The sequence below is a fragment of the Saccostrea echinata genome, unplaced genomic scaffold (assembly GCF_033153115.1).
Source record: "Saccostrea echinata isolate AGI-Se365-2 ecotype Australia unplaced genomic scaffold, CSIRO_AGI_Sech_v1 ptg000024l, whole genome shotgun sequence".
Classification (NCBI taxonomy): Eukaryota; Metazoa; Mollusca; class Bivalvia; order Ostreida; family Ostreidae; genus Saccostrea; species Saccostrea echinata.
The window spans coordinates 2,531,213-2,603,301 of record NW_026889773.1 but is presented as its reverse complement, the minus strand read 5'-3'; the positions used below and the strand labels follow the sequence as shown (position 1 = coordinate 2,603,301).

The 72,089-nt window shown below is 32.3% G+C and overlaps 1 protein-coding gene across 1 annotated transcript; it reads left to right on the top strand.

The window, feature by feature from the left end:
- The first annotated feature begins 41,937 nt into the window (after positions 1-41,937).
- On the top strand, positions 41,938-43,485 carry LOC133191745 (uncharacterized). Its single transcript, XM_061327481.1, has 3 exons — positions 41,938-41,956; positions 42,433-42,579; positions 43,106-43,485. Exons 1-3 carry the CDS (start codon positions 41,938-41,940, stop codon positions 43,483-43,485), a joined length of 546 nt encoding a protein of 181 aa, XP_061183465.1.
- Positions 43,486-72,089: the final 28,604 nt, after the last annotated feature.

Sequence of the window (72,089 nt, the reverse complement as noted above, 5' to 3'; positions counted from 1 at the left end):
AAATCTTGGGAATGAAATTAACTTCTTTACCTCATGGTTCAGAGGAACATCTCCAACGTAAGTATAACTTACTAAATGAGCAAAAATTATCGAAATACGGAAAGATAATTATAATTCCAAAACTTTATCGCTGAAATATAATTAATTAAAAAATTTTAGCCTATACAAGTCATATGCATATGCCATTGATTGTAACAATATTACCTTTTGTCAGTTTACAATCAAGACAACATATTTAATTTGAAGACATAAAAAGAATGAATATGATAACTCATTGATATGTATTTAGGTCAAAGTGTGAACAGTGAAAATAATGGAGAGGAGTTAGAGCAGATATCTAAGCACCTACAGTTGATGAGCATTTCCTTATTTTTGATTGTGAGCTGTGTCATCATTCTAATTCCTTTCCTGGTGTATGTAGCAAATTTAATTGTGTTTATCTGTTTGTTTCATACTTTTTTTCCTTTTTAGAATTAGCCATAGAAAGAATTTTTAAGACAATTTTAAAAAGTTCTACTTTTATATGATGTCTTTTGTTTAGATTTTATTTTTGAAATTTATTTCATATTTATTAAAAATTGTTTTTTATAAACTGTTTATATAAACAATTTATATTTTATAACTCTAGAAGAACAAAAATGCTTGTATGCATGTATTAGAACAAGTATTGAAGGAAAAATATTATAAAGTATTATTGAAATAGTCCTCTCATTTTCTAGGTATTACATCTGGACGCGTACCAGAAAAACGAAATTACCTATAGGTATGTTCCATGTAACTCAAAACGTCAAAGTATAAAAAAAATATATATACCCATATTGATAATAAGACATGTAAGATATATATGTACCATATTAACCTATTCCATAAATTATTTCTTTGTAATGTAACCGAATTTAAATAAACAATGAAAAAATACCTTAAATCTGGTGCACTAGTTTTTATATGTTAAATGAATACTTTGAAATAAAAAGTATATAGAATTTCTGTTACATTTTCTCTACAGGATTAAAACAGTTGTATGCACACAGCATGAATACTTTTCATCCTGTCGGAACAATGGAGCGCGGGTATACTCCTTTGTCACACAGAGAACGTCAGGTTAGAAGTGGAAGACAGTCTTATTACAGTACGCCCCAAAGAAATGGAAGGCAGTCTGATTATAGTACGCCACAAAATATTGATTTGGAACCGTATATAAGCACTCTCTGATATGATGCAAGAAAGCTCTGACATGTAAAAACTCGCAAATAGCATTGGACAAAATATGACTAAATAATGTTACAGGCTTTGGAAATCTGTGGCAACTAAACTTTTGCTCCTTAACATTGTCTTGCACTTGTGTTTTTTATATGCTATCCTTTTTTGTCCCAAAAATAATTTGTAAACAATGGTTTTATTTACACGGTTGTATAGCACAAAGGTCCAGGAACAGTGTATAAAATTCATATTTATTGTGGATGAACCAATTTGAAATTCTTAAGATTTCCTTTGCTGTAAATATGTATTGTATCTTAATATTTGTATTCCCATGTTGGCTGGAACATACAGTGCTAGAATAGTTCTAAAAGTAAATTACAGAGTATGGTTAACTCAGACTTGTAATGCAAACTATGTTGATATTACATTACATAGATAATGTATTGTTAATCAGGAACTCAAGCATACAGGTGATAAGGCTTTATTGCTGCATTAGTAAGAGACGTTGACGATTGAAAAAATAAAGCCATCACGTTTATCATAAAGATTTGATGTTAGATTACCATTAACGTCTTTCTTTAGTAAAATATCCAAATATGAAACAGAAGTGTCAGACTCTGTGGTATCTTTTATTTCAAGTTGACTGGGATACATCGCGTCGACATATGAAATTCAATGTAAATAGCTATTGTTAAAATAGAGAAATTTCAATACTACAGTCCTCACAGGGGTAAACACTTTGACCAGTAACGTTTTTAATAGTCATCAAAATTTTACGAATTAAAAGGGAATGCAATAATTTTTTGATAAAAATAACATGTGAACAGATCTGTAAACGGAGAGAATCTAAAATAATAAAATAATAAAAAAAAAATGTTTGACAAACGAGATGACTTAAGCTTTTCCATCGTCAACTTTTTTATGTTGTAGTATTTCACTATCACCTGCTTATGGTGCTTATGTCTCGCAACAAAATTATTCCTGTACTCACTGATAAGTTGATGTAACAGCCGACATTTGGTAAATTATCTGGTCTTTATAATGACTTTGTAAGCAAATTATGACATATCATTGGATCGTATTTTAGCCGGCTTGCTTTATACCAAATGTTAGGCCTTTGATTTTATACTGAATTTGACAAGGGAATGTTCCATCTGGGTATCTGTATGACATGCAGTTAAATTTACATAAATTCCTAAAATTCAAGTGTTTATTAATATTTCCTTTCTGTCTAGTCCTATTGAAATGTTTAGACAACAGCCATGCCGGAAATGATATCGGTTTACAACAAGTCACTTGTCAACTTTATGCAATTGAAGAATTGATTTCCTTTTATTAAACCTGTTAAAAATAATATATTTATACATAAATATATCATTTATAGATTTGTTTCCTCATGGATAAAAAGTACGATGGAGGATACAAGCGTTATAAAATGATACTTATTCGTTTTGATTTTAGGCAAAAGGTGATATATTTGATATATTACAGGCGTAAGATCGATTTACATTTCCCTTTCATTTTTTGCCTTAATTCTATATTCCAAACCATTAAACAAGCGTGGTATAAAAGACAAAAACTCCATAATTTTCTTTCTAGGAATCATCATAAGTGTGATTATAATTACTATTTTGATAAACACAATTCCCGCTGCTTAGCAAAGCATTCAAAATTAATAGCATCTTATTTCGATATTTTCTATCCAACTTTGTCCTTTGAATAACATAAATATTGATTGAATGCCTTGGAAAATCAAACTAAATGATAAAAATAAACAATGTTTACAAAAATACTTATTTGAAAAACTGAATTTAGAAAGTCATGTTATACAATTACTATTGAACAGTTTTATAATGAGTTATTTTACTTTATATAGAGTGTCCATTCGGAAGTTTTGGGGAGAATTGTACGGAACAATGCATAGCAGGTTTCAACGGTCGACTGTGCACGAATGCATGCACATGTGAAGCTGAAAGATGTAATCGCGTAAATGAATGCATTAAAGGTTTCTCGTGCATTGTTTAAAAAATCCTTATTTTTCCGTTTTTTATTCAAAATGATTTTTATATAATGTTTTTTTTTTTATTTTTTAAAAATATATATTCAGAATTGACAACTAGCGTGGCAGGAGATGCTGAAATAACTTTAACATCGCCACAAACCTTAATACGTACATCTGAGACAAATCAACAGATAGTAGAAGAAGCATTACTATCCAACACGTCGACACAGCGAGTGGAAAACTTCACATGTGAAAATTGGTACAAAAATGAGTTAAATTACATGGTCCTTTCAAACTTCTTAAGAAATACATTCTAATTGTACACATATATTAAAAAGATGCTTGAGTTTCTGATTTATAATATCTATGTGGTTTTTGGAGACCAGGTCTTACAACAATCTGTTGTAAATCCCATAGGTACCTATTGCGCCCCCTTATTAGCAGACCTCTTTTTATATTCATATGTAGCAGAATTTATTCAAAATTTTATACATGAGAAAAAGACTTCTTTTGCGGTGGCCTTCAACTCGACATTTTAGATATTGTTCTGTAATTGAATGAAACAATTAATCATCTCCGTAATAGACCTATTGCAAATTGAGTATTCGCATATTCTCTCTTTGATTATTTTGCTACTTTATAGATGATAACGTTTATAGGTTTCTTAAAAATGTCGCATTCTTTTATATGCATGTGCCGATATTCTTGTTTCATCAACTTGTTTGTTAATGATTTATCTCGTTTCAGAAATTGTACATACGTAGAGCAGGCTCTTGCGTATCGAATCAACTGAGAGATATATACCCCGTATGCAGGTGATGAAGGTATATTGCTGCATAAGTAAGGAAAGTTGACGATTGAAAAGTTAAAGTCATCACGTTTATCATAAAGCTTTGTTGTTAGATTACTATTAACGTCTTCTTCAAGTAAAATATCCAAATATGAAACAGATGTGTCAGACTCTGTGGTGTCTTTTATCTCAAGCTTGCATAGAAATGCCTATACCTAACCGTAACTCATTTGCATGTAGATTTTTTTAAAAATAAATTCTGCTTTATATGAATACAAAAATAATAGAATGTTTTGCGTATTTGCACTCATTTTGAACAAAATCGTTGACATGCTGATAGAAATATAATCAACACTTGCTGTGACCTTCAACTCGACATTCAGATACATCAACAACGTGTAATCAAATTTGAAAAAAAAAAAATGGATTCATATGTGTAGATATACCCCAGTAAAATTAAAGTAAAGACACCACAGGATATGCCATACATGTTTTATATTTTGATGTTTTACTGACTATAGACAAAAAGGCCAGCTAACAACTTAATTGTATGATAAACGAGATGACAACAGATTCCATCGTCAAATTTCATTATCTTTGTAGTAATATTCAGCTTTCAACTACATATATCCAAATTTATTCAAGAGCACATTCTGAGTACAATCAAGTTATTAATTGAGGCAGGATACTGACAGATAAGCTGACGTTACAGGAATTTCAACAACCTTGTTCAACGTCAGTTTCGTAAATTATTTGATCGTTATAATGAAATCGTTAGATAATATAACCTATTATGGATTGTACTTACCTGATTCGGTGTTTCATGCAAATTGTAGAGACTTTTGTTTTTATACTAAATTTGACTATGGGATATTTGACCTACCAGAACAATAAATAAGGCTCGTGTCCTGTATAGGCAACTGTTCCCATTCTCTGATATTAAATGTGAAATGGAAAAATGTGTTTTATTCTCAAGTTTTTTTAATTGTTTATAGATGATATCGATAGGTCTTTGTTATCTTTATCTTTTTTTTTTCGTTGAAAAAGGTTATAAATAAATAGCAATTTTTTCTAATAAAAAAAAAAATGAATATAACGACCAATGATCGATCTCAAAAAACATATAAAAATACTAATATGTCAAGAGGGCATAACAGCTGAAATCCTAAAGATTTTACTAAGTAAAAATACATTTTTTCAGTTTATCTTAGTTTACCATAATGAAATATGAAGATAACGAACAGTATTCAATCTTGAAAGTCCAATGAAACGATACAAATTTGAAGCAGAGCAAACACGAAACTCAAATTTTAGAGGTGGGATCAGGTGCCATGCAGGAGTGAGCATCCCCTGCCGACCGGTCACACCCGCCGTGTGCTCCTTATCATTATCGGGTAATAATGGAGAAATCCGTAGACAGTTCAGTGTATAAATGATGGTCTAACAATCAGTATGAAAAACGTTAGTCAGCATTTGATTCAAAGATAGGTTGTATGTGCTGACAAGGTCATTGTATCGACCGTAAATCTTGCGAAAAGATGACTTCAAACGAGACTGTTGATATCCTTGTTTCATCAACTTGTTTGTCAATAGCTTGCCTCGTTTTAGAAATTGTTCATAGGGCATGCTCTTGTGTATCGAATCAACTGAATCAACTGAGAGACATAAACCCCATATGCAGGTGATAAGGATATATTGCTACATAAGTAAGGGAAGATGATTTTTGAAAAGTTGAAGTCATCACGTTTATCATAAAGCTCCGTTGTTAGGTTTCCATTAACGTCTTTTTCTAGTAAAATATCTAAATATGAAACAGAATTGTCAGAATCTGTGGTATCTTTTATTTCAAGCTCACTGGGATATATCAGGTCGACATATGAATGAAAGTAACTATTGTTAATTGATAATACGTCGTCGATATATCGAAATGTCGGGTTGAAGGCCACAGCAAGTGTTTTTTTCTTATCATGTAAAGGTTTTTGAATACATTCTGCTTCATATGAAAACATGAATAGGGCTGCTAATAAGGGGGCGCAATTGGTTCCATGGGAATTCCAACGGATTGTTGGAAGACCTGATCTCCAAATACTACATAGATATTATCAATCAGAAGCTCAAGCATCTTTTAACTATCTACTTCTGAGTACTTGTGTGTACAATCAGAATGTGCTTTAACAAAATAATTTTGCAAATGACTAATGACTAGGTATGTAAATTTACGACTTCCATTTTTGCTGAAAAAACAGCTACTTATCATGTCAAAAAGCCTTGAATGCTTGTAAAAAGTGTTGAAAAGTCGAACGTTTTGATGTTATTGAATTTGGTAAAATTTTGTGATTTCAAATTTTCTGAAAGTTCCGTGGGGTTTTCAGGCATCCACACCTGATTTACATCACTTCTCGAACAAACTGTTGTACAATACCCCTGAAGTTTCTCCTTCACTGCTGAAATATCTTAGTGAGAAGTAAAGAAAGAGGCTTGGTAGAACATTTATTGGAACCAACTGTCTATCTTTGTTAAAAAGGATTTTTATAAAGTTTAGGAATCCATTTGAAATCATGGCCCTAGAAGGGTGGACCATAATGGCGGATGAAACAAATCTTTAAAAGTCTTCTCAAAGACGACAAAGCCATGATTAGGCGTATTGAAATTGAAGCATCCTCAGATAATGTAGATTCAGACTTGTTCAAGTCACCTGGGGGTATGTTGAGGTTACAACAGGGTTCAAAGTTTTCATAGGAACATATAACAGAAAAAATCTGCTTATGAAGAACAGTAGGGCCATATACGCTGAGGTCAACGTTGTTGCCCATGGTCCTCTTTTTTTTCTTTTCGTTACCTTTTCCCTTTTAAAATAAGAGTTACATGCCTGTACTCTGTATGTACATCTACTGTCCATCTACTGTCGTTAATTTTCATGGAATCAGAGGGGAAGATATTTTATACGAGGGTCGTTCAATAAGAAATGCAACATATGGTTTATCATAATAATTGTAGAAGCACTTGATTTTTTTTCGTAGTAGAGAAGTTCTTTTCAAGAACTCATAATAACCGAAAACCGCATGCTTTTCCCTACCGTATTCACAAAAAATTCTTATTCAAAGTAAGCATGATAACTACACTGATTTGAAAACTTTTTCAAAATGGTGGTCTCTGCCAAGAAGATGAAAATAAGGGCGTACGTAAAAACAGCGCTTCATTACAAAAAATGGTTGAAGAATCAGTATGAAAGATTATTTTGATATCTGGGAAGACAAGCCTTTCACGCTGTACAATGTTTAGATTGATTAAGAAATCCAACAATAGAGAAAGGAGTGTTACAAGATCGCAGTTGAATTTTACATAGAATATATTTGCATTATATAGAAATGGCTCAATTCCTCTATAAATAGACAGGTACTTCAAATGTCCGCATTAAATTATAAAATTTTATCATTTCATTCCTTCTTTTACTAGTAAGTCGCCATCTTGTAATACACATATCATTAGCTTTATTACAAGAGGATCCCGGATTTTTCACAGGATGAACCTGCAACATTCAGTTAACTGAATGGTCATCGAAAGGTCTGGAAAGGTCATTGAATGGCAGAGCTCTACCATTCAGTCACCTTCCAGTTAACTGAATGGCAGAGTTTCATCCTGTGTTTATCCCTTTTTTGGTATTGAATTGTTATATCATTTTCAAATTCCATTCTTCCTGATAGGGAAAAGAATTTTCCTCGTGTATATTATTTCAATGTCCTTGTTTGCGTCGTACAACGCTTTAATAGCTTCATATTAACAAAACAGTCAGACTTAAATACACCTGCTTTGTCTGTTATTCTATTGGGATTATAGGGGTTTATACAGTTGTATTGATTCGTGTAAATTTAAAAGGATATATCCCTATGATCATGTAGCACCCTTTCTAATGAAAATGTCATTATATCTAACGATCACCGCGCATAATTGTATTTTTATCTATATAAAAAATGAAGATTAATCATGATTTTATTTCTGTGTTTTTAAACATCATAACATATATACTAGCCTCCAAAAGTGGATGTCGAAGGTAAGGAATCATTCTTATTTATTACATACTTAGTAATAAATACAGGGTTTTGGTATATATCATATGCCTGCCGTCACAATAGCCGAATCATACGGTTCATACGGATTTATATCAAACTCCTTATAGAGTTACTGTTCGTTATCTTCATATTTTACTTTAAAAGCAATACTTGTGATAATAGACTCATTTTTTCGTTCATGTTTTCTTCATTTTTTAAATTACTGTTCTTTGATATTATAAGCTAGTCAGTAATTAATTTGCTTATGAAAACATGTGCTCTATTTCATCACTTACTAATAATAAAACATACCCTTTTTCCACATCACACACTGTATTAGCCCTTAATCAATATCAGCACTCAGACATTCGGCCTTCTGGCCAATATTGATGTCTCGGGCTGATACCTAATGCAATAAGGTAAAGGGTATGTATTATGCTCTATGTTCATATCTATCTCTATGTCATTTCTTATTTTGTAAATAAATTCATTTTAATTATCAAAGCACAGCTCAACTATAAAATGAGTGTAAAGAAGCTAGATCTATTTAAGTTCAAATAATTCCAATCTTAATTTTATTCATTAATTTCCTGTGTTTTGATTGGACGAGAACAAATTCAAGAAAAAGTTTACACATCGATAAATTCTCAATCAGAACTACTTTCTTGACCTAGGTTCTATTGTATAAAAGATGAAACAAATCGTTACTTCTATTCTGCGTTTTAGCTAAACAATTACAGAAACTTGAAATTCAATAAAAACAAAACTGACGACATACAGGACTGACAGACGAGAATATTATATTTATGTCACTGTCAGATCACGAGTCTGAATTTTAAATCTCTGAAGTAAAAAACAAATCACCTCAATTCTCGGTAGCGCTATTATAGGAAAGAGAGACGTACCTTAGACTCTTGCCTTATTAGCATCAAATTCATTTTTCTACATCCTATATTCTGTCCCGTCTTTGAACAAACCAGAGCAAATCAAGGTTGTTGTCGGTCTGCTACTTTCGTTTTAGAGCGTCTGTCGTTATATTGTCAACATGGTCAAGGACGAATTCTTTTGAAGTCTACTTGTATTTACGATATTTGTTGACTTAAACAATATTCGAAGAGTTTTTATAAGCTTATTATATTAACTTCGCACTTTTATTCAGATTGTGAGTACAAAGGTATGAGTTTACACATCGATAAATTCCGAAAAAAGAACGTTTAATCCTTTAATGATTATTAATCCTGATCGGATTGAATTCCTAAAAAAAAGTTCAGATTTATTAAGAATTTTCTCTAGTAGATTTCATTCATTTTGCCCCAACTCATCCGAATTTATGATACTTTTAGACCAGATGATGTCCCTTGCTGTTACAATGAATACTTTGATCCCGAGAACAAGACGTGTAGAGGTTCAATATATCAATACATTACATATCAAAAAAGACAATCTCATTAAATGAATCTTAATTGTCTTGTCCTAGGCATTTGTTTTCCGTTGAGTAATGTTTTTCATTTTAGAATGCAATCCTGGGAGAATAGGCTGGAAATGTCAGAAACCTTGTAAGCATGGATAATACGGAAAATTTGTGCAGATTGGCCTGCACGTGTGACTCTCTTTATTGTGACCCAGTAGTTGGATGCCTTTCAACAACCACAAATCGAAGCGCAACAACACTTTCAAGTTTAATACATCTTATAGCATTGTTAACATGAAATGCATTTTGTTGTTTAATCAATTGAATATTGACTGTGGTAATGTCATTCCATTTTCAACAGCAATGGTGACTGTAAGTTAGTGTTCTACCTCTTATTTTTATCTTCCGTAGGGTTCTGGTGGGAGAAAACAAAACACTTTGATTTATCAAATTCAACAACAACGTATGGAACACTCATCTTGTCAACAATTTCACATGAAGAAAGCAATTCGGTCCTAACATCCTCAACTAAGGACATGTATAATTTATAACTGTTGAAAAGATCTAAAAGGATAAATTTGTTGAAGGATCATATAAAATACAAAATTCGTATTAGAACGTATATATTTTGGATTCACAGGGCTTCAGAGAAAGAGACAGCAGATATGGTAAATATAACAAGGAATACTAAAACTATCCTTCTAACAAAGTTTTAATATATATATATATATACATCCACTGAATATTTTCTCCTTTATTTCTAAAGAAAACCATTGCCGTTTATCACTTCATGAACAACACTTGGAATATCACCTGTACAGATTTCTTGATCAGTAGCTGTTCCATCAATGAAACATACTATAACATACATATCAATAAATACAATAATTAATCTTTTTATCCCATTTCAAATGATTATTTATACAGATATAAATATAAACAATAAAATGTCTTTCTTTGGTTGTTAGTACGGGAATTAACGTCGCAGCTATTGCAGAAAAAAATTACATAACCCGCTTACGCGGATAGATAGATAGATAGATAGATAGATAGATATATATATATATATATATATATATATATATATATATATATATATATATATATATATATATATATATATATATATATATATATATATATATATATATATATATATATATATATATATATATATATATATATATATATATATATATATATATATATATATAGTAGGGATGTTAATCGATTACAGAAATGCTAATCGGTTAACCGCAAGACGTTCCGACCGATTAACCGGTTAATCGTATCAAAATATGCACTTTTGGTGGGGCCTTTTTTCAATTCATATACACAGGAAAACTAAAAAGATGCTAGAAGTTAGAAATATTCTGTTTATTATCTTGATCACGACACTATATGTATGTTTATACCCGCACTTTCTAAAGAAAGTTCGGGTATATTGTTGTTAGTCATGTCTGTCCGTCCGTCTGTCCGTCCGTCCGTCCGTCTGTCACACTCTTATTTCTCAAACTCCTCTTACATTTTACACAGTAGCCTAATCATCTTTTGGGAGATGTTTGGTGGTGTCATGTAGATGTGCAGTAAAGTTTCGGAATTTTCCTTTTCACCCTGGGGGTCAAATGGGGGTCGAAAAATGACGTTTTTTATGCAAAAAGCCCCTGGTTCCCTGAACTCCTCTTACATTTTACACAGTAGCCTAATCATCTTTTGGGAGATGGTTGGTGGTGTCCTGCAGATGTGCAGTAAGGTTTCAGAATTTTCATTTTCACCCTGGGGGTCAAATGGGGGTCGAAAAATGATGTTTTTTATGCAAAAAGCCCCTGGTTCCCTGAACTCCTCTCACATTTTACACAGTAGCCTAATCATCTTTTGGGAGATGTTTGGTGGTGTCATGTAGATGTGCAGTAAGGTTTCGGAATTTTCATTTTCACGATGGGGTCAAATAGGGGTCGAAAAATAACGTTTTTTATGCAAAAAGCCCCTGGTTATCAGAACTCCTCTTACATTTTACACAGTAGCCTAATCATCTTTTGGGAGATGGTTGGTGGTGTTCTATAGATGTGCAGTAAGGTTTCGGAATTCTTATTTTCCCCCCGGGGGTCAAATGGGGGTCAAATTTTTTTTAAAAAATATTTAACATGTTTAGACATCCTGGTTCCCAGAACCTCCTTTATATTTTATGCACTAGCCTTAAATCATGTTCATTTGGAAGATGATTTATTTTGTCCTGTGGATGTGTAAAATGGTTTTAAAATTTGCATTTCCATGTGGATAGCAAATAGGGGCAGGAAAAAAATGGCCCCTCCCTAACCCATGGGGTCATGATTTGTACAAACTTGAATCTACACTTCTTGGGCATGTTTCCATATTAATCATGCTTTTGTTGTTCTTAAAAAGAAGAATTTTGAATATTTTTTTTCCTTTTAAATCTCTATAAAACTTTGATCCCTTATTGTGGCCTGACCCTATCCTCGGAGGTCATGATTTGAAAACTAGAAATATGTCCATAGGACATAAATGCCCCGCCGAATGTATATTACTAATGCAACATGAAAATTTGTATGAGTGTATGAAGTTTGATGAGAATATCTTGAACAGTTTCTTTAAAATTGAAACTAAAATCTAAAAAAAAATGGATACAGATGATAAATTCTCACAAAATTATGTATAAGTGCATACTTACATAAAAATATCTTAGATTGTTTCTTTAAAACTAAGCAAAATACAAATTAAAGAGAAGGGAGATCAAGGTCACAGGAAAGTGCAAGGTGAAAAGTTTTTGATGCAGTTGAATAGCTCTCACTAATACATATCAGCATATTAGGTTTGATAAAAATATCTTGAATGATTTATTTAAAACTGAGCTTAACACTTATTTGAGAAAAGAGAGGTCAAGGTCAAAGGAAAGGTTGAGGTCAAAATGCTGATGCAGTTGAAAAGCTTATATCAGTATGTATTATCTATTAGCATAGAAGTTCAATAAAAATATCAGAAATGGTTTATTTAAAACGTAAATAAACACTAATTTAAAAAAGTGAGGTCAAGGTCAAAGGAAAAGTCAAGATCAAAAAAGTTGATGCAATTGATATCTCTCAGCAGTATATATCAGCATATGAAGTTTGATAAATATATCTTGAATTGTTTATTCAAAACTGATCTAGACACTAATTTCAGAAAAGTAAGGTCAAGGTCAAAGGAAAAGTCAAGGTCAAAAATTTTGATGCAGTTGAAAAGCTTACATCAGTATGTATCAGCATATGACGTTTTATTGAAGTCGGACATGATAAACACTATATGCCTTGGCCATATTCATGGCAGGGCATAAAAAACTTGAATCTACACTATATGAGGATGTTTCCATATCAAAATGACTAACAAGCAAATTCAAAGAATTGTAGTCCCCTGCTTTCCGTGTCCTAGTGGATGGGATGCCATTATTTATGTCATATTGTTTCAAATATGCAGGCCTTATCATATGTCATTCAAAAGTAATCACCAAAGTTAAAATTTATGAAAATTAGGTAAAAAACATCAAGGTCAAGGGGTAAAAAAATCATAACATGCTTGGAAACATCTTGTTACAGGTAATGTACATGTCAAATATGAAAGTCCTATCTCTTCTCAATCAAAAGTTATAAGGAAATATAACATTTTTGAAAAGTAGGTTAAACTTCAAGGCCAATGTCACAGAGTCAAAAGTCGTGATATATTTAGAAAGGTCTTGTCATAGGTTATATACATGTATAATATGAATGCCCTATCTTTTCTCTTTCAAAATGATCATTTAAAATAATGTTAAATTTTTTGAAAAGTGGGTCAAACTTCAAGGTCAAGGTCATGGGTTCAAGAATCATGGTATGTTTAGAAAGTTCTTGAAGGTAATGTACATGTGAAATATGAAAGCCCTTATCTCTTATTATTCAGAAGTTATGACCAAGGTTAAATTTATTGTGACAGACGGACAGACTGACAAACGGACAGACTGACAGACAAATGAGATTTAATGTCCCCTAGGTCCCTTTTGTGAAAACGGACGACAATAATGCCCTTGCTGTTCATGAGAAGAAGATTTATGATGGAAAAAAACCCCTGCATTTTTCTATGTAAATCATTGGATCCCCATATGTGGCCCCACCCTACCCCAGTGGGTCATAATTTTAACAAATTTGAAGCTACACTGTCTATGTAAAGAAAGTTTCAACTTTTTGGGCCCAGTCAGTGGTTCTTGATAAGACTTTTTTAAAATGATACCACCAAATTTTCACTAATTTTTGATTATCCCCCCCTGAAAGAGGGTGTGACCCTTCACTTGAACAAACTTGAATCCCCTTTACCCAAAGATGCTTTGTGGCAGGGTTGGTTGAAATTGGTCCAGCGCTTCTAGTGAAGAAGACAAGAATATGAAAAGTTTACAGGCGGACAGATGATGACAAACAAAATGTGATCAGAAAACCAGAAAAACTCAAGTGAGCTAAAAACTGATGATCACAAGTATTTGGAAAGAGTTACAGTATTTGAAAAGCAGTTTTTTTTTCATGCATTGTTTTCAGAAGCTGAAAAGGTATGACTTGTATACATGTTGAAAAAACTTCACATTTCAGAAAACAGTATGATTAAAAATAGTTAATCAAGGTGCTTTGAGTAGCAAAATAAGCTAAACTGGTATAGCTAATTCAACCACAGAGCTTAGTGAATTTTAAAATGCACAACCTTTTCAACTCTTAATCATTCTTAAAATATTTATTTCATCATTTCTGATTCAAGGGAGAACTAGAGATATGATCAGAAGTATATCCATTGACTAATAAACATGTACATGTATATTGTGTTTTTTAAGTCATTAATGTTTGTTTGTTGTTAAATGTCCCTCTTGGGAATTTTTCACTCATACGGAGACACCACCACTTAAAAGTAATGAAGACGTACAAGTCGGATTTGAGGTTAACATTCATTTTAGGAATTTTCAACAATTAAGATATAAAGAGATAACTCCTTCCCCTTGCCCCTTCCCAGACCCCTGTTTGTTCATGTATGCAAACTAGTCTAATACTTTGGTTTGACATAGAAAAAAATGTGAATATATACAAATAGTTTAATGGTCCATCTCTTTGAATGATTTTCAATCCTAATTCTAGGAGAGTACATGGGTTGACCCAAATTCATGAATGAAATGTCAAGTAATCTTATCATTGATGCACTTTTATTTAATTTGATGTAGTCATATTATGAACATTTCCAGTTCATTAAGAGAGTGGGGATGACCTCCAGGGGTTCATAACCTTAAACCATTAGATGTACATGACATAATAACACAAGAAACAAAATTATGTATAGTCAAATGGAAAAGTTTTCTACTATTTAGGAGTCACATGATCATTTGCCATTTCAGGGACAGGGAGCGGCTAGGGAGATTGGACCCCCCCCCCCCCTGGAATTTGCAGAGTTATTTAAATAGGACTATATACTGATTTACAGAAGCAAATAAAAAATGACTTTGGATGCCCTCCCCCTTTAAAAACATGGACCCCACCATCATTGTTTTTATTTTGTTTGTTTGTTTGTTGTTGTTTTTTTTTTTTTTTTTTTGCTCCTCAGGAAATTCTGGGCTGGAATTTTTTTGGACCGAGGTGTGAACCCCCCATCCCCCCGGAAAAAAATTCCCGGATCTGTGCCTGTAACTGAATGTAATGTCGACAACGGGAGATAACTCTTCAGAATGATCCACTCTCTACCATCGGCTCATACATTCAGTGTCTGAGAGAGAAACGAACGACAACTCTGCATAGGAGATTGCTGATGATCTTTGATCCTTTTTAAACTTTAACCTAACCATTTGCATTTCGGTTTATTTTACCCCAATCTATACTTAAACTTGTACTTACCGACTGTCATAGGTCCTGTCAACTTCATGAAATATAATCCAATTAAAACACAAATATGAATTAATTTCCACTGATATACATGTAACACTGCACCATGTCACATGGCATGTGCAATCTTAAAATGATAATGGCAAAACTAGTACTAGTACTGGTAGGGTGACGCAAGCCCAATGTGATGTAGAAATTTTCAAAAAGGTGTTCACATACATGTAAAGTACAAGAACAAATTTTAAATTATCATAACAAACGGTGTTTTAACATAACTTTGCCATCTAGGCCTATTTCCAAAAACAGGCAAATTGTGTGTGTGTGTTGGGGGGGGGGTGACAAAATTGATTGGGAATGGCTTTTAAAGGAGGTTTTTGCCTAATCAAATTGAGAAAATAAATTTAAAAAGTTCCAATTATGGGCCAAAAATTTATACCCCCCCCCCCTTTTATCAAAACCTAATTTACATTATTAATTAAATTCTGTTATTTCAGACTGGTAATGAATTAAGTATATGAAATGCGTATAAGAGGTTCATGGGTCACATGGTCACCTGAGCATGACGAATACATGTACTGTGTAAATTATAGAATTATTTGGACTTTTTCATTGGTAAGCCCAATATGAAGGCGTGTGCATTTAGAGGCAAACACCTTAGTGCGGGTATTACTGTCTTATGACAGCATCTAGTTTATTTTGATTTCAATAGACAAGAAAAAATATATAAGAAAACCATGAATAATGCCTGAAAAATCAAACATGGATAATTTTCCGGAGCAGATGTCACATGATTCATTCAAATTCTGCAATATCACCATAATCAAAACTATACCCGAACTTTAACTTAATATACGATGTTTTTCTAACAATATAATTTAAAATTTAACAGCAAAAGATACTAGACAGTTTAACACGGTGGATGGTATTCATTTGGTTGAAACACCAGTAAAATGTAATACATCAAAATGGTTTCATGTTTTCTGAAAACACCCTGTACTAATTCATAGTGCAATGACTAATTCACAGTGCTCAACGATGATTTATTTAATATCATTAAAGATTTACAGTATAGTCGGGGTAACGACATGTTTTTAAAAGCAGCAATTAACACTTTACTAACTGACTTATTACCCATCCGTCTCAATCCGGGGAGCCTTAATTACCTCCACATAAGTATCACAGTGTAAATTTTGATAAAAACAATTTTAATGACATGTTTTACCTGACTTTGAAATATACTTTTAATTATCTGTAATTACTTTAAACATCACGAAAAACTTTAATTATGGTAATTACTATGTTACTCAAAACGCGCCAATTTAATCAATTTACTCAACATGTCATGAGTTATTCTATCTAGGCCATCTGTCACTCATGTTCAGAATCGTGCTAATTGTCATTGTTATACTTTATTATTTATATGTTACATGCATCATTGTTAATCAGTGAAGTCCTAGGCTTCGGATTGTTCGGGTGTAATTTTGGATTTCCAGAATTCACCCTACCGACCTAAGTTATAATAAAGTGCTATTCCATCGTTAGCATTTTTATGTTTCATTGTTGCCGGAAAGTTTTTACACTTATTTTCCCCGGTGATATAAGCTTAAATAGATGTTTTAAAAACGCTTAATTATCAACTTTTATGGAGAGGTTTCCTTTCTAAAAGTGAATTTTAAGAAAATTGCCTTCAAACTTACAAATATTTTATTTTTTCCGACTAACCGATTGCAGATTTTCTAACCAATTACCATCGTTCCGACCGAGTAATCTGTATATAGTATTACTTCACTAATAAACATTGTATTTCAATGCATTCAATGGTAATGTTAAAACAATCAGGTATGAAGAGGTGCCATTCGTGTAAACAACTAACTTTCAATCGCCATTGCTAATAAAATAAGTGATTTCCTATTTATTAAATTTATCATTACCATAATAATTTCCTCTTATTTAACCAGTTTTCAAAAAATAAAAAAAAATGATCCTATTTTAAATTTTACTTTTAAATAGTAACTCATTTGTTTCCTCAAAGATAAAATGTACAAAGGGGAAGGTTTCTGTTGTAAAATGGTGCTTATTGATACCTATATTTTGCTTTGAAAGGGTAAGAGGAAAATCCCTATTAATTCCTTTTTGTGCATGCCTCTTTTTACCCGTAATATTTACATTAAAAATATAGCATCAAAGAAAATTGGAATGTTTTTTCCCCCCAGGAACCATTCTCTTTGTGGTTATAATTATTATTTTGATACAGAAAGTGACAGCTGTTTAGGTAAGCGAACAAAATCATAAGCAAAAACATTCTTATCCATGTTGCAGAACTATTACTTTTTGAACCGAATTAAAACATCAGAAGTGCTTCTGAAATTAAGAGTCAACCAAACTATTTATTTTATGCTCTGGATAAAACACATATACTGAGCCAAGTAATATATTGTAAAACTGTTGTGATTTACTTTTATTATGAACTCTTTTGATTTGATAGAGTGTCCATTAGGAAGCTTTGGATTAAACTGTTCACATCAATGCATATTAGGTTTCTACGGCCATCTTTGCACGCGTCCATGCGATTGTAAAGCGCAAATATGCCATTATATAAACGGATGTCCTAAAGGTGTCACACATACATCAATGTTGTTTTTTTTATGCACGATTTATACAAGATTATTGCTGTAAAATATCATTTATCTTAAATGTTTTTCTTTAAATAAAATCCTTGTAGTATATACTTTATTTTTAATATTGAAAATGAATGATAAAGATGAAAATGGACTGACAGCTTGTCAAATTGTATTGTACTAGCTACAAATATATTATCACAAGCCTTTCCAGGTACAACAGAGGTGAAACAAATGGTAACAGAAGTATCAGAGGAATTAGGGACACAATCAGGAACAATAACAGAAAGAGTGGACTATTCACAAAACAGTAATTTAAAAATTGTTTTCAAAACTCACCAAAAAACACTGAACATTTCTTAAATCCTCTGGAATTTCAGTGGGGGTTGGGGTGAGGGAGGAGGGTTGATGGGGGGGGGGCGTGTTCATGCCGTATTAACAGATTTGTATTGATTATAGATCTTTTGAGATCGATCATTGTTCGTATGAGCTAAAAATAATTCATGTATTTTATGGGCCTGTTAAAAAAACAAATTATAGAAACATATATTGTGACCAGAACCAACACTGACCTCTAAAAGTAGAGGTAGGCTCGGGTGCCATGGAGGAGTTTTCATCACCTGCAGACCGGTAATCCGTCGTTTTCTTTCCTCATGATCGGGTTAACAATAAACAGAGAACGTAGCCAATGCAGTATGAGAAATGATCTAACAATTTGTATTAGAGACGTCAATCAACATTCGACATAACAAGAATTTGACAACAGTGTCAATGACCATCGACATATTGACCATAGAATTTGCGAAATGTTGACTTTATATAAAATTCGATACGCAAGAGATGCTCTACGTACGAAAGATTTCTAAAACGAGGCAGGCTATTGACAAACAAGTTGTTTAAACAAGAATTTCGATAGTCTCGTTTGAAATCATCATTAAGTCGAATACCGACGATTTTAATTCATATTGTTAGGCCATTGTTCACACATTGAATTGTCTATGGATATTCTCTTTTTCCCGAACATGACATAAAGAGCACACAGCGGGTGTGACCGGTCGGCAGAGGATGCTTTCTCCTCCATGGAAACTGACCCCATTTTTGATGTCTTTGGAGGTCCGAGTTTCTTCAGCTCCCTATCTGTATTGTTTCAATGAACTTTTGAGATTGTTTGCTGTTCGTTATCTCCATATATCTGATTTAGAAAATTCGAAATCGTCAAGTTTTTAATAAAGTGTAGAGATTTTAGTTTGCTTTCAATGTCTTTTCTCTAATAAAAACATACAAATATGAACCAGTTTTTTTAGACTTGGTATCCTCTATTTCGAGTTTAATAAGATAAATTTAATCAATTGATAAAACGCCATCGACATATTTTATTTTCTATTTGAAGGCCAAAGTAACATTTTTTTTTTTCATTTTCAAGTAGACGTTTTGTAATAAATTCTGATTCATAGGAATAGGAAACTGGTAAGAATAGGACACAATTAGTTCCCCCTTTGAATTCTTAACAGATTGTTTTAAAACCTGGTCTCCAAAGACTACATACAGGATATTGCCAATGAAAAACTCAATCACTTTTTAATACGAACTTGAGAGTACTTGTACAGAATCGGAATGATTATATGACAAGGTAAGATTGTAGATAATCAATATATATATATATATATATATATATATATATATATATATATATATATATATATATATATATATATATATATATATAAACGAGTTCCGTTCTCTTTTTAAAGGAGCAGTTGTCTGTGACGTCAAATGGTGTTAAATATGTCATGGCTGATTAAATAAAGTGTTAAAAAGTCAAAGCTTTTGGTGCTAAAAATTTAATAATAAAGCTTTAACTTTCCTGTTTTCTTACATGGGCTCCTTTTCCTTTCTATTTTTGATATGACATAGACGAGTTTCTTGTACAAATTAAAAATATCAAGTATATTAACCAAATATTTTGCACAATAATATGCAATTGTAACGTACAACCTTTAAATTAAACTCAGATCAATTAAAAAGAGCAATCAAATATAAATTTTTAAATAAATTTCTAGTATAAAATCAATCTTGATGATGAACACACGAAAATTAAAAACAAAAATGATTTTTGATAAATGTTAAAATTCTTTGACTCCTTAGCAACAATTTAGCTTTGAGGAAAACACGCCAATATATCATGCTCTCCTTAGAAATTGAACTTTGAAGCCTTTTATATTGATAATCAAACATCCATAAATTTAAACGTTTAATATTATTTCCAGATGTGTTGTAATTCAATAAAAAAAACAAATTATTTCTGTATTTAAATATCCTTGTTACATTATAAAGAACGGAAATTTAAACACTAATTGATATTTATAGGAACCTATTTCAGTAATTAAAAAAGCAAACCGAAACATTCTCGATAATATTGATAAATTTCATAACAATAAAAAATGTTCTAGCCATTCCCTAACAAAAAAGTACTATAGTTAATTATAGTTTACTATAGTTTGCTATAGTTAACTATAGTTTACTATAGTTAACTATAGTTTACTATAGTATCAAAGTTTTTCACTATAGAAAATCAAAGTATTTTTACTATGGATTTCAGAGCGTTATATTTTTTGTTCTTCAATTCATATCTACACATTTTTCATATTAAATTGAAATATTATTTGTATATACACACATTTCCAAATTTTACACTAGTTATCGAATTTAAGAGATTTTAAGCTTTGATATCAAAGTAAAGTTTCATAGTAAATCAAAGTATCAAAGTTTTTACTGTAGTTAACTATACTAAATTTTTGTTAGGGTTACTTTCTCTCTGGAAAGCTTATAATTAGTAGTCCCGCCAAATGAAAGTCTTTTTTTTTTCTATTTGAATTATTTTTTGGGTTAACTGAGATCTATCACTGTTCGTTATATCACCTTTTTCATTCCTCTCGAATCTATTAATATCTAGTTTGATGTTTTCTTTACAATGGGTTATGTGTATTAACTTTGGCAAAGGTTTAGGAATATTCTGACATAAATAATTTTGATAATGAAATCCGACTTTTTTACCCTTCGCGTTTATACTTTCGTAAAATCCAGGAATATCTATGAACCAAAAAAAAAAAAAAAAAAAAAAAAAAAATCACATAAAAACACTTCCCACATCTTCATTAAAAGATTATCCGTATACACAGTATTTTGGGCAAAATAATAAGTCTTAATATAGGCAAAAGAATCTTATAAACTCAGCCTAGCATATGAATACAGTTTGTTTTTTCACATATTCCAGAGCCTTTACAGTGAAAAGATGAATATAACGATAAGTGAACGATCTCGTAATTCGTAAAAATTATGGGCATAAAACACGGACCCCCTGAAACTCCAAAGTTGGGATCAGGTACATACGAGGAGTAAGCAACCTCTGTCGATCGGTCACACTCGCTGTGAGCCCTATGTATTGATTAGTAAGACAGAAAAATCCGTAGTCAAATGTAAGTCAAAATACGAAATAACGATATGCTGTATTTGTATACAAAGTAGCTATACGTCAGTAGAATTTTCGGAATTCTTTTAACGAAATTGTCCAAATCTCAGCTACATCAACTAAGGTTACAGAAGCCCGTCTCGATTAATAAAAAATTGATTCTACTCAAAACTTGCTCTTCTATATCGAATAAGCTGGACATAAGCACCATGTACAGGTGATTGTGAAATATCAATACATTAATAAAAACAACTGACGATGGAAAAGATGGCATCCTTTCAAAGATTTGGACAAAATATAATAAGATTACATTGCAAAGTATTTCATTATTGTCACATTTTATCTGAAGCCCACAAATAGCCAAGTAATTCAACAATTAAATCTGATGGGCTTTTGTAATACGGTAAACGAACTTTTTATTTGTGATAACTTTAATTAGTGACCTTTTCAGCATATAATCCTGTTTACATTTCTAATCATTTTTTTAAAAAAATGCCTTTTCAACTAGTGAGTGATGAAGCTAAATGATTTTTCTCTTTGGAACGCTATGACATTTCCTTTTTTGAAATTGATTATTTGAATATGCTATGCCTTTGACTTTAGATTGATAAAGGATTGATTGAATGACTTGAAAATGATTTAGATGAATCATTTAAAGCTAAAATTTCAATAAAAATAAAGGTGCAGAAAGGCAAATTATACATTTGTAGTTACTTTAATTTCTTACTCCACAAGTCAGTTTTGAAGCTAATAGAAGTCATCCTATAAAAGGATGCTTCAAAGGTATATCCTGTACTCGTTTGGTGTCTTTCCGTTTACTACGATAAATTCGTTTTCTTACTGAAAAATGCAATTAGATAAGCCTGAAGTTTAAATATTTTTTTCGCTCTTACTTTACTTTTTTTTTAATTTTTGAATAAAGATGCAACATTGACAACCAGCGTGCCAGGAGGTTCTGCAATACATTTAACCTTTATACATACAACAGTGTAAAATCCGCAAATAGCAGAAGAAGCATCACTATCTGGGTCATCCACACAGAGAGAGGAAACTTCACAAAACAGTTAGCTTATCAATACTACTAAACACTTCATATTTTTATCAACATTGTCTCTACATGATTCAGCATAAAAAACCATTCTTCTGGAAATAGATTATAGTTATGTACAAACATTTTGTTTCAACAGAATTTCGTGATTCAATTTTAAGCAATTATGCTAAAGTTTTTAGTAAAACAAAGATTGTTCACAAAAAATAAGTTAAATTACACAAAATACTTTTCAAATTCTGCAAAAGTTTTCGTTTTTATTAAATTTGTTGATAAACTTCAGGAATACCACAATACAATGATCATCTACGTCAAAACAAGCTTAGATGGTGATGATATGATTATAGTTTCTCGCTTTACTTATTGCTCTTTTTTTATTTATAAGAAAGAGCCCATTCATCTTTCTATTTAGCAAATGTTTTACAAATACCTGACAAGGGTCGGCGGTAAACATTTGATACAATAATAATATTTTCTATATATATCATTAAATTAAGTACAATTTTCAAGAATTTTTTAATTTCAAAAACACATGTGATCCATTCACAATTAACGGAAAAATAAACAATCAAGATAAATTGATATTTTTATTTTTAAAAAGAAAAAAATCAAGATTAATTGATATTTATATATCGATCAATTTTTATTATGTTTTTGACATCCGGTATCGATAGCGTCAACTATATATGAGTTATATACTATCCGGATGCCCTAGCAGAAAATCCCATAAAATTCTGAATTATCAAGCAGCAACAATGCTTTTCCCGTTTTAAGAAATTTAATTTGCAATCGAAATACTATCAGTGAGATGCCAACGGTATAAACAAAGTAAGAGGAAAACGAAAGCGTCTATCGGTTCGCCAGTTAGGGTGATGGGGAGTAAAACTCGCCTTGTCCGAGGACCTGCAGAGGTACTGTTCTACTTCCCCATGACCAGTTTTTCCCCCGTGGATGTGAACACAACAGCCAACTAACCGGGTGAGTCAAGCCTACATCAACAACATACAGTAAGCTTATCACATCATGATAAGAAACTTTCATCTGACGTATAGCATCTCATACCTCAAAAAAGCTAAACAAATAACATGCATCATTTAAAGCCTAAAATTCAATAAAAAGAAAGGCGCCATTAGGTAAAAGTACATTTATTGTTCTTTTAATTTCTTATCTCCTCCTTCTTATAAATATTTATTTTTTTATTTGTTTATCAAAATATGTTCCTTTTTCTTGTTGAAATGTACATAATATACGATACCAATTTTGATGCACCAGACGCGCATTTCGACAAATTATGTCTCTTCATTGAAGCTCATTCCGAAACGTTGGAAATCCAAAATTTTTCAATCAAAAATAAACTTTCAAGAGCTGAAAAGGGGGTGCCAAAGATTGGAGCCAAATACGTCGAAACTGCATGAGGGAGATATCCCTTAATTTTGAAATAAATTTATAAATTTTACAACAGCAATTAAATACTGTAGATTCCTTACTTTTTGGCGAGTACTTATTATCGCGAAATAGCTCTTTCACGTCAAATCGCGAGAACAATAGTTTGCGAGTGGACGGTTGATCAAGGGATTATACATTGATTTCAGCACCAAAAAAAAAAAAAAATGCGAGTAATTTTATTTTGCGAGTGGCGCTTCTCGCGTAATTACGCGATAATTAATTCCTCCCGTATATTTAGGAATCTACAGTATATATCCGTATTTTCAAGCTAGTACCGAAGTACTTAGCAACAGGGTTGTAGAGACCACTTTAACGAATTCTTTGAGTCAAATAACAATACCAACAAAGATTTATTTAAATCTTAAAATGCAAAAATTGATAATATCATATATAGATAAATAATAAAATAAGTGAAGTTTAAAAGGTGATAATAACGAACAGTGACCAATCTCCTCAATTCAGTACAAAAAACATCATATACAGGGCAAAAACACATATCCCCGAAAACATCAGAGGTCTAACTAGGTGCCTAAAAGGAGTAATCGTCCCCTGCAAACCGGTCACAACCGCCGTGATCCCCATGCACTGCTCATACATATGGGTACCCTGCAGTCAAATCAAGTACAAATGCAATTACCAAGCAAAAATGCTTAGAAAAATGTCAGGAAAATATAAACCTTTACGATAGGTTGTATTTAAAATCAATATTTAAAAGACCGTAGATTTTGCGAAAAGCTGCCTTTAAACGGGATTGTTGAAATCCTTGTAACATCAACGTATCTGTCAGTGGCTTGCTTCTTTTTTTAGAAACGATCGTACTCAGAACATGCTCTTGCATATCGGATCAGTTGGGAAACATAAAATCCAATTGCAAGTGGTGTTGCAATATTACTACATGAATAAGGGAAATTGTCATGGAAGAGCTGAAGTCATCCCGTTTGTCACACCGCTGAGCATTATCGTCTTCAGTCAGTATATCATCCAAATATGAATCGGTCTTTTATCTCGAGTGCACTGGGATATATTGAATTTATATAGAAATTACTAAATACTGACTTTCAATGAATGTTAATGAAATCCCTGTAACATCAAGTATCATTAACTTGCCTCTTTTTAAAAATTGATCGAACTCGGACCATGCTCTTCATTATCAAATATGTTTGTAGAAGTAAACACCATATGCAGGTGATAGCGTACATACATACATACATACATACATAAAGAAAGTTGATGGTGGAAAAGATGCATGAAGTTATCTTGTTTATCATACAATTCAGTTGTTAGTGTAGAATCAGAGTGATTTTGAAGAAAACCAATAACAATATATGAAAATTTCTGAGTTCCATTTTTATTGAAGAAGCAGTTGTCTATGCCATCAAAAATTATACTTTTAATTGAGGAATGCTTGTAAAGAGTGTAGAAAAGTCTTGCGTATTGATGATATTGATATTTGAAAAAAAAATCATGATTTTATTTCTGTTTAAAATTGTACTGAATTATTTTTATGAAAAGAATTAAAATTGTCATAGATAGCATTATCTTCTCCTGTTTATAAAATAAATTACATGCAATGCAAATATGGAAGCATAGCATGGGGATTGTAAACAACTTTGTGAAGAAAAAAAAATATGGTAGGTTTTGAAATTGTCATGTCCTACACGAGTAAAGTTTTATAATGTGACCCTGTAGTTGAATGCCTTAAAGAAGCTATAACACCTTCAAGGTAAATATTTTTTTTTTCAATCTTTCTTCTAGAGTATCAATTAAATGGTTGTTGAGGAAATGTTTATTACATTAAAATATGGAGAAAACGAACAGTAATCAAGCTCGAAAGTCTATTTAAAAAAACAAAACAAATGGGGAGCAGAGCAAACACGGACCTATAAAACACCAAAGGTGGGATCAGGTGCCATGGAGGAGTAGGCAACCTCTGTCGACCGGTCACATCCGCTGTTTGCTCCTTATCATGATCGGGAAAAATTGAAAAATCCGTAGGCAATTTAGTGACTTTGTAAATAATGGCCTAACAATAAGTATGAAAAATCTCAGTAGCCATTCGATTTAATGATAGAGTGCATTTGCTGACAAGGTCATTCTATAGACCATGAAACTTAAGAGATGATGACCTCGATCAAAACTGTTGATATCCTTGTATCATCAACTTGTTTAATAATAGCTTGTCTCGTCATAGAATTTTTTCGTACCCAGAGCATGCTCTTGCGTATCGAATCAACTGGGAGACATAAACTCCATATACAGGTGTTAAAGGTTTATTGCAACATAAATAAGGAAAGATGACGATAGAAATACTGAAGCCATCACGTTTATCATAAAGTTTTGTTGTTAGGTCACCGTTAACGTCTTTTTCCAGTAAAATATCAAAAAAGGAAACAGATTTGTCAGACTCTGTGGCATCTTTGCTTTCAAGCTCACCGGGATACATCGAGTCGATATATGAACGGAAGTAACAATTGTTAATCTATGATACGCCGTAGATATATCTAAATGCCGTTAAAGTCCACAAGAAGTGTTTTCTGCTTTTCATGTACAAGTTTTTGAATAAATTCTGCTTCGAATATAATAATAGGTCTGCTAGTAACAGGGCACAATACAGGGTGCAATTGGTACCCGTAGAAAGACCGACAGATTACTGGAAGACTTGACCTCCAAAAACTACATAGATATTGTCAATCAGAAATTGGAGCACCTTTTTGATATCAACGTCGGAGTACAAAACCAAAAACAACACCACAACAAAATATGGAATCCTCTACTCCTCTGCGATAGCAAATGAAGGAACCAAAGCTGAATTAGCATATTTGACAAGTATTTGTTTAACGTGGTTTAGAGACTTTGAAAATAAGTTTTGAAAGTGATATTCAATACAAATATTAAACGAATTCGTAAGAATATCATTACTTTGAAATTTTTGTTTCATAGATCCTTGGAGTCAGAGCCTACAGAACTAAAGCAATGTTAGTATCATAGGGAAAATAAAATTTTCTTTATTAACAGCACAAACAAAGATTTTGAAATGTATTTGACATAACAAGACAACAGATTGCATGTGCAAAGATAAATGCAAACACATATCAAAGAGCAGACACTACAAAATAATCTCTCTTTCCCTCTCTCTCACTATAGTAAATCAAAATTTTTTAAGGTTATCACAATAGTAAATCAAAGTGTCAAAATTGTTACTATAGTTAACAATAGTGTTCAGAGTGTCAAAGTTATCATTATAGTTAATTATAGTAAATTTTGTAAACTATAATTAACTATAGTTTTATCTAAGGATTGAGATTGATTACTGTTCTTTATCTTCATATTTCATGAAGCATTTTTAAATGAAATATACATGTATATATTATTACTTTACTGATGAACATTGTATTCAAATGCATAATGGTAATGTTAAAAAAATCAGGTATGAAGTGGTGCCATTCGTATAAACAACTAACTTTCAATAGCCATTGTCAATAAAATCAGTGATTTCCTTTTATTTAATCAATTTATCGTTGCCATAATAATTTCCTCTTATTAAACCAGTTTTCAAAAATAAAAAAATAATCCTATTTGAAACTTTACTCTTAAATAGTAATTTGTTTGTTTCCTCAAAGATAAAATGTACAATGGGGAAGGTATCTGTTGTAAAATGGTGCTTATTGATACCTATATTATCAAAAACCGGTGGAGAAATGGATGCTTTAAAAGGGTAAGAGGAAAATTCCCTTTAATTCCTTTTTGTCCATGCCTCTTTTTACCCGTAACATTTATATTAAAAAGTATGCACCAAAGAAAATTGGAATTTTTTTTCCCTTAGGAACCATTCTCTTTGTGGTTATAATTATTATTTTGATACAGACAGTGACAGCTGCTTAGGTAAGCAAGCAAAACCATACGTAGAAAATATTTATCTTTGTTGTTGCTCTATTACTGTTTGGACAGAATTTAAAGATCATAAGTGCTTCTGAAATTTAACATTCAACCAAAATATTTATTTTATGCTCTGGATAAAACACATATACTGAGCCAAGTGATACATTGTAAAACTGTTGTGATTAACTTTTATTTTGAACTCTTTTGATTTGATAGAGTGTCCATTAGGAAGCTTTGGAGTAAATTGTTCACATCAATGCAAATTAGGTTTCTACGGCCATCTTTGCACGCGTCCATGTGATTGTGAAGCACAGATATGCCATTATATAAACGGATGTCCTAACGGTGTCACACATACATCAATGTTGTTTTTTTTTATGCACGATTTATACAAGATTATTAATGTAAAATATCATTTACCTTATATGTTTTTCTTAAATAAAATTCCTTGTAGTATACACTTTATTTTTCATATTGAAAATGAATTGTAAAGATGTAAATTGACCGACAGCTTGTCAAATGGTATTGTACTAGCTACAAATACATCATCAAAAGCCTTTACAGGTACAACAGAGGTGAAACAACGGGTAACAAAAGTAACCGAAGAATCAGGAACACAATCAGGATCAACCACACAAAGAGTGGACTCTTCACAAAACAGTGAGGGAAATATTGTTTTCAGAACTCACCAAACAACACTGAACATTTCTTAAATGAAATATGAACATAACGAACAGTATTCAATCTCGAAAGTCCAATGAAACGATACAAATTTTGAGCAAACAAGGACCTTAAAATTTAGAGGTGGGATCAGGTGCCATGGAGAAGTGAGTGTCGCTAGCGACCCGTCACACTCGCCGTGCTCTGGAATTTTTGAGTGTCCATGTTCATGCCCTGTACACAGATTTGTATTGATTATAGATTTTTTTGAGATTGGTCATTGTTCACTTTTTTCGTTTATAATACCTGTACACGATGAGCTACAAAAATAAGCCATGTTCTGAAAAATATAAAATGTGCTCAAACATTTTATATTCAAAAAGTTTATATGCTTGTTAGAGAAACCCCAGCAAAGTTGTAATGAATTGGACATTCTTTGAAAGGCGTCTATCAGTGATTCTGTTAAAAAAAAATGTATATAAAAGTTCCAAAATTGTTTAACCTCTTAAAAAAAATAAACTAAATAAACAAATTTGATGGCTACTTTAAACGATGAAGCAATGTCGTTTTAATCAGATTCCAAAATTAATGAGGATGTTCGTGGAAGCTTTCCTTTATGATTCATATGTACTTTTTTTAGAAAAATGTATAAGAAGCAACCACGTTTGCTGTTTTACTGTGTACATTTAAAAATTACAACACTAAACAACTGTCCAATAGTATATCCGAAAGATATACATGTATATCGCAAGAAAAAAATTAAGGGAAATGTGATCGATATGAAGTTTTAATAATTAAAAAGGCTTGAAATCAAGCTTTTTTTCTATCAACAATAAACAAACAGATTGATCAAATTGTAGGCATGTACTGTATATCATGTCATGTAACAATATTTATTCCTTCATTTCAGAATTTTCAGTCCATGCAACTGAATATACTTTTTTAACACAAAAGTATGTTCAAAGAAAAACCAAATCAAACAATACAGAATGGCCAACAACACATGTTCACTTCAAGAATCCCAGCATAGTGATAAAGAATCTAAAATCGTCTCTATCGGAGAAACCTTACCAAGTGACAGGGAGGTCCAGATCAAGGTCAGGATCATTAAAGATTGCTAACGAGAATGATCATTGGATGTTGACTAGCCTACTTCTTATTGCTATTATATCAGCAATTTTTGTTGGCGGAGTTTTCATTTACCTACGTTCATCAAACCAGTGAGTTTTTTTTTTTTTTTTTTTTTTTTTTTTTTTTTTTTTTTTGTGAATTTTGTATTTAAAACTCATGGCAACATTGTTGATTTTATTAAAAATTATTATCAATATAACAAAGAGTATCTCCATTTTCTCCTAGATGTACACTGTCCAATTCTTGCCATTCAGGATTTTCATGTTTGGGTAAATTAACCAATATTCATTTCATTTCTTTTACTTGTGTACGAATATTAGTATGCAAACAAGCAATTAACATTATTATAATTATTATTTCACCGACACTCTAAAAATCAAACAAAAATAATAAAGTAAGGATTAATACAAAACATGTCTGTTAATTTTTATTAATGATTAGAAATAAATCATGAAGTAAAAATTATCCATTTTCAAAAACATCACTTATAAAATCTTTAATTTATAAACAAAAAGATCATACAAATGACAACAATCTGCAGAACAACCAAAACATTGAGGGCACAGAGATTTCCGAGACTGTACATTTAGAAAGATTTGAAGACTATGATGAAATTCATCAATCGCACTTTCAACAATGCAGCAACACTGGTGCTTGGTCAAACCCCTCTGTGATTTTAAGAAAAACAAATGACACTTCGGATAATGGGAATCTGCCTACACATAGCCTGTATGAAAAGATTTCCTTCCATGTTGATTATCACCGATTACAATTCACAAAGAAACAAAGTGTTGCGAGTCCTGATAATTTTTTCGCTAGAACTAAGCCTATTCAGGATGAGGAGGAGTACGTATGTCTTAGATTGAGCAGATCGTTAGATTTCCCAGTAACGAATGAAGCTTCTAAAATCCAAAACAGTTCTGATCGTTTGAGCGTAAGTAATAATAAAGGGGAGAGGACTCTGGAAACTTCAAACAATCTGCATCGATCTTTTTCAGAAAATCAACTTGTAAATATAAGTAATATGCAAAAATCAAGCGAATACGACCCTATTTTAACTGAGGAGGGTTGTCTCTGTGGTGAATCCCTTGAAGAAACAGATAGACCATACAGTGCTTTACATGTCTGAAAGTTAAAACAGGAAAATATGTCAGGAGAATTTCATCCTAAAGATCAATGTAAAAATAAAACAAAAATAAAAACAACAAAGCTGTATATGAATGAAGATGAGGATGAAAACTGGGAAATAAGTTTTTTTTAGAGTGTAACGTGTTCATACACGTTTTGGGGAAAGTTGATCATATTCAAGAAACACTTTTTCCCAGTTTCTTTACATTTTGTCACAGAGGATACGTGGTCACTTCAATTTCACCAAAAGTTATATTTTGTAAATAACTGATAGTTTTCATTCTAGGGCTAATATTTCATATATAATATTAGTGTTATATTCTCTGTAACATCATGTATTTACAATAAAAAAAATGAAAATCCATTCAATATGAAGAAATTATTATATGAAGAAAGAAAAATGACGGACATATATTGTAAACTCCAATTTACTTAAACTTTGTTTTGAAATCTTTGTGGGATCAGGTGCCATGAAGGAGTGAGCATTCCCTGCCGACCGGTCACATCTGCATTGTGCTCCTTGTCATGATCAGGAAATATGTTATACAACCAAGATATTAAGCCAAAACAAAAACACAGAGTTGAAGTTGAAAAGGTTATTTATCACTTCATGAACGAATATCGGGTCACAGATTTCACATAAACAACGAGGGCAGCAGCTTCTTTACAAGCACTTTAATTTACCTGATCAGTCAATTTTTTCAATGAAAGTTAGAATTCTAGAAAAGATTTACCATCATACAAACAGTCCTTCATTGAGTACACCTTTCCGTAGACAGCGAAGAATTTTGCATTACAAAAATAGGGCCTTTCCCTATGGATGCAATGACAATGTCGATAGGGATGGGAATCTTTCCAGTCCACAGTGTAACAATGTCAGTGTGATGGGACTTTTCAACCATACACAGAGACGTAATTTAGTCAAGGTCTTACAATAAACATTTAATACGCGATGTCTATTTTGATTCGTTAATACCTTATGTAAATCAACATTTAAGTCTTCATCACACTCGACCCAAACTTTACTCTGTCCCTTTGAAACTTTTGCAAAGCCTACTTGAAGAGGTCAAAGAAAGTCCTTTTCTTGATTCCTCGACAGCAGAATACCGGCTCGGATCTGTGATTATGGATATTGCAAATCATGGCTTTTTATACCGCCACGTTTTACAAAAGAAAATGCAGCTAAAACAATCCGTTTTTTCCTTAAACTCCAATATGCCAAGAAAGGAATTTACGCAGTTAATATCAGTAATAATCTTAACCAAAAAAAAATTCCAGTCTTGTATTCCACCATATTTCAAGTTGAAGACTACACCTTGTATTTCCTACAAATATACATCGACTATTGCTTCCAAATTTTATAATTACAAGAAAACTTTACAGGGCCTGGATATCTGAAACATAATCCTCCTTCGTATTCATGTTCTTTTTCACCCTATAACTATGCTGGACATGTTATTACTGTTGACGTAAATATAGTTAATAATGGGGATCTGAGATAAATAATTTCAAACGGTCCTAAATATAGGGAAACCCGATCCTTTAAATGGCGTCGTAATTTCATACATATTATGGATTCTGTAGAGGATTACGCCAGGCTTTGGGTCAGACATGAAAAAGAAGACCTTGACACTTTGTCAGAATGGATTAAATGTATCAGATATATGTTAAAATCTTGCATTAATTGAGGGGCAGTATGAAAACCATCTATCATTCTGTATTCAGTAATTCAGACGTGAAAAAAAGAATTAGAAAGATTACACGATCAGTACGTACTGGTCCATGCTGACAAAGCAGGTAACAACATTATCTTTGTTTGTAAGGTTCATTATATATACATTGTATTTTAGAGGAACTGGGATTTAATTCTACAAGTGGAAATCCAACTTATACCCATAGCTCCCTTTCTTAGGAGGAAATTCTTCAAAATTACGTATCAGTTTTGAATATTTTTGATATTCCCAAACAACTCCAGTAAATGTTCTACCAAGCCTCTTTCTTTACTCCTCACTAAGATATTAACAATAATGAAGGAGAAACTTCAAGAGTACTGTGGTGTAAATCAGACGTGGACATAAAAATATTCCAAGGAACCTTTGGAACATTTGAGATCACAAGATTTTACCAAAATCAGCAACATAAAAACTTAATTACGACTTTTCAACTTTTTATACAACTATTCCCCACGATAAATTAAAGTCCAGACTTTCTGATATCTTTGACAGGTGCTTTTTCAATCTAAATGGAATTCGTAAATTTACTTACCTTGTCATTGGTCATTTTCAAAATTAATTTGTAAAAAAAAACAAAAAAACAAAAAAAAAAAAAAACAATCTGATTGTACATACAAGCACTCTGAAGTTGACATTAAAAAGATGCTCGAGTTTCTGATTGACAATATCTATATGGTTTTTGGAGACCAGGACTTCCAACAATCTATTGGAATTTCCATGGGTACCAATTGTGCCCCGTTATTAGTAGACCTTTTTTTGTATTCATATGAAGCAGAATTTGTTGAAAATCTTATACGTGAAAAGAAGAAAAACACTTGCTGTGGCCTTCAATTCGACATTTAGATATATCGACGACGTATTGTCAATTAACAATTGTTATTTCCATTCTGATGTCGACACGATATATCCCAGTGAGCTTGAGATAAAACATATCACAGAGTCTGACATATCTGTTTCATATTTGGATATTTTATTGGGAAAAAGACGTTATTGGTAATCTAACAACCAAGCTTTATGATAAACGTGATGAGTTTAACTTTTCAATCGTCAACTTCCCTAACTTATGCAGCAATATACCCTTAACACCTGCATGCGGGGTTTATATCTCTCAATTGATTCGATACGCCAGTGCATGCTCTACGTATGAACAATTTTTAAAACGAGGTAAGTTATTGACAAACAAGTTGATGAAACAAGAATTTCAGCGATCTCGTTGAAGGTCACCAATTCGTAAGCTCTATACAATATATCATTAAGTCAAATGCTGACTGACTTTTTTCATACTAATTGTTCGGCTATTAATTAAACACTAAATTGACGATGGATTTTTTCCGTTATTTCCCGATCATGACAAGGAGCACACGGCGGGTGTGACTGGTTGGCAGGGGATACTCACTCCTCCATGGCACCTGATCCCACCTCTGATGTCTTAGAGGTCCGTGTTTGCTCTGCTTCTATTTTGTAATGTTTAATGGACTTTTGAGCTCGAATACTGTTCGTTATCTCATATTTTTTATTTTTAAATGACAGTTCATTAGCTTTTAGCATTGATGACTATTCATAGGATTTTTGTTTTAAAACTTTTATAAAGTTTTAAAACTTGCAATGATAAAGAAACCACTGGTTTCATAATTAAAAAAAAATCAAACATTACATTGTATGAAACATTTTCATCAAAGAATGACAAGGTCCCTTAATTCAAAATGTAGGTGTTATTAAGTTGTTCCAAAAACAGGGAAAAATAGTATGAATTTTGAAGAACAAACGTTTTCTCATAACTTTTTCAAAGCCTATGAGTCGCTGATATCAGTTCCAATTGATACTAAGGCTGTTCGAATACTATAATGAAAAACAAATTTAGAGAAACCTCGATTTCCCTGATAAGCAGAAAAAAGATATGTGCATGTCTTTTTTACGAACACAAATAGCCTTTAAGTGACGCAATAATTTGCATATAAACATATCCAGGTATGTTCAAATAAAAATAGATGCATTTATCTGAGATGCGCTTGTGACTTGAATGATAGACAATGTCACAATACATGCATATGTTGTAAATACCAACTACTATAAAGTCTGTCACTGGTTTTATTAATTCAGCAATAGAAAGGACTATGAACAATAAAATATTTAAAAGTATATTTTTTTAAGTATTACAATCTGAAACAAGTGATTTGTTGTAAAAATATGATTGAAAACATGAGTTCTAGGCCTTTTTAGCTCACCTGAGCTGAAAGCTCAAGTGAGGTTTTCAGATCACAGTTTGTCTGCCGTCTGTCTGTCCGTCAGTCTGTCTTTCTATAAACTTTTCACATTTTTGACTTCTTCTCAAGAATTTCTTGACCAATTGCAACCAAACTTGCTACGAAGCATACTTTGGTAAAGGGAATTTGTTCAAATGAAGGGCCACATCCTCTTTTAAGGGGAGTTGATTAAGAATTGATTAAAATTTGGTGTCATCTGTTAAAAGTTATCTTCTTAAGAACCATTGGAGCAGAAAAGTTGAAACTTAAGGAAACCTTCATTACATAGTGTAGATTCAAATTCTTTTTTTTAAATCAGGACCCCGGGTAGGGTTGGGTTACAATTAGGAATAAATGCTTTCCAAAGGAATACTTTGTTCAAAACATGGCACTTTGAGGTAGGGTTTGGCTAGAACAGGCGATCAAAGCTTTACAAATGATTACATAGGAGACGAAACCTGCTGATAAAGAAGAACAGGGCCATATTGACTCAGGTTAGAGTTGTGGTCTCTGGACCTCTTGTTTTCTATTTTATTGATTAATTTGGCTAAAATGAGAACATTAAGAGTACATTTTTACATGTTTACTAATGAGGAATATATTTATGAAAATACATATTTTTGTGTCATGAAAAACTTAACTCTAATCAATGTGCTAATAATTTGCTTCCTACAAAAGTGAATTTTTTAGTCCATTTTTTTTTTCTCGTGGGAAAGTAAGAGAATATGACAAAATAATGGTGTTTACTCCATCGATTGCAGCATTTTTGTAACAAAATTATAATTTTGTTTCCTTCTGTGCAAATGTAAAATTTCTGAGCTTATAAATCTTGCATATTTTTTTTTTTTTTAAAGATGCCCTAAAATTGAGTGTGAACTTTTAGAATGGGTTGTCCAAAAAGAATGTATAGTCAATTGCAGAAATAAATTAGGTATACGCGGACTCACAATAGAGCTTAGATTATATTTAAAATTGGGAAAAGAAGAGGTACTTCATAATTAAGCTTCCAAAACTACATAGGGACTTCAAACAAGTTCTAAAAAAGATGCAGTATCGCTGACTGTGAGGTCTTATTGTGTTGCAAATTTCCTCAAGTCTGTGAACATGGGTTAAACTTTCATCACCACACCATACGTGAAAAATGAAATTTGATTGAAGATATATATTACTTTGTTAACTTCTTTGGCAAGATTATTTTTTTGAATTTGGTTTTTCCAAAGCACCGTTTTTTTTAAATTCTAAAGAACAAAGAGTTGAAATAGAATTAGAAAATAAAATAAGGGGGCTCTTCAAACAAATCGTAAATGTCCAATATATTTGCCCCTTTTCAATGATTTACCCTTAGAATTAGCAATATAAACTTCATCTATTATTTATGTTTAATATTTTAAGATATCTCATATACACTACATTTTTCTTTAAATCTCAAAATCATCATCAGAATAGGTCAAATTTCAATTTCGCCCGACTTAATCGGCTAGTCAATAAGCAAGAATTCAAATAAGCCACGGATGTTCCATAAAATTTTGCTACCTTTCAGCATTAGAAATATCTTTGAATAATGAGCACATCACTCCAGTTACTAAATACTTGACAATTTTTATCTCACTTGAAGCAAAGTTATCAGAAAAACAAGCAAAGCCACTTATAAAGGTGTCGTCTTTTCTCATCACAAACGTAACAGGGAATAATTGGAACACCAAAATCTGTTACAAAATAATAATTCTTGAACTCCTCTGATTGAAGTTACAAAAGGTAACTAGACTTTTTGTATCATCATGCAATTGACCGCATCAGCTTTTTGTTAACTGGAAAAGACAAAAACACGAGGACTTAAATCCAATTTGTGACATTTGTGACATTGATATGGCACAACTTTATACTAGAGAACTTATCTCCATATTTCATTATATAGGAGTTTGGACAGATTTCAGGCAGAAAACTGGGACTGAGCTAAGAGTAGGCAGTTTTTATAATCACTAACATCAACATTCTAAAAACTGTGTGTGGGAAGGTACTTTCACTGAAAGTTATGAGTGAAAAATTCTCGAATGGGACGCAAAATAAAAAAAAACAAAAAAAAAATCAAACAATCAACTGAATGTGAAAGTGTTTTGAATTGTGTTTGTAATGGGTGACAATACATCTAAATGTATAGCATAAATCTAAATGTGTATTTAAAAGCATTTAGAAATTAATCACTGTTTTTATTTTAAATCCAGTCAGAAGCTTGAAAAATGAAAGCGTGAAAATGACTTTTTATCCCGTAAAGGATGTTTGTTTGAACGTAGCGAAATATACGGAGATAACGAACAGTATTCAAGCTCAAAAGTCCATTAAAGAATACAAAATAGGAGCAGAGCAAACACGGACCTCTAAACCATCAGAAGCGAGATCAGGTGCAATGGAGTAGTGAGCATCCCCTGCCGACAGGTCACACCCGCCGTACGCATGTGCTTCATGTCAAGATCGGGAAATAACGGCCAAATCCATTGACAATTCAGTATGTAAATAATTCCCTAACAATTAGTATGAAAAACGTAAATTAGCATTTAACTCAATGATAAATTGAATTTGCGGACAAGGTCATTGTATCGACCATAGAACTTACGAAATGATGACTTTAAACGAAACTGCTGATATTCTTGTTTCAGCAACTTGTTTGTCAACAATTTACCTCGTTTTAGAAATGGTATATACTCTTGCGTATCGAATCAAGTGAGAGATATAAACCACGTATACAGGTGATAAAGGTATTTTGCTGCATAAGTAAGGAAAGTTGACGATTGAAAAGTTAAAGTCATCACGTTTATCATAAAGCTTGGCTGTTAGATTACCATCAACGTCTTTTTCAAGTAAAATATCCAAATATGAAACAGGTGGGTCAAACTCTGTGGTATCTTTTATCCCAAGCTCACCGGGATATATGGTATCGACATCAGATTGGAAATAACAATTGTTAATAGACAAATCGTCGTCGATGAATCAAAATGTAGAATTGAAGGCCACAGCAAGTGTTTTCTTCTTTCACGCATAAGATTTTGGACAAAATCTGATTCATATAAATACAAAAAAGTTGTGCTAATAACGGGGCGCAATTTGTACCCATGGGAATTCCAATTGATTGTTGGAAGACCTGGTCTCCAAAAACCACATAGATATTGTCAGAAACTCAAGCGTCTTTTTAATGTCAACTTCAGGATACTTGTGTCTAGAATCATAATGTTTTTTAACAAATTAATTTTGAAAATGACCAATGACAAGGTAAGTAAATTTACGAATTTTATTTTTATTGAAATATATTGTTGATTTTGGTAAAATCTTGTGATTTCAAATTTTTCAAAATTTCCTTGGAATTTTTAGGTATCCACATCTGATTTACACCACTTCTCGAGTATATTGTTGCACAGTACTCTTGAGGTTTCTTTTCTCCTTCACTACTGCTAAAATCTTAGTGAGGAATAAAGAAAGAGGCTTGGTTGAACATTTATACTAGAATCCGCTATGTATCTTTGTTTGTAAGGATTTTAATGAAGTTTCGGAATCCAATATAGATATGGTAATTCGAATTCATTTTGTTTGCTTGGAAAAGTAAGAATATTCAAAACTGACATGAATTTGAAGAATTTCTTCCTTAGAAAGGGAACTATGAGTATAAGTTGGAATACCACTTGTAGAATTTAATCCAAGTTCCTCTAAAATACATTTAATATAATGAGCCTTACAAACAAAGACAATGTTGTTACCTGCTTTGTCAGCAGGGACCAGTACGTACTGATCATGTAATCTATCTAATTCTTTTTCACTTCTGGGTTATTGAATACAGAGGGATAGATAACTTACCTCGTTTTAAAAATTGTTCATACGTAGAGCATGCACTGGCGTATCGAATCAATTGAGAGATATAAACCCCGCATGCAGGTGTTAAGGGTATATTGCTGCATAAGTTAGGGAAGTTGACGATTGAAAAGTTAAACTCATCACGTTTATCATAAAGCTTGGTTGTTAGATTACCAATAACGTCTTTTTTCTAATAAAATATCCAAATATGAAACAGATATGTCAGACTCTGTGATATGTTTTATCTCAAGCTCACTGGGATATATCGTGTCGACATCAGAATGGAAATAACAATTGTTAATTGACAATACGTCGTCGATATATCTAAATGTCGAATTGAAGGCCACAGCAAGTGTTTTTCTTCTTTTCACGTATAAGATTTTCAACAAATTCTGCTTCATATGAATACAAAAAAAAGGTCTACTTATAACGGGGCACAATTGGTACCCATGGAAATTCCAATAGATTGTTGGAAGTCCTGGTCTCCAAAAACCATATAGATATTGTCAATCAGAAACTCGAGCATCTTTTTAATGTCAACTTCAGAGTGCTTGTATGTACAATCAGATTGTTTTTTTTAAAAATTAATTTTGAAAATGGCCAATGACAAGGTAAGTAAATTTACGAGTTCCATTTAGATTGAAAAAGCACCTGTCAAAGATATCAGAAAGTCTGGACTTTAATTTATCCTGGGGAATAGTTGTATAAAAAGTTGAAAAGTCGTAATTAAGTTTTTATGTTGTTGATTTTGGTAAAATCTTGTGATCTCAAATGTTCCAAAGGTTCCTTGGAATATTTTTATGTCCACGTCTGATTTACACCACTTCTCGAATATACTGTTGCACAGTACTTTTGAAGTTTCTCCTTCATCATTGTTAATATCTTAGTGAGGAGTAAAGAAAGAGGCTTGGTAGAACATTTACTGGAGTTGTTTGGGAATACCAAAAATATTCAAAACTGATATGTAATTTTGAAGAATTTCCTCCTAAGAAAGGGAGCTATGGGTATAAGTTGGATTTCCACTTGTAGAATTAAATCCCAGTTCCTCTAAAATACAATGTATATATAATGAACCTTACAAACAAAGATAATGTTGTTACCTGCTTTGTCAGCATGGACCAGTACGTACTGATCGTGTAATCTATCTAATTCTTTTTTCACGTCTGAATTATTGAATACAGAATGATAGATGGTTTTCATACTGCCCCTCAATCTTTAAATGCAAGATTTTAACATATATCTGATACATTTAATCCATTCTGACAAAGTGTTAAGGTCTTCTTTTTCATGTCTGACCCAAAGCCTGGAGTAATCCTCTACAGATTCCATAATATTTATGAAATTCCGACGCCAGTTGAAGGATCGGGGTTCCCTATACTTAAGACCTTTTAAAATTAATGATCTAAGGTCCTCATTATTAACTATATTTACGTCACCAGTAATAACGTGTTCAGCAGAACATAGTTATAGGGTGAAGAAGAACATGAACACGATGGAGGATTATGTTTCAAATATTCGATATCCAGGCCCTATAAAGTTTTCTTGTAATTAAAAAGTTTGGAAGCAATAGTCGATTTATTTTTGTAGGAAATACAAGGTGTAGTCTTTTAACTTGAAATATGGTGGAATACAGGACTGGACCCTTTTGTGATTAAGAATATTACTTATATTAACCGCGTCAATCCCTTTTTTGGCATATTGAAGTATAAGGGAATAACGGATTGTTTTAGCTGCATTTTCTTCAGTTAAACGTGGCGGTCTAAAAAACCTATGATTTGCAATATCCATAATCACAGATCCGAGCCTATATTCTGGTGTTGAGGAATCAAGAAAGGGACTTTCCTTGACCTTTTCAAGAAGACTATTTCAAAGTTTTTTAGAGAGACAGAGTAAAGTTTGGTGCGAATATGATGTAGACCTGACTGTTGATTTACGTAAGGTAGTAATGAATCAAAAGAGACATGCGAGATTGCTGACACAAGAAATAGCACTACATAGACACTACACGATGTTTCCAGGAATATTGGTTGAATGATTGATTGTATGTTGTTTTAAGTCCTATTCCAGAATTTTTCACTCATATAGAGACGTCAGAATATACAAGTGAAGGGCTTAAAATTTTGACCTTTACTCGGCACTCATGGCCATTAATCAGTGAGGGATCTTTATCGTGCCAACGTCTGCCTAGACACGGGGCCTCGGTTTTTAAGGTCTCATCCGAAGGACCCGCAACTTTCACTTCAAAGTGCCGAGCGCATGGCGAAAGAACAGTTGTTACCCATTTTCTTCGACTTGGGTCAGTCGCGGCCGAGATTCGAACTCACGACCTCCCGATCACGAAGCGAGCGCTCTACCGACAGAGCTACCGTGAACGGTAAGAACATTTATGATTAGATAGCAAACAAAGAAATACATGAGATCGGATTACAGTGATAAAAATATTGTATATATGTAGAGATACAAAATGATCATAATGCAACATTTACACCTCGTATTTATTCACAATTATCCAGAATTCTACTGGTGTCAAATCATCCAAAAATTCAATCATACATAACCAGGCATTTTTCTTTCAACCTTAGACTAATAATTATTTAATGCTATAAATATTTATAGGTATTAGCATGAAAACAAACATTAAGATAAGAGGAAATCCATAATTTTAGCCGCCTTGATCCCTCATTTTGGTTTTTTGAAAGAACGATGTATGAAAATAACCACAGATGTAGGAATGTTAGGGTAACAAAAGGAAATGTTAGGGAACATATGCTTTAGGTCGTAACGATGGAGAAAATTGAAACAAAATCATAAAATTCAGACAAAAACAAATGTCTAATGTTCATGCTATTACTTGAAAAAAAAAGAAAAAAAAAAAACAAACGAACAAACAAACAAAAACACGAATTCCAAAAATCCTCTAGAGAAATCCAAACATTGAATTATTTGCCTACAGATTTCTTCTTTGCCATAAAAACATTGCTTTTTGCCATTAATATTGCATTAAGATATCGGAATTATCGCTCAGACTGACAACTACAAAGAATTTCAAAATACATTTCTTTGCAGTGTTGGGACATATATCAGGTGTGTGACATAAGAATTATCATGCCAAAAAAAATTTCATATTCTTTTAAAATAATAAGCGAAAAAATGCTATTGAATAAGCTTCCTATATACAAAACAAATTCAAGTTATTACAGGAAGTATATTTTTCTATTTTTAACTGTATCTGAGTTAAAGGTATAAAATATAAGATACACATGGAAAAATTTCCTCTTAAGATCTCGATCTCTGATAGAGAGGTACATGTACAACACGGAATTGTCAGAAAAAGTTTGCCGGAATCTAAAGTAGTGATGATAGATTCTTTATATTTCTTTCAAACTTTTGTGGTGATTCTCTCTCAGACCACTAATGATATCCATCGTTGTGGGTGAGTGGCATTTTACCTAAGAACTTGATATCATATTGATATATTATATGAATATTCATAATATGACAAAACCACAATTGGCCATATACTTGTATATAAGAATAACATACTAAAAACGGATGAATTACAAACTCAATAAGGTACCTTAAAAATATTTTGCTAGACGAAAAGTTTGTTTTGAAAGAGGTTTTGTATCGTTTTTAAGAGGAAACATCTTAATATTGAAAGAAATATTGCAAATATTTCTTTTTCTTTCAGACCCAGCATTTGTTGTTCAGACTACTATATGAAAGGCGAGTCATGCCAAAGTAAAGTACCATAATATTTATAATTTCAAAAAAAAAAAAAATATAGAAGATTTAAATTTTAAAGTTGTACTTTCTTTACGTCAATTTTACAACCTTTTATAAACATCACTTTGATATTGAATATATTCATAATATTTAATAAATAAAGTCATAAACTAATATTAAAAGTTTGTGAAGATGGGACATATGGTACAAACTGCAGTGAAGTTTGTCAAGGAGGTTACTTTGGGCGTTTGTGTAAATCAGAATGTCCCACATCTTGCATGTTTACTTGTAATAAAGTAACAGGAAATTGTAACCATCAAGCACCTGCTGGTAAGTATGTATTAAATTATAAAGAAAAGCAATTATATGTAATATAACTGTTAGTATAAAAAGTTTCAAACCTGCATTACTGAATAAACGTTTTCTCCATTTTGAACAGACTGATAATTATAATAATCAAAAATATGTTTGTAGCTGACAACAGTTTGGAGAGTTTTCTTAAGAATAATTCATGGATTATTGTTACTGGTACTTCAACGCTGATGATTATGTCCTTTGGGTGTATTGCATTTCTTTTCTGTCATCATATACGGTAAGATGCGACGATACCATAAATGCTGTCTAGCATCTACTATATTACCGCGCTAAGATATAATTAAAATATTTCAAGTTTAGCATGAATGTGTATAAATCTATTTCAGCAAAAGAAAAGACATACCATTGATAGCAGGTAGTTTTTATCATTCACATATAATATATTAAAATGCAATTCATCTAAGAATATAATCATTGAATGCTGTAGACACATGCTGTGTCATCATTAAAATCTGTCAATTTTATTTCTCTATAATTGCAGAAACTAAGCAAAGAAATTCAGAACAAGAATCTGTAAGACAAGGAAAATACACTCCACGTCGATCACAGAAAATTCTGAAAAGAAACGAAGTTTCACTAATGTTCAGAGATGAAGATTCTGGTAGAAACAAGAACCTCAAACAATTAATAGAAATCAGTACTGATATTAAAGAATGCACACTAAATAGTATTCCAGATGACAGAAATGAAGTACATATTGGAAATACACATCTTAGCGATAGGAAACACAAATATTGGTACAGCTTAGCAAAGAAATTCGAAATAACAGATGAAATTGATATTAGTCAGGAATTTTCGGATGATGAGGATGTCTTTGATAGTGACAATGATGTTGAATATGACAGCATGAGTGTTGAATAGAGATTTCAGATATAAAGTCAGAGTGAAGCAGTAGAATGTTTGACGAGTCTGTGAACTGAAAGAGAGAATTTAACATTTCTTTACAAATTCGTTCTGTGCTATATGAATAAGTTATTCTGAGGGAAGAAAAGGAAATATTAGAGCCTCTCAAGCACAGGTACATCGAAGGGCAGTATCTTTTTATCCACAAATGTATTGCTAATCGTTTTATGACCTTTACAGTGAGATACTTTAACCTCATGTATAAACAGTAATATATCTTTCCATAGGCATTTTTCTTCTATTTATATAAAATATATTGAAAAGATCACGTGGTTTTACACAACTCTTATTAAGGAATAAAACTTTTAATTTTCCTGTACTATGTTTCCTTGTCAGAGTCGCTCTTCCTCTTCCAGTTGCTTTGTGACATGAGTCTCTTGGTGCAAGGAAAAAGGTTCAAATACAGGAGAAAATAGAATGTGTATTTTAGATACAAAAACATAACTTTAAAACCAAAGATAGATTATGAAAGTCACAAGTAAAATAAAATTTAAAACATAAGAGCACATAAGCCCAAAGTTTTTAAAAATGCTTATGGCCGTTTTAGATTGAAAGATTTTTATGCTTGGTATATAAATATTTCACTTTCTGTGGCATAAAATTGTCAACACATATATTTTGAATTCTATACATAAGCGCTAAAGCTTTCTAAATAATCAGAACCCTAAGTAATGTCTCTGAAGTACTTTTTTCTTGGTAACATCCGGATCAATAACAGGAACAAGGGAGATAGAAGAATGAAATATATGGAGATAGCGAACAGTATTCAAGCTAAAAAGTCCATTAAACATTACAAAATAGGAATTAGCAAGCAAGGACCTCCAAACAATCAGAGGTGGGATCAGGTGCCATGTAGGAGTGAGCATCGCCTGCCAACCGGTCACACCCGCCATGTGCTCCTTGTCATGATCGGGAAATAATGGAAAAATCCGTCGACAATTCAGTGTGTAAATAATGGTCTTACAATTAGTATGAAAAATGTCAGTCAGCATTTGACTTATTGATAAATTGTATTTGCTGACAAGGTCATTTAGCGACAAAAGAACTTACGAAATATTCTTGTTTCATCAACTTGTTTGTCAATAATTTACCTCGTTTTAGAAATTGTTCATACGTAGAACATGCTCTCAACTGAGAGATATAAACCCATTATGCAGGTGATGAAGGTAAATTGCTGCATAAGTAAGGAAAGTTGACGATTGAAAAGTGAAGTCATCACGTTTATCATAAAGCTTGTTTGTTAGATAATTATTAACGTCTCTTTCTATTAAAATATCCAAATGTGAAACGATATGTCAGACTTTGTGGTATCTTTTATTTCAAGCTCTCTGGGGTGTTAACGAGTCGACATATGAATGGAAGTAACTATTGTTAATTGATAACACTTCGTCGATTTAACTAAATGTTGAGTTGAAGGCCACAGCGAGTGTTGTCTTCTTCTAATCTACAATGTATAAATTTTGAATAAATTCTGCTACATATGAATACAAAAATAAGTCTGCGAATAATGGGACGCAATTGGTACAAATGGGAATTCCTACAGATTGTTGTAAGACCTGGTCTCCGAAAACCACATAGATATTGTCAATCAGAAACTCAAGCATCTCTTAATATCAACTTCAGAGTACTTGTTTATACAATCAGAATGTTTTTCAACAAAACAATTTTGCAAATAACCAATGACAAGTTAAGCTACCATTTTTTTTTATCAAAAAAGCAGCTGTCAATGATGTCAAAAATGCCTGGACTCTAATTTATCATGGGGAATGGTTGCATACAGAGTTGAAAAAAATTGTATGTTATTGATTTTGGTAAAATTTTGTGATTTCAAATTTTCCAAAAGTTCCTTTACAATTTTTAAGTATGAATAAAGAAGTGTAACTGATTGACAAAAGTGTAACTAAAAGAACACTGAAATTATATGAATAAATGGCAACTGAAATGTCACTGAAAGACTCCTTTAATATGTGACTTTGAGTGATGTTTCAGTAGCCATTTATTTACCATTCAACCACCATTCTGTCGTTGTCATGGGGTAATTTCATTCTGTGAATATGAAAATATGACAGAGGAACAAAAAAAAAGAATCAATATGATCAGTTTCTTTCTCCAATTTATTCTTTTACAGAGGCTGCAAGTCTCATAAGTCAAGTAATAAATGTATTCAAACAATGGTACCTCTGATGCTCCTTTTTCCTTCTTAAAAACTGTTATCCTTTTCTTTTTTGCTATTGAATTGTAATGCCAATTTGAAATGAAATTCAGTCCTTCCCCATAAGGAAAAGAATTTCCTCTTGGAAATTTTTCAATGTCCTTGTTTGCTTTTTAGATTGCTTTAATGGCTACATATTAACAAAACAATCAGCCAGGCTTAATTACACTTCATTTGGAATTAATGTGGTTTATACAGTTATTTTGATTCGTGGGAATTTTAAAGCATATGTCCCTTTAACATGTAGTGTTTTTTTTTTTTTTTAAATAAAATGTTTTTATATCTGATTATAATTGCTTTTTTTTAATAAACATGAAGCAGAGTCATGTTTTTATTTTTGGGTCTTTAAAAATTATAACATATATCCAGGCCTATGATAGTGGATGCAGAAGGTAAGGCATATTATATATATTAGCTTAGTTTGAACATATTTTATTGCAATAAATATATACAATAGGATTGGGCACAAGTTCTAAAATCTTAATTCGCCCTCTCCCTACATGTTATATCACAAAAAATTCAATCAGTCGAGTCCAACAGCATGTACAAAGTAAATTAACTCACAACATAGAAACATATACTGCTAAATTATTATTTATACACATTTTTAGAAAAATCAATTAAATCTGCCTGAATGCTGAATATAAGATTGAACAATAGAGAAGAGATATTCATTTTCAGCAATACTGAGTGAAGTATCCCCCCAGAGTAAAGTATGAGTGTCAACAATATGAACTTTATTAAATCTCAAAAACTTATCGAAGAAATCTTTCCTGGCCTCAGTGTAATTAGGACATGAGAAAAAATAATGATGTGTGTCTTCTACCTTACCACAAGAGCATAATGGACTAGATATTATGTTACACCTATAAAGATCAATGTTTAGCACACAATTGTGTCGGAGTCTAGTGTGCAGTATATTGTAGCGTCTTTTTTCAAAACTGAAATAAGGCGGGGCTATTGTTATTTTTGTGTGATTTTACTTTCAAAAGCAGATAAGGAGCTCGAGAGTCTGAATTCCACTCGTTTACTACAGTTGGTACAAATGATGATTTGTATACTTGCAGTCTACAGACGGGTATTTTATAATTTTGAGAGTTTCTTGTTGTATACGCGGAAACATTACATCGCGTTTCAGGTATAATTTCACGTAGATAATCAGGAAATAAATTATAATGAATTTTATACATGGTATTCAATCTCTGAATCTTGCGTCTATCAATGAGCGGTTCCCAGCCTGTTTCAAAGTACAAAGAGTCTCTAGATGCAATTAAGGTCAAGCCAGTAACAATCCGTGCTGCGTGTAGTTGCAATTTCTCTAATTTTTCAGAGGCGATAGCTAGACAACCACCCCATACAACTGAAGCGTATTCGAGCTGAGGGCGGATAAATGAAGTATTCATGAGTGAAAGAGTCATTCGATTTATTTTAAATTTAAGTTTTTTTAATAGACCAATTTTTTTGTATGCATTAGACAGTAAGATTTCAATGTGAGTTGACCAACTTAAGTTATATGAAAAAGTTACCCCTAAATGTTTATGAGTTTGAACATATTCTAATTGGCTATCTTGGAATAGGAGTTTGGGAGGTTCTATGTTTTTTCTTGTGCTAAAAAATACAACCTTAGTTTTGGATGGATTAAATTTTAGTAACCATTTGTTTGACCACTCTTCAAGAGATAAAAGATCATTATTCAGATTACTTTCTATAGATTTAACACATTTAGATGCGTACTGCAAACTGTTATCATCAGCGAATAATCTACAAAAGCTTGACATCTTGTCAGATACATCATTTACATAAATTAAAAATAATAATGGACCTAATACAGAGCCTTGTGGAACGCCGGCATATAAGGAAGCCAAAGGGGATACCAATTCTTTGTAAATAACTCTTTGTGTTCTATTTTCTAAATAACTTTTTAACCAAAAGTACATATTACTCTCTATGCCATACATGTTTAGCTTAAACAAGAGCCCTTTGTGCCAGACACGGTCGAAAGCCTTAGCTAAGTCACAAAAAATCATACAACTGGATTTACCATCATCAATATTTCTAACAATATTATCGTATGTTTCTAACAATTGATTAACCGTAGAATGACCAGGCAAGAAACCAGCATGGTATTTGTAAAAAATATTATTACAATGAAAGAAGTTATACAAGTGTTTAAATACAATACGTTCCATGACTTTACCAACACAACTTAACAATGAAATAGGTCTATAGTTTGAAAACAGCTGGATCGTCTTTTTTAAAGAGAGGAATAACATTAGCTAATTTCCATTTTTGAGGAAAAACACAGTCTTTCAATGAGCGATTAAACAGTAAACATAGAGGTTTGACAACAGTAAGTTTTGTTGATTTTAACATTTTATGACTAATACAGTCTTCTCCAATGGCTTTGTTAACAGGTAATATAGATAAAATATCAAACACTTCTTGTTCAAAAATAGAAATATTGTCAAAAACACTATCACACTTAGTAATTTCTTTAGGTAAATCAGACTTATCATCATCAACACTGGTAACTGAAGCAAAATAATTGTTAAGTACTGTTATCTTATCTACATCAGAAAAAGCAAAATTGACATCACCAGATGCAGATGTGTATTGTAAAGGAGGAATGTCTGTAGTTGATTTAGTTTTAAAAGTATCTTTAAGAAGTTTCCTATAAAGGTTAGGATTATTTTTACTGGAATCAACGAGTTGTAACTCGAGAGTATTTTGATAATTTTCAATAGCATGTTTTTTCATGTTGTTAAACTTGTTTCTGATACGCTTAAAATTATCCCAATCGAGCTGTTTATTACTTTTTTGTGTTTTTCGTCTTAATCTATTTTTTCTCGATGGGTTTTCCTTAATAATGAATCAAACCAATGTTTGTCTTTAGGTCTTATAATAACTGATTTTTCAGGTACACATTCCCTTACGAGATCTATATATTTGGTTGTAAACTTTTCGGTAGCTTCGTCAACTGATTCAGCATTACAGATAAGATTTTTCCAGTCGGTAGTTTAGATTAAAGTATTAAGTTTTTCCATATTAGCATTTTTATAATCCCATATTTTCCTTACATAAGATTGACTTTTAATGATACTTGATTTTAAGAAGACGTATGTCGCTTTGTGATCGGTTAGTGTATTGTCTGTGTCTATCACGCCTGAGTGGAGTGCTACAAGGTCTGGGCTGATCAAAACTGGGTCAATAAGTGTGTTCGAAGTGTTGGTAATTCGTATATATATATATATATATATATATATATATATATATATATATATATATATATATATATATATATATATATATATATATATATATATATATATATATATATATATACAGTACCGACCAGACACAACCTAACAGAAAGCGAACCCAGAGCGCACCCCGGGTTCGCTTTCTGGGTTCGCTTTGGGTTCGCTTGGGGTTCGCTATAGCGAACCCGGAGCGAACCCGCAGCGGACCCCGAGCGAACCCGCAGCGGACCCAGAGCGAACGCCGAAAGCGAACCCCAAATTCAGTAGCGAACCCAGACAGCGAACGCGCGTTCGGTGTTGCGTAACAGAGCTGTCAATCAGGATTAGCGATAAAACGTGTTAACCAATCAGCGGGTCGACCAATCAGCATGCCAGTTTGTCATTCGATGTAAATAAAACATTGTACAAGCAAAGCGTGTTAATGTACAGTGTGAAACTATTTAAACATTATCAAAAAAAAAAAACTAAATTAATGTATTTTAATTATCCAGGTAGCATAATATATTTACACATTTATTTATTTATTTTTCATTTTCAAAATCCATTAATATACATTGCGTAAATTTATCAGACAAAACATACCCTAATGTATAAAAGAAATAAAAAAGAAAGCAATCATGGTTATTACAATTGTCACTAAACACAACAAAAAAAAAAAAAATGGTTTCTGATAAATTATAGCATTTCATCATCTCAAGATACTGTACAAGATTATGTATGTGCTTTTATTTAATTATTTTATTTTTATAATTCTAATGTACATTTTCGTTTAAATCCAGATCAACATCAAAATAATTGATCTTCTTAATTGAAAAAAAAAAAAAATGAATGCACAGCATAAATGTGCATGTACAAATATGTCCAATCGCAAACTACTACATTATGGTACTAATTTGATTAATCTTTTACAAAAAATAATGTAAAGCTTGATTTAGCTTTTTTTTAAAACGGAAATAAAAAGAAAAATGAAGCGCGATTTACATAATTGAACGAATTAATTATCGGAGTAACTAAGCAAAATAGTAAGTCGTACAATATTGTATTCTCTTAAAATATCGTAACTTTTACTGATAAAGGGTATTTAAGATGTTTAACGATTTTTCTCTGATTTTAATCATGTTAACTGCTAATTGTAGTCATGGTATTTTTATAGCAATACATCAAAAATTTATATTTAAAAAAAAAAGAAAGAAAGAAAAAAAGAAAACGAATCCCGATACTTACATATATTTAGTCGGCAAATGTACACGACATGATTGTCGGGGTTACTTTTCATCCCTGATACTTGTTATTATTTTATATATATATAAATATCATTTCTGCAAATGAATGATTTTTTTAAAACAGATTGCTGATTTTTGAAATTCATAAATGGAAAGATGATTATAGTATAATTCATTTTTAGGCCATTTTTAAAAATCTACCCCCTTACTGCATATCATCAAATCCAACTGAATCAAAATTCACGACCAACCTACATGTACATGTATATCATGTGATAGAAAATGCAGCATTCGATCATAAATTTCATGTTTACATGTCAAAAACATAAAAAAAACAATTTTCCTAAGTCTGAGATTTACAAAAATAATCATTTGTAATCTAAAATGACTATTAAGTCTTATTTACATGTAGTTTCAAAAATATTCATTTCTAAATATTTTATTTTTTCTTTCAGTTTTATAAAGTCGATGAATTTCACCAGTAAATATTTCTAATCTAAAATATCTATTAAATAAATTAAGTCTTATTTCGTCTTAAAAATATCCACTCCTAAATATTTTTAACTATTTTGCGTACATAAATCGTGCGTTTGCGGTAACAGTCGTGAATGATCGTGTAACATGAAGAATCGTGTGATTGAAGAATTAATCTTGCGAAATCGTTCGTGTAACGTGATTGTTCCTATATGTTGTCAACAATAACGTTGCAGCCATTGTACATGCACATGTATCGATCGCCTCAGAAACAACAATGATCGATTTCGCTACTGTATTTGGAATATACAAGGGGCGGGGCTTACTGGCGGCAAGATTAAAGTGGTGTCCGCTTCACGCATGAGTGCGTAAAGCGAACCCAGAAAGCGAACGCCGGGTTCGCTCTAGCGGACCCAGAGCTGACCCGGAGCGAACCCGAAGCGCACCCAAAGCGAACCCAGAGCGAACCCAAAATTTCTGAAAGCGGACCCGCAGCGGACCCCAAGCGAACCCAGAAAGCGAACCCGGGGTCCGCTTTGGGTTCGCTCTGGTGTTAGGTTGTGTCTGGTCGGTACTGTATATATATATATATATATATATATATATATATATATATATATATATATATATATATATATATATATATATATATATATATATATATATATATATATATATATATATATATATATATATATATTTGTGGTATCCCTCTATTATATAAACATACAGAGAGCAAATATCTTCATACCTGTATGAAGTTTTTCGAAGGTCATATTTCATTACGTGAACTAATCACACAGCGCAGTAATATCTACCTGCTCTACTTAGCAATATAGCATGTTTTTCATGCATAAAAATGTACAAAATACGCAAGTAAAATAACAATCATTTTATTTACAATGTATACGAGTAATTAATACAGTTCTTGATCGATTTTACTTAGAGAATACAAAACTACGTGTTTTAAGTTTCACGTCTGAGCTGCATAGTCTCAACTTTTACCTTTATTTTTCTTGTAGACCTCTGAATGCTATAATTTTTTTCATTAAACTTTACTTACAATAAATTTGAAAATTTGTTGGAAAATATCAGTGTAATGCAATTACGCCACAAACATCTGACAAACACTGCACTTCGGAAGTTCGATAGGCACACCTCCATCATCTGATCATCGAGATCGTTGTTCTAAGCTGTCGCCAGTGTCTCTGTGTCAACATCATAAATATGCTTTACTGAAATCGTAGATTTTATGTTTCTGATCAAATTTTTCTACTTGATTTCAAGTTAACTGGTCCGGACAAGTGTCTCCGTCCATCCTTCTCCGACCGAAATTCCTCCAACTTTTCATTATCAAACATCGGACGTGTTTCTTGTGTTTTTTAACATCGAATATGGATTCTCATGAATACAAAAATTCCCAGACACCAATATGCTCACTATAATTGATCACAGGTAGCCTTTCACAGAATATTCCCTTCGAAACATAATCCATTGCCATATGAAGTTGAAGCGTAAACGCTTTTCTAGCCGATTTACACCTTGCGTATTTTGTCAAAATCTACGACGAACAGTTAGTGCAATATTTATATTCGATTATATTCGATTGTCCGTCTCAAATGTATATATAAGTAATAAATAACAAGTTTAAAAACTTCATTGGGAAATGAAGTGGGTCGGTACGTGATCAAATCTTCTGAGAAGGCCTTCGCCCTTTACAGGTTTTGATCACGTGAACGACCCACTTCATTTCCCAGAGAAGTTTTTAAACTTGTTATTTATTTCTTAAATTTATATATAATTTCTTATTTTGCAAATAAATTCATTTGAATAATCAAAATACAGCTTAGCTATGAAATAATTATTAAAAATGTAGATCTTAATGTCAAATGATAGGAAATCCTGAACAAGATGAGTTCCTTAAGAGGGGCTTAGATTGGTAAAATATGCTCTTGTACTTCTTGATTTATGCCTCAACTTCTCCAATTTTTTTAAGACCAGATGATGTTCGTTGTTGTTACAATGAATACTTTGATCCTGAGAACAAGACGTGTAGAGGTCCAGTATATCCATACATTATATATTGAAAATAAAGACAACCAAATTATTTAAATTGCCCTGTCCTATGCATTCGTTTCCCACTGAGCCATTCTTTTCATTTTTAGAATGCAAACCTGGGAGAATAGGATGGGATTGTAATAAACCTTGTGTCCTGGGCTATTATGGAATGTTGTGTAGATTGTCCTGCACGTGTGACTCTCTTTATTGTGACCCAGTAGTTGGATGCCTTTCAACATCCACAAATCGAAGCGGAGCTACATTCTCAGGTTTGATACATTTATTTTTTACTACTGTTTATCATTGTAACATTAACGTTATATCCATGGTGTTGAGACTGCGAGAATATAATTCTGTTTTCAACAACAACAGTAACAATCAATAAATGTTCTCCTTCTCACTATAATATTCCATAGGGTACAGTTGGGAGAAAACCAAACACATTGATTCATCCGACTCAACAACAAAACATGGAACACTCAGCTTGTCTGCAATAGCACATCAAGGAACCACGTCTGCCCTAGCATCCTCGACTAAGAACATGTATAATTTAAAACTGTTGAAAATTTAAAAAGGATCAATGTTGAAATATCATTTTTAAAATTATAAAACAATATTAAAACGTATATATTTTGGATGTATAGGTCCTCAGAGAAAGGGAAAAGAGAGCTTAATTATGGTAAACATAATAAGAAAATTAAAATTTATTAAAAACTTTTTAAAAATCTAATTAAAAACAACCTTAACATATTCAGATTACATTGAATAGATGTGCCACCATAACAATACTATATTTTAATTTTTTTTCTTTTAACTGAAACTAGACCCTATCACAAAGAGAGCAGTAACAGAAATAGTTACACCTATACCTGCAGGAACCAAACAAAGAGCAAACACAACCAAAGGTCGCTCTCTCTCTCTCTCTCTCTCTCTCTCTCTCTAATATTATTGTCATTCATTTCTTCGAAAGATATTTGTTTTACTTGAAATCTTGTATCTCATATACCTACCACAGATGTGAAGGGTCAAACACTGGAGCTTAAAGTCACGTCTTGGAAACATGATTTGAGAGCCAATCCCTACCGTGCGTATTAGTGATAAAATTATCTGAAATTATCAAAATGCGAAAAGAAGATTGTTTTTACAAAACCTTATAATATATAATTCATCTAGCCCATACAAGTCTGAGGAAGTTTTATTTTGACTAGTAAACTGCGTATTTCTTTGGATGCAATAAAAGCATCAAGTCTGTTTACAATACAGCAACATATTTAATTTGCTGTATAAAGCAATAATATTTTCTAATACATTTCATTGATATGTATTTAGATCAAATGGTGAATAGTAAAAGTAGTGGTGAGGTGATAAAACAGATATCTACGCACCTGCAGTTGATGAACATTTCCTTATTTCTGATTTTGAGCTGTGTCATCATTCTAATTCTACTCCTTTTGTATGTAACAAGTACTGTTTTATTTTATTTTTGTCTGTTTGTTGTTTGTTTGGTTCTTTTCTTTTTTCCATTTTTAAATTATTTTAAGAAGGGATTCTTTACGACCTTTTAAAGAAGCTTCATAGTCATATGATTGTTCCTTTTTTTCCCAACTTGATTTCTTTGTATGAAACTGCTGTTTGTACTCTATATAAAACATTTTTCTTTTAAATCATTGCAAGAAATAGAAGAAAAAAAATGCGTGTATGGTTCTTTACAACTTGTATTAAAGTATTATTGCTTTAAGGTGTCAATGAAAATTTCCCACTGATTTTATAGGTATTACACCTGGAAGCGTACCAGGAAAACGGAATTCCCTATCGGTATGTTTTATATGACTATATAAGAATATATGGCCACTCTAGAACACTTGATCCTACTTCAGATGTTTCCTATAGACCGTGTTTTAGCCTGTTCAAAATTTGTATGGTTCATTAGATTTGTGAGATCTATTCCTTTTATCTATCTGAACCTCCCTTTGTGACAATTTAGCTTTTTCACGAACTGTAACCGATTTTTAATAAACGATGTTAAAAGTACCTTTAAACTGCTGCACTAGTTATTATATGATTATTGTACATTTATGAAATGAAAGCATGCAGAATTTCTGCTACATTTTCTGTTGTTTAGGATTAAAACAGTTGTATACAAACAACATGAATAATGTGCATTCCATGGGTACTATGGAGCGTGGATATACTCGTTTGTCACGTCATGTTAGAAGTGGAAGACAATCTGATTACAGTACTCCACAAATTATTGATTTGGAATCATACACGAGCACTGTTTGATATGATTCAAGAAGGACCTGGCATGGAAAAAACTCACAAGATAGCATTGGGAACAAGTATGACTAAACGATATAACAGGCTGTGGAAATGTAGCTGATGGAAATGTGTTGCATCAAAACATGTGCTCTTTGACATTGTCTTACACTAACTAACTGCAGTAAATACTGCACAATTTAAAAAAAAGATCTCCCTTTTTGACAATTTTGTAAAATATTGATACTGTTTGATTAATTAATTGTTGTTTTACGTCCCTTAAGATATTTTTTATTCACATAAGAAATCACCAAATACAGGTAAAGGGTTTTATAGTTCGACCTAACTCAGCGCTCAAGGTCATCAAGCAATGGTGCTTTATTGTGACATCTCTCACACTGCCTGGTGCTTGGTCAAGAAACAATCACTACCTATATCAATTGTTGGATGAAGCGCTGGAAACAGTATTCAAACATGGAACTCCCGATCCCAAAACGAGCTCCCTTCCACCAGGCTTCCGCTGAATCATACAAAATAATTATATATTGTGATGTGGATACTTAAAAACTCCAACTTCCCTTACTTATGTAGCTAACACCCTTATCACCTGCATGTGGGGTTTATGTCTCTCATTTGATTCGATACGCAAGAGCATGCTCTACGTAAGAACAACTTATAAAACGAGGGAAACTATTGACAAACAAGTTGATGAAACAAGCATATCAACAGTCTCGTTTAAAGTCATCATTTCGCAAGTTTTACGGTCGATACAATGACCTTTTCAGCAAATACAACCTATCATTAAGTCAAATGCTGACTGATGTTTTTCATACTTATATACTGAACTGTCTACGATCATGAGAAGGAGCACACGGCGGATGTGACCGGTCGGCAGGGGATGCTCCTGATGCACCTGATCCCACCTCTATATTTTGAGGTGCGTGTTTGCTCTGCTCCAAATTTGCATCGTTTCATTTGACTTTCGAGATTGAATACTGTTTGTTATCTTCATAATCAATTCTTAAAGACCACATACTTTAAAGAAATCAAAAACCCATCGAAAATATATGTAAAAACCCCTTAAGAAAAAGAATTTGATAGTTGAACATCATTAAGTACTATGCTTAATCATTAAATCGAATTCAGTCCCAGTTAAGCTTTTGTTATGATCTCATACATCATATCTCCTGATGCCTGCTACTGTGACGGCATACCGGGTTAAATTATCATTCCGATCGCTGTGTTAAACCTTAGATGTTAACGTACATAGTGGCTGCTTTTTCGCTTCAAATTTTGACCTATATACTCGGCACTCGGGGTCATTGAGCAGTGAGGGATCTTTTTCGCGCCTGTACCTTATGACTGCGACACGGGACCTCGGTTTTTACGGTCTCATCCGAAGGACCGGTCTCCACGTCCCACGGTGAGACTCGAACCTGCGATGCAAGGATTATCTCCTTCTTCCGCGACTCAAGAGCGAACGTTCTAACCACTGCGCCACGCTGGCGACCATGGCAAATATAAATATGAAATATGTTTCGTCTCGTATATTTCTGTGATATGATAACAAGGACGTTCCAACAATAGAAAGAGGAAGAGGACATTGCATATACTTAACAAGATAAAATAGATCAGTTAAAATGAAGAAAATACAAAGTTTTATGTTTTAACGAAGACATTATTAGTGAAGTTATGGTTGAAGCATGTTAAAAATTGATTTGTTTCTCATTAGTTTGAACTCTTAAATCAATGTGAACAGTGACAGTGATCAATCTTATAAATCCAGTAAACTAATCGTGAACATAGCAAAAACACGGATGCTTAGAAATTCCAGAGGTGGGATCAGGTGCCTTGGAGGAGTAAGCATCTAAAGTAAACAAATCATGTTATATTCTAAAACATTATTTCTACATTAGTTTCAATTTTAATAGAATTTACATGTATTTCGTTTGCGAGAGCGTGATTTCATTTGAAAATATTGTTGATTCATAATCAGAAATATTTTTTCTCTCTTTTCGTAAATATACACTTATTTTGTAAATTTTTATTATAACATCTATGTTTTTCTTTTCATAATTATATCATTATTTGCAGCCTAATTTGAATAAAATAAATGTTACAAACTACTGTATTATAATACATTTTATTTCGATATATTTTGGAGAAATGTCTAGAAAAAAAACAGACATTCAAACGTATAGTCTGTACAATAAGCTTTTAAACGTTACATTTAAGGATATACGCAACGTACTTTAACTACTGATACTTTTTCAAGGTTTTCTTAATTTAAGATTATAGTGCTATCAGATGTTAGTAGACCAGCATGCATTACCATGGGTTTTGAAAAGATAAAATTGTTGTAAAATTTAAAAAAAAAAAAAAAAAAGTATTTTACATATATTCTAGATGTTTTGTTTATCCAAACTTGGTTTAAAAGAAGTGTAAAAAGCATATATAGACATTGAATATAGCACACAGTTCTTTTAAGTATTGGAACTCTTCAACTCCAGGGAAATGACAATAAAGTTCAAACAACGTTGCATATGTCCTTAAATAGTGACATATTTGTTTCTTCATAGATAAAGTGCATGATGGGTAAAATACCTGTTATGAAATGGTGCTTATTAATACCTATACTATCAAACAATCGTGGAGCATCGGGTGCTTTAAACTGGTAAGAAAAAAAACTATCCAGTTTAATTCCTTTTTTGTGCATTATGCCTTATTTTTAGTTCTGAACACTTTTTTTTTTTCAAAAATATAGCTTTAAAAACAGAAATATCTTTATTTATTTTAGGGACAATACCATATGTGGTTATAATTATTATTTTGATAAGCACAGTGACAAAATGAGCAAACCTTTTTTTATTCATGTTACTGATTTAATACTTTTTCAATCTTTTTGAATGAGTATAAATATTTCTGAAATTTAACAAAGTTAACCGAGAAAGTTATTAAGACGCTGAATAAAACACATAAACTGAACCTAGAAATACATTGTAAAAGTAGTTTTTCAGTTTTGCTGTAATATTATTTGATTTTATATAGAGTGTCCATTAGGAAGGTTTGGTGTGAACTGTACACAACAATGCACATTAGGTTTCTACGGCCATCTCTGCACTAGTCCCTGCGAGTGTGAAGCACAGATATGCCATTATGTTAATGGATGTCCTAACGGTATTACACGTACATCAATGTTATTTTTCTATACTCGAAAATTACAAGTTTACTTAGTTTAAAAACAATTTAGATTAAAACAGTTACTTAGATTTAAATCCTTGTAATATGAACCTCACTCTTTATTCACTTAGAGATGACTAATAAAGTTACAAAAAGGACTCTCAGTGTAAAAAGGGTACTGCAATAGCTTTACATTTAATATCTCCACAAACTTTACAGGTACAACAAAGGTGAAACAACGGATAACAAAAGTAGCAGGTGAATCTGGAACTCTTTTAGAAACAACCACGAAAAAAACGGAATCTTCACAAAACAGTAAGAAAACGGTATTGAAGTATTGCTCTCAAAACTCTGTCTAATGTCTGTATACGTGATGGACTTCAAAACTTCGTCATGTTATTCATGATATATATGGAGATAGCGAACAGTATTCAAGCTCAAAAGTCCATCAAATAATACAAAATAGGAGTAGAGCAAACACGGACCTCCAACACATCAGAGGTGGGATCAGGTGCAATGGAGGAGTGAGCATCCCCTGCCGATCGGTCACACCCGCCGCGTGCTCCTTGTCAGGATCGCGAAATAACTGAAAATCCGTCGACAATTCAGTGTGTAAATAATGGCCTAACAATTAGTAGGAAAAACGTCAGTCAGCATTTGACTCAATGATCAATTGTATTTACTGACAAAGTCTTTATATCGACCATAGAACTTACGAAATGATGACTTTTAACGAGACTGCTTATATTATTGTTTCATCAACTTGTTTGTCAGTAATTTACCTTGTTTTAGAAAATTTACATACGAGGGCTATTCATTAAATAATGACACTAAATGTACTCCTGTTAAATTTTACACTTTATTGAATTGGACCATCTCTTGAAATGTTTAATGTCTTCCATACTATTGATTTGACACGTAGTCACAACCTATTTATAAAGCAATTTTCAAAGAAAGCATCTTTATCGGACCCACCCTGAGGACACTGTTAATATGAAGACAGAAGGAAAGTCCCGAAAGGACATTTTGAACATCAGGTCTTATATTAAGTATCGCTTTCTAATGAATATTACGGGAAAAGAAATTTTCAAAGAACTCGTGTCATTATATGGAAACTCTGTTGTGTCTATCAAAACCGTTTATCGATGGATAAAGCATTTCAAACTTGGTAGGGAGTCAGTTGAAAATATCAAACAGCCCGGAAGGCCAAGATCAGTTCTCAATGAGAAATCAGTTGCAGCAGTAAAAATCATTATCGACAGAGACGGCAGAGTGACCGTGAAGCAGATTGCCAAGAAGCTGAACATTTCATCGGGTAGCATTTTTAAGATTTTAACAGAACTTTTAGGAGTCAGGAAAGTATCTGCGAGGTGGATCCCACACATTTAAAATGATGAGCAAAAAAGAAAGCGATTGCAAATTTCTCGAAAACTATTGAAAATTTACGGAAAATGTGATAAAAGACGTCTACATGAAATTGTTACGGGGGATGAAACTTGGCTACATTTTTATGAACCTGAGAGAAAACTGGGAAACAAAATATGGCTACTTAAAGTAAACGACCTACCATTGCAAAACGCGGCAAGACAGCAAGGAAGGTTTTGTATGCAATCTTTTTTTGATTCTAACGGGGTAGTCGCTCAAATTCAAATTAAAAAGGGCAGAAGTGTTACTAAAGTTGTTTACGTGAAAAAGATATTGTCTGAGGTACAAAAACATTACAAAAACAGAAGACCAAAGTCAGGAATGAGGGGGATCAAGCTTTTACATGATAATGCTCCAGCACACACTGCAAAGTGCACACAAGATTTCTTGTGTGAAAATGGAATACAGCAACTGAATCATCCCCCTTATTCACCAGATTTATCCCCATGTGACTTTTTCTTATTCCCTAAATTGAAAAAAATGCTATCTGGACGGCATTTTCATTCCCGTTCTGCATTAGGTTCAGCGATGTATCAGTGTCTAAAGAGTATACCTCTTTCGGAGTATAGAGGCGAGTTCCAAAGCTGGATAAAACGACTTCAAAGATCTGTTGAAGTAAAGGGTGATTATTTTGAAGGAATGTAAATAAAATAGAAAATAATACTATGTGATTTCTTACCGTATTGAAGAAGTCTCACAATTTAATGAATAGCCCTCGTATGTAGAGCATTCTCTTGGGTATCGAATCAACTGAGAGATATAAACCCCGTATGCAGGTGATGAAGTTATATTGCTGCATAAGTAAGGGAAGTTGACGATTGAAAAGTTAAAGTCATCACGTTTATCATAAGGTTTGGTTGTTAGATTACCATTAACGTCTTTTTCGAGTAAAATATCCAAATGTGAAACATATGTGTCAGACTCTGTGTGTTATAATATGAAATTTGCTCAGACATTATACATGCAAATATTTCATATTTTTGTAAAAGCAGCCAAGTATTTCTCTTTCAATGAATAATACATTGTTTGAAATACATTCAGCTTGGAGTATGTTTGGCAGAATAATGTTATATATAATTTCAGCAGTGGTTTCATCTCTTAAAAAATTAAATAAGCAAATTCGAAGGCTCCTACAAAGATGAAGCATTGTCGTTTTTGTCATATTCCAAACTGAGTAAGGATGTCGATGGTAGTTTACTTACTGATTTACACGTTAATGTTCATTTAGATAAATACATAAGAAACAGCCAAAGGTTGTCTTTATTCTTGGTATGTACTACATTTTAAAAGTACATAAGTATACAACTTTCTAATAGTATATTCGATAGATATATATGTATTTCTCAGGGAAAAAATATGAAAGAAAATATGATCGAAATGAAGTTTGCATTTTATTCTCTTTTCACTAGTAGGCTAAGGAAATCAAACTTACTATCCATACACTGATCATTTGAATGAATATTGTATATCATGTCACGTAGCAATATCTTTTTTTTTTATTTCAGAATTTTCATTATATGCAACACTATATGCTTTCCTAACAAAGCAATATAGTCAAAGAACAACCACATCAAAAAATACAGAGTGGCCGATATATGTTTACTTCAAGAAATCCAGCAAAAAGACCTATTATCTAAGACCATCTCCATCAGAGAAAACTTACCAAGTGACAGAGATATCTATATCAACGTCAGGATCATCAAAAATTACTAACGAGAATGGTTATTGGATGATGGCTTATTTACTTCTAATTGTTTTTATATCAGCAATTTTTATATGGGGAGTTTTATTTTACTTACGACCATCAAACCAGTGAGTATTTTTATTATTTATTTTTTTTATTTCAAAATAGAGCAACAAAGTGTATTTTTATGTCACCTGAGTTTACTCAGGTGACATATTGCTATCTGTTTTCGTCTGTCGGCGTGCGTCGTGCGTCATCTGTCGTCAGTAGTGCTTAACATTTAAACATTTTCAGCTTCTTCCCTGAAACTGCTGAACCAATTTTGCCATATAGCATTTATGGTTGAAGGGAAGTAAATATTATGAAATTCATGGCTCCTGCCCCCCTGGGGCCTGAGGGTGGGGCTAAAATTATCAATATACATGCAATGTTTAAAAATCTTCTTCTTTACTCCTGGCCATCAAGCAGCCAATCTGTTGGCATGATTGTAATAGGCATTGAGCCCCCTACCAAAATTGTGAAATTCATGGCCCCAGGGTCAGGGGTTCTGGTGCTAGGGTGGGGCTCTGTTGAATATATAGTGAAAATGCAATATTTTCTTATAAAATTTTCTCCTCTGTTTCTGGGTATCAAGCAAATAAACTAAATGCATAGTTATGATGAGCAAAGCTGCCTCTTCCAAAATTTTGAATTTCATGGCCCCTGGGTCAGGGGTTCTGATGTTAAAGCGGGGCTCTATTGATTACCGGTATATAATGAAAATGCATTAATTCTTTGAAAATCTTCTCTGCTCCTGGGTATTAAGTCGATAAATCATGTACATAGTTATGTTGAGCAAGAGTGTTTCTTCTAAAATTGTGAATTTCATGGCCCTGGGTCAGGGGTTGTGGTTTTAGGATGGAGCTCTATATATTATATAGTGAAAATGCATTAATTCTTTGATAAATCTTCTTCTCTGCTCCTGGGTATAATGTCGATGATCTAAGTACATTGTTATAATGAGCAATGGTGCTTCTTCCAGAATTGTGAATTTCAAGGCCCATGGGTCAGTGGTACCGTGGATGGGGAGCTCTAATCATTATATACACTGAAAATGAATTAATACTCTGAAATCTGCTCTTTGGTATTAATCAAACATTTATTATGAGCAAGGGTGCCTTTTACGAAATTGTGAAATGTGTGACCCCAGGGTCAGGGGTTCCTATGGGGTGAGACAGTACTGATTATATAGTGGAAATGCATTTTTTCTTTGTTCCTCTGCTCTGACTCTGGGAATTACATGTAAGTAATCAAACTAAGCATGCTAAGTGTATAGTTATGATGAGCAATGATGCCTCTTTCAAAATTGTGAATTCCATGGCCTCTGGTTTAAAAAAAAGAACCAAATTCAATTGTTGGAAAGTTGTTACATGATACTCAGGTGACCGATAAGGCCCGTGGGCCTCTTGCTTTCAGATTTACTCTCATTATCAACTAAAATATTTCTTTTTTTCCCAGATGTACTTGTAAACTATCCAATCCCTGCCATTCGAGATATCAATGTTTGGGTAAATTAACCTTTATCTATTTTCAGTTGAGTAATAATATCTAAAACATTATATAATTTCAACTGCATTATATAGCATGCATTAAGCAGAGAAAAAAAGAATCAAAACCAAATATGTATGTAAACTCTTCAAAATGTATAAAAATTAAGCTATGGAGTAAAAACAAATATCCATTTTCAAAAATATCACTGATGCATTTTCAATTGATTAAAAAAGATCATACAAGTGACAACATTAAGCAAAACAACCAAAATGATGAGGACACAGAGCTTTCTGAAAAATCGGAAGAGTATGATGAAATTTGTCAGTTGCAATTCAGGCATGATCAACGCAGCAGCACAAGTACTGGCTCTAGCCTCTCTGTGATTATAAGAAAAACGAATGAAACTTCAGATGATGAGTATCTGCCTATAAATAGCCTGTATGAAAAGATTTCGTTCCATGTTGACTATAATGTTTTACAATTCAAAAAGGAACAAAGCGTTTCAAATTCTGATTATCATTTAGCTAGAGCTAGAACTATTAGCGATTATGAGGAGGGATACGGATTTCTAAGATCAAGTAGATCTTTAGATTTCCCAGTAACGACTGAAGATTCAATATTCCAAAACCACCCTCTTCTTTTGGATATAAGTAATAGGGAAGTGGAGAAAAATAAGAAATTTACAAACAATCTGTTCCGATCATTTTCAACAAATCAACTTTTTTATTTAAACAAGGTGTTAAAATCAACCGAAAAAGACCCTAGATCGACTGAGGAGGATTGTCTCTGTGATGAATTTCTTGAAGGGTCAGATGTACCATACAGTGGTGTGCATATCAGAAAATCAAAACATGATTATATGTTTAGAAATTTTCACTCTACAGATCTAGATAAATGCAAACATGAAACAAAAATAGAAACAACAAAACTGTAACTTAAAGAAGAAGATGAACTGTTGACAATTGTGTCAATGAAATGTTACGCAGAGTATGAAGTGTGCATGCTTTTTTTTCGGGGGTGGGAGTGTCTTAGAATGGGTCATATTTAAGAAATCCCTTCTTCAGTATATTGATACATCTATCACATACTTGATCAATTTAAACTTGATCAGAAGTTATAGTTTGAAAATACCTGTTAGTTTTTTTATGCTACTACATGTATATATTCTATCAATAACCAATATCTATCGATAATACTAGAATTGTAATTTCATCAAGAATTGCTTAAAGTTATGTCGTTGAAAACAAGTTCGAGCAAACCTAACCTGACCGCTTTACCAGAGTTTCTGACACAGTTGTATATCTGTTACCCTAAACATTTTTTTTCATGTGACCGGTTCAACAAATTCAAGTTATCCTTTATGTCCGATAAATGTAAAATGTGAAGATAAACAGTGATCAATCCCATAATTCAGTAAACAAAACAAATCGTGAACAGACAAAACTAGGACCCTGGAAACACAAGAAGTGGGATCCGGTGCCAGGGAGGTTACTCCTCCAATCACAAAGGAAGACACATCCCCTGTTGACATCTCACACTGTCTTGAGCCCTGTTTTGAGCACTATCAAATCCCCTGTTAACCGCTCACACTGTCTTGAGCTCTGTGTATTGATCAGGTTGACGGAATAGTTCGTGCTTTTCTTTGTTTTTGTCTTTGTTTTGTTTCTGTTTGTGTTTTGTTTTTTTGTTTTTTATTTTTGTTTGTTTAAATACGTGTACAATACAATATGAACACAAGAAAAATTTAATATGTCCATACACATATTGCAAAACATCAAAGGAGTTTAATTGTGTGTCGAGATTCTATTAATTTGTTTATCTTTTAGGAAAAAGAATTTGGAAGAAACTTAAATGATTATAAAATAACTTAATACCTTAAGTGAGGCTACAGACTTTCACGTAAGCAAAGTACATCTCTTTTGATTTTCTCCTACTGTATATAATTTTTACATATATATTGAAATTTGCAATGTGGGTAACTTGCTTAGGACGCTTGAACAGTGTGAGTGGTTAATACTAAATACTAAAAAGTCCAGGGATGGATATCATGATTGTCTTTTTTGATAGATAAAGACACATTGTTATCCTTACCTGAAGTCAAAAGTAAATTACACAGCTAAGATCAACAACTGTACAAAACTGATAATGAAAATAACTAGAAACTGGTTGCAATAGAAACAAAGTCTTCCGCCCCTCCCTCCTCCGTTATCAGACTTCATAAGAGAATTTATTGCTCGCTCATTATACAACATGTATTACTTTTGTGCAATCCCTGTCACCCCTTCATACATATAATAAAATTATATATATAAACAAAGCAATATATAAAAATTGGAACGGAAGCAAATACCAGAGAGCATTTGAAATATAAAATCGTAAACTTTAAGCTGAAAAGGGGAAAGAAACCGAATATTCTTGGGAATACACCCGCGTGAAATTTCAGAACGTTATCCACGACGCTAGCGGGGATGAGCGCTGCGAAATGAAAATTGAATTTTCAGAAAATAGATAGATAAATTCTTCTACAAATTATATATTTAGAATTCTGATGGGGCTTTCTATTAACGGTATTTTTACCATAGAAAAATAATGTTTTAAAAATTTCAAAAACTGAAATTTTTCTTCTGTAATAACCGGAAGAACTGACAACTCATAAAAAAAGCTTAAATATTTTACTAGCTTATAGCAAACCACTGAAATATGGAGATAACGGACAGTAATACATTGAAAAAGTCCATTGAAAGAATACAAATCAGGCGCAAACACCCACCTCTAAAAACATATGGGATCAGGTGCCATGGAGGAGTAAATTCCCTATCGACCGGTCACACCTGCCATGTGCTCTTTGTCATGATCAGGTAAACGGAAAAATTCGTAGACTATCCAGTGTGAAAATAATGGCATAACAATTAGTATAAAGAACGTCAGTCAGCATTTGACTTCATGATTGATTGTATTTGCTGAAAAAGTCATTGCATCGACCATAGAACTTGCAAAATAATGACTTTAAAGGAGACTGTAGATATTCCAGCTTGAAAATTCCTCGGGCTTTTATAGGATTTGATCACCTGATCAACCAATTTCAGTTCCCAGAGAACTTTTAAACCTTGTTATTTATTTCCTAAATGCATCAAAGTCTATTTCTTTTTTATTTTATAAAATGGTATATAATTAGAATTTTACTTCTTTTTTTATATTTCTAGTGATTAATTTGAGCTTTAGAGTAGAAAATTTTAAACAATACTATGGTATTTCTTTCACTATTAGAGATCAGTACATACTGGTCCTGCTGACAAAGCAGGTAACAACATTGTCTTTGATTGTAAGGCTCATTATATTAAATGTATTTTAGAGGAACTTGGATTTAATTCTACAAGTGGTAATCCAACTTATACTCATAGTTCACTTTCTAAGAAGAAATTCTTCAAAATCATATGTCAGTTATTTTTAATATTCCAAACAACCAAAATGAATTTGAGTTACCATATTTATACTGGATTCCGAAACTTCATAAAAATCCTTACAAACAAAGATACATAGAGGGTTCCAGCAGACATTTTTTTGTATTCATATGAAGCAGAATTTGTCCAAAGTCTGGTACGTGAAAAGAAGAAAACACTTGCTGTGGCCTTCAACTGAACATTTAGCTATATCGACGACGTATTGTCAATTAACAATGGCTATTTCCATTCTTATGTCAATATGATATATCCTTGCGAGCTTGAGATAAAAGATACCACAGAGTCTGACACATTTGTTTCATATTTGGATATTTTAATTGAAAAAGACGTTAATGGTAATCTATCAACCAAGCTTTATGATAAACGTGATGACTTTAACTTTTCAATCGTCAACTTCCCTTACTTATGCAGCAATATACCTTCATCACCTGCATACGGGGTACATGTATATATCTCTCAGTTGATTCGATACGCAAGAGCATGCTCTACGTATGTACAATTTCTAAAACGAGGTAAATTATTGAGAAGTTGATGAAACAAGAATATCAGCTGTCTCGTTTAAAGTCATTATTTCGTAAGTTCTATGGTCGATACAATGACCTTGTCAGTAAATACAATTTATCATTGAGTCAAATGCTGACTGACGTTTTTCATACTAATTGTTATTTACACACTGAATTGTCGACGGATTTTTCCGTTATTTCCCGATCATGACAAGGAGCACACGGCGGGTTGTGACCGGTCGGCAGGGGATGCTCACTCCTCCATGGCACCTGATCCCACCTCTGATGTTTGGAGGTCCGTGTTTTCTCTGCTCCTATTTTGTATTGTTTGATGGACTTTTAAGCCTGAATACTGATCGTTATCTTCATATATTTCATGTATTAAAATATAACCCTTGCTTGTCATTAAAATATAAACGATATCATGTGCTTAAAATTTGCTTTTTAGAAAAAAAGACATTTTCTAGCTAATGTTCTCGTTGGAAGGTTATAAAATATGATAATACACACTGAATAATGATACATAGCATTAGTTTTATTTTCAACGATTACAACATTTTTAGAATATTCCAGCCTTGTTACTTTCAAATACAATTTTTAGTTTTATGAAGCATGTATATTTCTTTATAATGCAATAAACGATACCCAACATTGTATTTAAGGGACCGACAAAAGAATTATTTTTGCTGTTGTGAGAAAATATACACAAAGCTAGGGCTTACTTTATTTCATTATTGAGAACTTAGCAAAATTAGACAACTCTTCAATGTGCATAATTAAACATATATACAACAGTATAGGAAAATTGCCTTCATTTGAAATTAATAAACTTTCAAAACCAAATAAGAGTTGTCTAATTTTTAGGGATGTCAACGAATATTCGAACATTCGAATATTCATTCGATGAGTTGATATTCGAATATGAATTTAAGATTCGAATGTTCGGTGTTTTTTTTTTTCAGATTTCACAAAAAAAGTACTGCGATTATAAATTTTAATAAATTTTGGTTAGAACAGTGCTGGAATTATCCCTGTTTAATTTACTAGCGATCAATTTCGATCGCCAGATTTCTTTCACTACTTTCTTATCTTATGTATCTGCTGAATTATTTTGTTTTGAGTAAGGTGTTAAAGAATTATAGAATAATGCTTCATGTATAATACAAAACGTCCTTTCATAGTTTTTATTGAATAAATACGATCGGATCTAGAATTTAGGACAACAAACGAAAACCTTTTTAGAATGCCTAAAAGACGTAAAGAGTATACTTATCAAAATAAATTCATATAATTGATCATTGAATGAATGTCCAATAGAATTAGTTTGTAATTAGTATTGTAAAGGACACAATTTCAGAATTAAAAAAAAAAACTTGATTATCTCGGGTTGTGCATAATTTAAATTACATACATTTATATTCATTAGCGAGAAGTTAATTGATTACCTAGGAAAAATGTCTATGGAAATACATGTATTTGTTTATTTTTTAAAACATAATATCGAAGATTATAATCATATCTCTTATTAGGCTGATAATTGTAATTAATTACACGTATTGAAATCTGAACAGTATACGACTATCTTGGCTTTGGTAAGACGACTGGTTCCCCATTTGGAGCTACTATAAATACACGTTTCATTTGTTAAATTGATATTTTTCTACATTTAAATCAATTATTTATTTCAAACATTGACAAATATCACATGGAATTCCTTATTGTACACCTACAAAAGTTTTCACACAGTTTTACTTCCAATTTAAGAATACCTACGCCAAACCATTCATGAGAGTAGAATGATGCATATTTAAAATAAACCAGATTTTATTTATTTTATCGAATATTCGAATATATTCGAATACTTTCATTGAATATTCGAATATGAACTATTGACAAAATTGACATCCCTATAATTTTAGTATGTAGACGTGATAATAATTTTAATAAACCCTTTCTGGCACTAAAAGCGCCATGCTAAAATTACTACGTCTCGAAAATGACACGTTATTTCCCTCATGCATGACATAATCCTTTTTGTTTTAGTTTTTAGTCTTATATATATATATATATATATATATATATATATATATATATATATATATATATATATATATATATATATATATATATATATATATATATATATAAAATAAGTTTTTTAAATAAAAAATAAACACATGCTTCTAGTAGATCAGGACAAACATTACGTTTCAAAGTATGGTGAATGCTTGCGCTTTTCTTCACTAAAAGTGACTGTAAATAAAACATTTTCTCTGGATAACACAATTTTGTATATTTTGCATGTTTCTATTAAAATTTTATGACTTCCAAGAATTCTTTTATCACACCAATTAAGAAAATCATTAGCTCTAAAATGTTTGAATTATCGCTTACTATGACGTCATATTGTATTGAAGATTCCTCCAAGTCACAATACCTGCTTGATCATCAACCCTTACCATGTGTAAAATTAAAAGCTGAATGAGAGATTTTTCTCGTGTACTACACTGACAAGATTTTTTTCGCGTTGATGGTTCCCTTAACATTTGTTATATTTGGAACAATTCCTCGTCAAATATTGAAGAACTGAGCATTGAAAACGAATCGTATCAAACTAGCTAGATAAGGAGGTTTAAAAAAAATCGTATTTAGCTTTACCCCACACTAAGCCTTTTATCACTACATCCCCTTATGGGTTCAATACAATCTGTTCTGAATTATCTATGATTCAGATTTCTTCATCAAAGCCTTACTCATTTACTTTTAACCATATCTTATTTTTAAATTAATTTTTGTTCAAATCTCAAAAAGGTCATCAGAATGAAAAACTTTTGTAAACTTCTTCGAATGCTAAATGAATGGAAGCGAGAAGTTAGTATTTCTGTTACTTAAATATTCTGTTCAATTCGGTAAGAGAGCTGAGTGGCGAAGTCTTGTGGTACCTTATTCTCCATTGGGAGCGAAGAGGATAGGTAGCTCACTTCGGTACAAATGATTTTAGTATAGTTGAAAATGACGACCTAAAAGCAATCATTTTAAAAGACCCTAAATACAGGGAGCCCCGATCTCTTCAATTGGCCACAGAACTTCAGTTCTGTTATGAATACTGTAGAAGAATATGCAAGACACTAGGTGGAATTTTAACTAGATGCCAAAGTGAAATAATCATTTTAGAAATATATTAAAGAACAGTGTTAGAAGGTTTAGGCAATATGCAAATCTCTATCCTTCCGTTTTTACTGAATCAGTGGTGATAAAAGAATTAGAAAATTACATATACATTATGTTATGGTTCAAGCAGACAAGGCTGGTAACAGATATTGTGTGATATCGTCTTTGTTTATAAGGCTCATTAATCTAAGTGTATTTTACAAGACCTTGATTTCAACTGTACATCCTACTCTGAAACTGATATTAAAAGAATGTTGGAGTACCTCATTGGCATCATCTGTGTACTCTTTGTAGATCGGGTTTTAAAATAAACTGTTGGAATACCGATGGACAATAATTGTGCTACTGTATTTAGCTGACCTGTTTTATATTACTTTGAAACATTAACTTCTACACGAAAAGAAGAAAACCCTTGTGGACTTTAACTCGGCATTCAGATACATGCATATCGACGACATTTTATCAGTTAAAAATATTTTTTCCCATCAATTTTCGATTCGATATATCCCAGTGAACTTGAAATAAAAGACATCACGAAGTCTGCCATATCTGTTTTATGACTGGATCTTTATCGACTATAGACGATAAGGGACAAATTAAAAACTAAATTTTGTATGAAAAACAAGATGACTTCAGCTTTTCCCTCATCAAACTTTCGTTATTTATGTGGCAATATTCCGCTATCGTCTGCTATGGTGTTTACATCTCCAACTTATTCGATACTCAGGAGCAGTCTCTGGGCACGATCAATCATTTAACCAAGGCAGCATCGTTTAAAATCAGCATTTCGTAAATTCTTTGGTCATTATAATACCCTCGTGAACAAATATTACCTATCATTTGGTTGTATTTTGGCTTACATGTTTCATTCCAAATCTTAGTTTTTGTTTTTGTACTGAATTTGACTACAGAATGTTCGGTCAACCGGATCAATACATACGGCCCAGGGCGGGTGTGACCAGTTAATATGGAATGCTTACTCCTCCTAGGCACCTAATCCCAACTCTGATATTTCAGGGGGGTACGTGTTTTATGCCCTGTTCACAGATTTGTACTGTTTGTAGATTTGTTTTGAAGATCGATAACTGTTCGTTATCTTCCCTTTTTTTTCATTTCATCCATTCATTGTCCACTCGATATAAAGCAGTGAACTTGAAATAAAAGACTGACATTGTACACACGATATATCCCAGTGAACGTGAAATAAAAGTCTGACAATATAATAGACAATAAGGTCCAACTACAGATAAACTGTATGATAAAGGGGATGACCAACTTTTCCATCATCAACGTCTTTCCTTATTTATATAGTTATATTCTGGTTTCAACTGTATATGGTGTGTATGTCTCCAAACATATTCGATACTCAAGAGCACGCCTTGCTTTCGAACAATTTGGAAGTAAAGCAGGCTATTGACAAATAAGTTAATGTGACAAGGATTTCAACAACCTCGATATAGTCGATATGATGACCTTCTTAGCAAACATAACCTGGGGCGTATTTTGCTTTTATATTTCATACCAATGATTATTTCTTTGTCTGAATACTAATTTGACTACGGATTATACCGTCTACGTGATCAATACCTCGGGCTCAGGGCTAGCGAGAGAGGATGCGTACTCTTCCTAGGCACCTGATCCCACCTCTGGAATTTCCCGGGGTGCGTGTTTTATGTCTTTTTCACAGATTTGTATTGTTTGTAAGTTTTTTCTGAGATCGATAACTGTTCACTATCTTCACTTTTTTTCATTTCAAATGTAACAGAATGTCATCTTGGTAAATGACGTTAAAAATTTAGAAATTAACAATAAATAAGTAAAAATTTAAAATTGATATCACGAGAATATATGGCGTGAAAAACTGCATTATTATACTTTTTTTGTTATTCCTTTTCAAAAAAAAATGTTATTCTTATTCTAAAACACATCATTCCTATTCGATAAAATGTGATTCCTATTCGATAAGTTGTTATTCATATGCGGAAAAAAATGATTTCTATTCTATAATTTATCATTCCTATTGGATAAGTTGTTATTCCTGTTCGAAAAATGTGATTTCTATTCGATATTTTTGTCATTCTCATTCGATAATTAAATTATTTGTATTCGATAAACATGTTATTCC

Bases quoted from the DNA above. Each gene is read 5' to 3' on its own strand.
- LOC133191745 (XM_061327481.1), top strand. The intron at 42,580-43,105 runs GTAAGTATGTAT...CTATAATTGCAG, and splicing joins TAACCATCAAGCACCTGCTG to AAACTAAGCAAAGAAATTCA.